A 72,089-nucleotide genomic window follows, 5' to 3' on the forward strand; every position below is an offset into this window, starting at 1 on the left:
AAGCCTGCTTTTGCAACATTACTTCATATTCTTCAGGAAATGTAATTAATGTAATAAAAAGTGAAAATAAATACTAAAAGGGAGACTGTTTCACCGTTATTTCTATATGTTACTATTGGCTGATAAACAATACAGGAAAATAAGAAAATAAAACATCACAACAAATGCTGGGATTATTAATTGGTGCAATGCTTGTGCAGAGTCACGTAGCAACAGATATCAAAAATTTAAATGCAAGTTACTTTTACCTCAACAGTTCCAATTTTAGATATATATACCTATATTAGAGTCTGTATTATATGGATAGAAAGTTATTTAAATAATCCAAGTATGAAATAATGAAAATCATAACTAAAGCAATATGCAACGTATATGAAGAATTTAATATATTTATAAAATATTTAGAAAGTGAAATCCAAAGAACCTCTTGTCTGCTTTAATGTGAATAGTGAGTAGGAAATGTAACCTTAGATTTCTTCTGGTTTTTTTTCCTATGGTGACTTGTAAGGGGCAATACTAATGGTAGAATATATAATATATACAGCAGGACCTATTTGTCACATATTGAGATGAGTTTAGATTTGGACTAGTTTACTGTGTACTGCCTAGGACATAGGCAAATATTCAGGGCATAGTCAAGGAATATATTGTAAAGTGAATAAATAAACTATTAAACAATGTTGCAAGTTAGAGATCAGGATGAAGATTTATTCAAAGGATATAGATTTTGGCCTCAGCATTATATAAATGGTTGTGGAAGCCATGACTATGAATGAGGGTACCAATCTGCATAGCTTTGCCTTTTTCTGCAGTAATGTTAATCAGCCAAGGTCTAGGAGTAGAGAAATCAAATATTTATATGTGTGATTTATGGCTACAAATTGACTTAACATAGCATCCAAATCCTAAGGGCACAGTCCTTTTTTTATATATCAAACATATATTTCACCAAACTAGGTTGATGACTTTTCTGTGCATTAGCATGTATTCTGCTTAAATTAATGCACACACACACACACAACACAGAATATGCTATATAATCATGTCCTCTATACAATACAGTGATTTTGAAATGACCCTGGTATTTCATTATTTCTAGAGTGATGTCACTTTTAACAGTGTAAATCTCCCTTGTATTTAAGTATAAAAATCACTTGTGGTTAAAAATTATTTCCATGTTGAGAAAGCAGAATAGTAGGCTCTTATATTCCACCAAATGCTTACTGGGGCTGACAGTAGTAGACATATCATAAAATGGTCTCTTCTGACTATTTGGCTCATTCTATACTTTGATATTGGAAATATATTTCCACTTTCTAAAACTCATATTAGCCTTTAGAAGCATGCAGTTAATTTGGATATTACTTGGTTGATAATATTTTACTACCCTCAGTGGTTTCCAATTTTACCCAATATATAAAAAGCAGGAGAAAACTATGTAAAGCATTATGCAGAATCATGTATGGCAGGAATAATTCAAACATTTGAGACCAGATTGGTAATTTAAATATGTGAAGTGGCAAGTATAATACTGGTGAGTTTTGGTCACTTTTCTAGAAAAAATGGAACCCCACCTGGAAGCATCAAAATCCATTTTGCTTGAGATAGAAAGAGATGAGAAGATAGAGAGACAGAGAGAGACAGAAACACAGAGACAGAGAAATAGAGACAAATGGAGAAAGAAGAGAAGCAGAGACAATCCTGTCCAAAAGAACATGATCATAATTAAAATTTGCCCTGAAGTTTGTTGACTCTTCTAATATAAATAAATAAATAAAAAGATATGAAAGAATATCCAAGTATGATAATTGTTTATTGAGAAATTCATTTTTGTTAAAAATCATTGGAAGTTCCAGTTCTTGTCTCCACGTGTTAGGAGCTCGAAAGTTGCCACTGCATCCTAATAACAAGTAAAAAGCTGAACAGACTGAAAAATGAACAATTCTTCTAGGATCTATAAGAGACATGAAGACATGGACAATCCGTGGCCCCTGAGATAGGTGACATAGGCAAATACAGGGAGATACGGCTTAGCAAAGAAGAGATTCATGAGTGTAAATGACCATGGGCACCAGTGCTGGAGAGGGAAACCAAAACTGTGATGGATGAATTGCTGGAGTCACAATGTGGACAAACTTGAAAGTTAAAAGCTCAGAACCCAGTCAGAGGGGGGGATTCCCACACTTTTGTGGGTCATGTCTAGGAGCTTGACCAGGTTTCAAGAGTAAATATTGGAGAAAAATCCTCACATGCTTCCAGCAGGGAGAGGGGTAAAGGAATCATCCAGAAGACTCTGTTCTTAATAAGGCCTACACTCAGGAGAAATTAGTTAACCTGACCTTAACCTGTTGGGGTGTTATCAGAGCAAAACTGTCCAGGCAGAAGGGTAATATCCAACTCCAGCCCACTCTAGCCATTGTATCCCCCCTAAGGGAGAAAGAAAACACTGCTCTGTGTATTCATGCCTCCCTCTAACTTAACCTCTGGCAACCACTAATTTTTTAACCATATCTCCTTCCTCAGCATATTGGTTATAATTATTTACTGTTTTTATGTGTTACCCTAGAGTTTTCAATATACATTTACAGCTAATCTAAATCCACTTTCCAATAACACTATGCCACTTCACGAGTAATGTAAGTACTTTATAATAACAAAATAAACCAAATTCCTCCTTTCCATCCCTTTTATTATTGCTATTATTTATTTCACTTATATACAAGCATACACACACACACAAATCTCTGTGATGGGTAAAACTTGAGGTTGTTTATTGTCATGATTTTAGGATTGCAGACAGTAGAAATTGTGGCTACATAATTCCTGTTTATAATGAACAGGAAATGGCACATCTGTCTTTCCATGACTCTCTTTAAAGAATATGAATCTCTTCCTTTCCTACCCCTTTCCCTCTATCTCTTCCTTCCTTTCTTTTATTCTTTAAACTTTTTTTCATGCTTCTATATCAAAACAAATTTTGTTCAGTTTTGACCTTGATGGGAGGAAGGAGTTTCCATTCAGAAGATTAAACTGTATATCTCTTTTGAGTTTATATTTTAAAGATTTGAACCTATGCATTCTTTCATTGAAAAGAAGGATCTCAGATTTCCAGGACAATAAAGATATATGTTCTTGGTGAGAGAGGGATAAGTAAAGCTACTCATATATATTTTTAAATTCCTATAGAAATGGAATTACAATGGAATTATTAACTCAAAGGATTTTATTTTTATATCACAAAAATTTTTGAACTATAAAATTCAACTTTGGGGTATAAAATCTACATAAGGTAGATTGGAAAATTGACCCACTGTGCAGTTCTTCTAAGTTTGGGATACAGGAGAAAGGAGGGTGTTGCTGAGTATCAGTAACATTTTGCATGAGATGCCTCAGATCTTCCCAGCTCTCAGCTACCCATTGTGCTCCAGCCAACACAACAAATAATTCTGTAGAAACCTAAGCAGTCCCTCCACTGAGGGGTAAAGCCTGGCTTTTCCCAATTCTTCCAGACTTAAACAATACATTAAGGTTTCTTTCCCAGTAGCCAATGAAAGATCAAGTGACCACTACCAGAACTGCAGAGAAGTTAATTCCCTACAGGATACATTTTGATGATTGTGGATAAGAGATGGGAGAGAGTGCTGCAGGTAAAGTCCCGCTCTGTTTCATCCTTTGATAGACTGTTTCTATACCACCTGCCCAGATATGTCCTCCACACTGATTGACTGGCTATGTGTCTTTTCTAGCAGTGGGCAATGTATCTCTTCCCATTCTTTTCTGCATGTCCTTTTTCCTCACTCTATTTGTGCTAGCCTTGCACCTCCCAATAAAACATTAGCCTTAACTTTCACTTCACATTATGTATTTTTAGCAAACCCTAGGCTAAGAAATTCTAAATAAAAGTAAAGTTTAGTCTTTACCATGAGTCTAGGGATGGGTATAATAAAAAGGGAAAAAAATATGAGAAACATGATAGAATTGGAGAGAATGAAACATGCAAAGAATTAAAGATATCTTGAAAGTTTAACACAGGTGTGCTTTTAACTGAATGTTAGAAATGTTGAAATTTGGAATTTTGTCGATAGTGTAAGTGTAAAAATTATGTAGCTGTATTGTTAATGCAGAAGAAAGTCTATGGTCTCTCTAGACTCATTGGTACCACGATAGATGGGGTCTGTTAGCATAGGCAGTTTTGTTTAGTATGATTTTACTTGCTTAATAAGCTAGATTGGTGCAAGAGAAGCAAAAGTCTCAATTATGAACTGGTATTCAATTGATCCTAAGTGTTGAAGAGAATATTTTATGGAATTTAAAATTTTCAAGTCAGTTTATTTACAATAGACATAAGGTTACCAATGGAGCACAGTGGGAATTGCATGCAACACATCTATAAGTATGAGCAGATTGGAAAGAGAATCCTGGATATGGTTTGATTTCTGTTTCAGCACAAAAGATTGCAGGGGAAAGTGGCATAAGTGGAAGGTAATTACCTAAAATTACAATTTTTCCACAATAGTTTTGTTGTTGTTCATTTAGCATAGGCTGAGATCCCAAGCAGTATCTGGAATGGTTTCAGGGATGTGGGCTGCCTGAGACTAGGGAAGGTTATGATTGGTCTTGGCTGAACAAGGCTGACTCCATCTTCTGTGTTTTGGTGAATGCCTTGCTTAGGGATGAGTTCCCAGAAAGTTTGTGTCAAAACATGAACCAGAAAAGAAAGATAATGAGCCAAGATAAACTGATACAGATATGTACGCTGATTCCTGAAACTCTGCTATTACATTCATGGTTATGCAATTTGCCCTCAGTGTAGGCTCTTATATAACATTTTTATTCTGTGGACTGCATAGTAGTTTGTTAAAGGAATCATCTCTTTAGGAATATTTAGTGATATGGAGGTTGGTACTTTAAAACTTTAAATAACCTCTTTCAGACTTTAATTCATAAGATGTAACATCAACAACCATGAGATAATGTTTCCTTTTTTTTTCCTTTTCTAGGTCAGCTCATATACACTTTGAACAAACTTACGGCATTGATTATTCCTTCATTTCTCTTAAAGATAAGTCTCTCAGCACTACCTAAATCACCATCATTTTGTCCATTATTATTTTTACTTTTTTCATTTGTTTGCATTTCATGAACATTCTCTTTAGTCTCATTGGTAACATTTCCACCGTTTTCAGGTTTACTATCTGCCATCCTATCTGATTCATCATTCAGCTTGCTCCTGTGTTATCAGGGAACACATTATTAATCCTATTGTTCTGTTTCTCCTGGCTGACATATTTAACAGGATCAGATAAAATTTTAGTTTCTTTCATACAAGATGTAACCTCACTGTGCTCTTTGCTGGTAATGACTTCCTTGCTGTATCATTTCATTTATTAGGATTGTGCTCAGTGTTCTGGGGAGGGGCAATTTGACTTATTATCAACCAGAGTTTTGTTTGTGATCTCCTACATGCCTATGATTAAAATCCATGAGTGCTTCCCTAGGTAATTCAATATTATATTAATATTAAAGCTTAATACAGTATCATTTTATTTTCCTACTTTCCTAATTTATAGTGTTGGTGCAAGCTGTGGCTTTGTTTAGAGTGGTTATAAGTTGTTGTGACAAGGCTAGTCTTATGTTTATAATTCACTCAGTAATTTAGCTTATGGTATTGGGGAGACAACAATATTGTAGTTCACTTATTTCGTATTTACCATATTTGTTGTAGCTATACACAAATGCATGTCATGGTTCAAAAAAACATTAAGATCACACAGATGTATTTATTTATTAAATACATATTCACTGATCACTTTTCATGTAGCATGCATTGTATACAGTGCAGAAGACTTAAAGACAAAGACCAGTAGTCTCTCTCCTCAAGCAGTTTATAATGTAATGGGAAGGCAGCTCAGGTAAATGGCAATGCAGAGGTGCACTAAGATTTTCAATGAAAATAAGAAAGAGTCAATTTGGAATTGTCAATTTTGTGGTGCTTTGAGAGACATATATGTAGATGGATTCAAGCAAGATTTGCATATAGTTTTTAAGAAATCCACATCGGTGTCTGAGCCAGAAGTAAAGACCTGGAATTTATAACTCTCGCTATGATAGCTCTTTAAGGAGAGGGAATTAGATCCCTTGGTAGAATATGGGAGACACAGCATTTGACCTTGTTTCGACTTTGTTTTAATGTTATTGAAACTAATGGGTAGAGTAAAAGGATAACTTGGAACACAAAAATGTACATGGAGAACATAGAACCTTCTATTTGTAATATGCTCTGTAATGGAAATTAAAGAGAGATCTTAACAGAGAGAATACTTATTTGTTTTTCTTTTTAAGATGTTTTTCTTTGCAAGAGTTTATTTAATTGATGCTGTCAAAGGTCTGTAATAAAGAAGGAGATGAGGTTAAATGTATAAGAGATGGACAAAACTGAATTTAATGTTGAATTAACAAATGAAATGGTTTATCATATATTTATATTAATTGACTCTAGAAGTATTTATGTGTTGATTGGTCTAATAAGCAAATCATTATATAAAGTCTTTAAACAGCACACTTATTCATTAAGAGGTGTTTAATAACAAGAGCTAATATAAATCTAACTGTGTTCTCTTTATTTCCCTAAGGGAATGTAACCTAATTGAGACTAAAGGGGGCATTTTATTTAACTGTATTTTCTCCATTATTTCCATACTATCTTGAACATTAAATGTGAACAAAATTTGTTGATTGTTATGAATTTTTGGCTGACATGTAAAAATTGGACTTTTATCTACTTTTAAAAATAAGGATCAAAACAATTTTTTTTTTTTACTGTATCATGGGTGCATGAGTGTGTGTGCATATAAAAGTGTTAGAGCAGAGAAAGCACATGAATTTCTAGGAGAAGGGGAGGTGCCATTTTTTGTGCCCCACTCAAAACCCATCCATTTCTTAAGAAAGGCATATGGTCCTTAATATCATCCCAGAGGTACTGTGGTTCATAAGTATCAGCTGTGCCACATCACTTGTATATAATCAAATGGTATCTTACTAAGTATTTATATGAGCTATTGGATATAGGTCAATAATTCTCACAAGTAAGGAGACACACACAAATATCGGAATGCATATCTACTGAATTGTAGGGGAAACACAAGTGAAACAGTTGAAGAAAGCAAGAACCTGTGTTTATTTTTTTTTTAGTTAAATTTGACAAATTAGAATGCATTACTGAATTATTCAAGCAATCAATTGTTGAGTGGGTAATCCATTTCATTTAGAATTGTGTGATAAAAAAGCAATGTGATGGGTTATTGCAATTCAATGTAGGGTTTATTTTCAATATGCCAGACTAGGAACATTCCTTTGTTTTCTATACCTCCCATGATGGCATAAGAGTATAGAAATAGATAAAGGAATAAATAGGTAATAAACAAGAAGAAGTTCATAAACAAAGATTTTGGAGTATTTCTGAGAAAGAGAGAGAGAGACTAACATTGGGGTATGTATGAAACAGAAATAAGCATCAAAGTCAGGGCAAAGAATATGGTTCAATATTGCCCAATAAAAGGAAAGAGAAGTCAACTCAAGAGGAGTCCAGAGAGATTTTCTGGGCTTAGAGTCAGAAGCAGGAGAGAGTTGTAATGAAACTCATGTTAAAACTGAAAGAATCAACTCAGAGCCTGTATTAAAAAGCATTCTTCATACAGAGAATAGGGAGCCTGCATCATTCCCAGACAATCTAATGCTGATGTGAATGTCTGTAAATAAGACCTCCATATATTAGCCTTTCTGGTGTCATTAGTATATGTCCCTAAACCAACAGCATCCAAATCTCCTCATCTGAAAGTGAGTTTTGCCAGTTATTTTCCAAAAGTGATGGCTAGAAAGCTCACAGCACTTTTATTCACAGTGATGGTCTAACCTGTAAAGAATCTACTTACTCAACAGGAAAGAAAAAAATTCCATCTACACCATCCCTGGGCTTAATATATGAATTGAGGAAAATTAAATATCCTCATGCTTAAAGGCAAATCCTAAGCATGACAGATAACAACTAAACAAAAACAAAAACAAACAAAGAAACTATAGAAAACTGAACCAAGGGAAACAAAGATAATTTAGAAAAATAAAATATTCACAATAAGCTAAATTTAAATTCAATCGAGTATTCAAATATTCCAATATTTGGAGGAAATGCATTCCTTAAAAATAAGATGTCATGGAAAAATTAAGTCAAAAAAGAAACCTCAAAAACTAAAATTTGAATTTATATTTTAAAGAAAAATAAATGGGCTATAAATGATATATTCAAAAACATTCCCTCGAGACATAAAGAAAAATATTAAAAGAAAGCCTATGAAATTAAGATGGACATATACTTTTGGAAATGTACAATCTTAAGTGTCAGTTTGGGATACTTCCAATTGCACATAGTAGGAAACCTAACAAATTATATTAAAACTGTGCTTGCTCCTGTATCTGAAACATCTAGAGATGAGATTAGCAATGGAAGTTCCTTGAAAAGAGCTCAGCTTCTTTCTCTGTCATTGTCTTAGCTTTGCTCTCCTCCATGTGTGACCTTTATCCTCTGGTTAACTTCTCCGGCTGCAGCAGCAGTTCCTCATGTCACATCTACACGCCACGCTATCCATATAAGTAAGTATCTTTCCAAGTAGCTTCAGGACAACAGGAAGAAAGCTTCTTTTCCGGAAGCCCTAGTCACGGCCATCTTTATGACCCTGCATCAACATTTCAGAGAAGGGCATGGTGACAGCCCTTCTTGCCTTAGCCTGGGAGCTCAGAGTGTGTTCTGGCTGATGATTCAGTGGAAGTGAGCCTTTTTCCCACTTCAAAAACCGAGAATGTCCTGGTGCAGAGTTTGCAAAACCATGGGGGTCATCCATCTGCTGTTGGTTGAAGATATGAACAATGGGAAGGTGTGGCTGACATCTCCATCCCAGGAGGGGGCAAGACCCCTGGACCAGTATCAGGCATGAGGCAGGACAGGCAGTTGGTGTGATGCAGGAGTACAGTGTCAGGGTACCTGTAGTGTCTGTACTCACCTTGCAAGTATCCTAAGTGTCCAATGCCAGAGGGAATATGACATTAAATAGCAGATAAAAAACATGACAAGTCAGGAGAGAGACCTAAACAGAAAGGGGAACTTGTTATATTTTGGTACCTTTAATGACACTTCTCTCTTTAGTTTTTGTAAAAGAGACCCTGCATTTTTATTTTGCCATAAGCTATGAAAATTAGGTATCTGGTCCTGGGCACAGCATATATTTCTTTGCAACACATCAGCCTAAATTGTGCCATACACCCAATCCTGAATCAAACAGAACAAGAAGGAGAATTACATGTGCATTTGTAAGCAGAAATAAAGATGAGGTAAGAATAATGACCCTGCATTTCATGGTTATATGGTAGAGTTGTGATAACCTCAATAAGAGAAGATTCAGTGCCAAGCGAATTTCCACAAAAACCTATGCCATAAAAGATCTATAAAGAGAGGAGAGAAAATGAATGAGAATCAGCTATGAAAGAAATAATAGAAGAAAATTTACTTGCGATCTTAGATGACATAAAAGACCTCATTTTAAGATGAACAGAGTAAGTGAAAAAATACTCATATCTATACACATGTTTATAGAATTTTAAAACACAAAAGATAAAAAGCAAATCCTTAAACTAAAAGAAAGAGAGGAAAGAAATATTTCCTGATAATGAGAATAAAAACAGCAACTGGGAACAATGAACTTCACAGATGCTGGAATCTTGCTATCAAATGTCTGAGAAAAAGGTGTTTTGGGGCCACATCTAAATTCTGTTCTCAGCCAAACTATCAGTCAACTGTAAAGTCATAAAAGATATTTTCATACATAAAAGAGAAGGAAGATTTTCTTCTGATGAACATTGTTTATGCTCTAGCCAAGTGGTTGTGGTGTGCCATTGCAGGGGGGAGGAGGTCAATACAGAAGACATGTGGCCCAGGAGACAATGACTCTAAGTATAGAGAGTTGGACAGATACTTGCAGTAGCCTAGCGGGTGTCTCCTCCAAATCATGCAGAGACATTCAATAGGGAGATTCTAAGAAATAAGGGATCTGGATAAAACATTAAGTAGATTGAAAACTGAGAAAGAGGGTGGTGATAAAGACACAAAAATGAACAATATAATAAGAAATCAGAAACTCTAGTAAAAATATTTATGTATAAATGTTACAGTTTAAGTAGAAAGCAAAACAAAAGATGTGGTGGAGAGATAAAAATTGAAGAGGTACAATAAAATCAAAATGTTTGTTTTTGAAACTAACAATAGTAATATTTGAGTGTCTATGGAGTGGTAATAATAGTACATACAGATGAAAATACAATATTTAAATTACTTGGAAGATCATTAGCATAATTTTCTAGTAACAATGAGAAGATTATATTGCTTCATAATCTTAATCTAGGGACATAGAATTAAAAAAAATTTTGAAGGCAGAACATAAAAACTCTTAACATCCCTGAAAATGCTAAATTAAAAGTATTGTTGATAGGAACTGGGGAGATTGGAAGCAAAAATTACTCTCAGGATAAGCCTGAGATTTTGTTAACTGTTGATTGAAATAGATATAAAATTTTATGTCGATTTTAAAGTTGCAACTATGTTTTATAGGAAGGAGTAAATGCAAATTTTCTTACATTGACAAATGGAAAAATGGATTAAACATATTAAATAAACATAGACAAATTTTAAGAATTTGCCTTTGAGGAGATGGACTTGAAACCAGCAAAGAGAGTTTTGCAGAGATAATGTTATTTGTCTACCAAACATTCATTTTCATCCTGTGAGCGCAGAAAGATGATAATCAAGTCTTTATGTCTCCATTTGGAAACATGTAACTAGTTCCCATCAATGGAATGTGAACAGAGGGAAGTAGCCCTCCTACCCGTAAACAGCTCCCCATTTAATTTTTTTTTCACATTTTCTCCTATACCTATAGCAAGAGTCACTTAAAGGAGGTTCTACCACAGCAGGTCTACTAGGAACATCCACACCAGTCTTTGAAAGAGCAGCAGACAACATTTTATGTGTTAAGCTGCAGAAATTTGGGGATTTTATTTTATACCAGCTAGATATAATTGTACTGAGTAAGTCAAAATACAAGGAGACTGTTTCATGATAAACCCTTCTAAGTGCAAATGATATGCTATCATGGGTATGTATCACTCTGAGGAAAATTGTTTTTAAAATGTCAATGAAAGCAAAAGTAAAAAGCCTTTGCTCTTGCTTTACTGAAGGTTAAAACTGCATGCAATGCAATTTTCTGAATATCATTATATGCATCATGCCAGGTTTCAGAAAGCACTATATTGAAAGCCTATGATTTCAATTTCCTTGAAAATTATAAAATCTATATTTTCCTAAGAGAATGAAAACACTAACTTGAAAAGATATATGCACCACCATGTTCATCTGCAGCATTATTTATAGTGGCCAAGATACGATACAACCTGTTTCCATCAGTGGATGAATGAACAAAGCAAATATGGTATACATACACAGTGGAATATTATTCAACCATAAAATAGATGGAAACCTTGCCACTTGTGACAACATGGATGGACCCTGGGGGCATTATGCAAAGTGAAATAAGTCAGATGGAGAAACACAAATACCATATAATCTCACTTATATGTGGAATCTAAAAACAAAAACAAAAAAAACCCTCAGATACAGAGACCAAACTGGTGGTGGCCAGAGAGAGGAGTTGGTCAAAAAGTACAGACTTCCAGTTTTAAAATAAATAAGTCCTGGAAAGGTAATGTACAGCATTGGTGACGATAGTTAGTAATAGTGTATTGTATATTTGACAGTTGATAGGAGAGTAGATCTTAAAAGTCATCATCACAAGAAAAAAATTGTAACTATGTGTGGTAATGGATGTTAATTAGACTTACTGTGGTGATCATTTCTCAAAATATACAAATATCAAATCATTATGTTGTACACCTGAAACTAACATAATGTTATATATCAATTATATCTCAATACCAAAATAAAATAAAGTAAATAAAGGTATATATGTATATTTAAAGTTAACCAAAATGTTATAAAATGATTAATTAAAAAATACATGTACACACAAGTGAGGATTTTCATAAGAAATAAGATAAGGTCATGTATTTGGCAAAAAATCATTAAATAAAAGGGACTAAATAATCAGAATAGATCTCAAACAATCAGAAAGCAAAAATGAAGAACATTGTACAGGAACTCACTGAAGAATCACAAGCAAAAATATACATGGAATAATTTAAATCTGATGGACTATAGTAATACCACAAAACTGTTTTATTAATGCAGGAGACTGAAAGAAATGTTTCTTGAGTATATATTTAGAAAACCATTAGATGATTTCTAATTTGTCTGCAGTGCACTCTGGCATATTAATAAGCCTATTTATTCATGCAACATATTAGCTTCACACTACCCCCATTATAATTTAAACTTTTAAAAAATAGAGGCAGCACCCTGGACTATATGTTTACAAGTTATAAAAGAGTATATCAGTCAGATTTTCCTGCGTAATAAACTAATACAAACCTATGGCTTAAAGTAAAATCATTTTATTTAGCCTATAATTCTGTGGCTCAGCTGTGTGATTCTTTTAAGCCAGCTCAGCTGATCTCTGCTGGGTTCTCTCATGCCTCCATTGCCAGCTGATAAGTCACTTGGCTACTAAATGTTCCAGGATGGCCTCACTCAAATGTCCAGCATTTGGTGGCCTGATGAAATAGGGGGATATGCTGTGACAACTCATTTCTGCTCTTCATGGTTCCTTGTCACCCAGTAGGTTAGCCTGAGCTTCTTCCTGTGATATCCCATGGTAGTCTCAGGATTCCAAACGGCAGCAAGAAAGCACGTGTTCATGTGCAAATGCTTTTCAAGCCTGGGTTTGCACTTCATTTATAATGTCTCATGGCCAAAACAAGCCTCATCACCAAGTCAGAATCAAAGAGCAGAGAGAAAGACTATACCTCTTCTTGGGAGGATCCTCAATATCATAGTGCAATAGCATGGTTGCAACAAGGGGGGAAATTTGTGAACAGAAATGGCAACTTTCAAAACACTAATGTCAGAGTTTAAATATACATTGTATATGTATATGTATTTCTATTTATGCATGTATTTTGTAATACATACATGCACTATTATATACACAAAGCATATGCTGCATGCACATATTCTTCAGGGCTTTATTTATTTAGTTTTTAGCAGTAATTTATAATACTATAGAGTCTTCTCTTTTAGATTGCCTTCATGGACGTTCACTCAGTGCCTAGAAGTCTTACCATAGTCAGGCTTGGAGAAATCATGTTGAATTCTCTATTTCAGGAAAGCCTGAGAAGCTGTGGAGCTAGGTTTTTAGCATGAGACAGAGAAAGAAAAGTTAAAAATGAATTGCAAAGGTATTTTTTAGATTTTGCTTGGCAAGCTCTGGCTAGATCTGGAATTTCAGTTTATTCTAGGGTAATAAACATGTAGGCATTCCTTTACTGATATAGGATTACAGGTACTTTCCCGTGGCACCATGTTTTCCTCTGTACCACCACTACTTTCATAACAAAATGAATTTGATTTTCCATAGTACAACACTTCAGTACTTTTGTACTACTGAGAAATTGTTAAAGAAAAATGTAATAAGTAGTTTAGAATTTTAAAGTAGCCCCAAGAGTCTCTTTCTTCCTGTTATAATACTATGACATCCACATCTTGTAATATGCCTATATGACTTATATGGAGTAAAAAGTATCCTTGTTCTCCTAAATATCTTTGCATAATTATATTTAAATGCCTTAGACTTTCTGTGTAGATCCGATAGTTCAAACGTGTGGGTACTCTTGAAGGAAGGTCTGTTAAGCTGGGGAACTTGGACAAAAGACTACACCAGTTATTAGTTTACATAATTCCAGCACTTTCAGTGGTATTAATTTGTTTGACTTAAAAGCAAGAGATATTTGCTTAAAATATTTCTGAAAGGCAAAAGCAATCATTAAATTAAATATATCCCATGTTTCTTTTTTTAAAACATCTTTATCGGACTATAATTGCTTTACAATGGTGTGTTAGTTTCTGCTGTATAACAAAGTGAATCAGCGATATGTATACATTTATCCCCATATCCCCTCCCTCTTGTGTCTCCCTCCCACCCTCCCTATCCCACCCCTCTAGGTGGTCACAAAGCACCAAGCTGATCTCCCTGTGCTATGTGGCTGCTTCCCACTAGCTATCTATTTTACATTTGGTAGTGTATATATACATGCCACTCTCTCATTTCATCCCAGTTTACCCTTCCCATTCCCCGTGTCCTCAAGTGCATTCTCTATGTCTACATCTTTATTCCTGTCCTAACCCTAGGTTTTTCAGAAGCTTTTTCTTTTTTTTTTTTTTAGATTCCATATATATGTGTTAGCATACGGTGTTTGTTTTTCTCTTTCTGACTTACTTCACTCTGCATGACAGACTCTATGTCCATCCACCTCACGACAAATAACTCAATTTCATTTCCTTTTATGGCTGAGTAATATTCAATTGTATATATGTGCCACATCTTCTTTATCCATTCATCTGTCGATGGACACTTAGGTTGCTTCCATGTCCTGGCTACTGTAAATAGAGCTGCAATGAACATTGTGGTACATGACCCTTTTTGAATTATGGTTTTCTCAGGGTATATGCCAGTACTGGGATTGCTGGGTTGTATGGTAGTTCTATTTTTAGTTTTTTAAGGAACCTCCATACTGTTCTACATAGAGACTGTATCAATTTACATTCCCACCAACAGTTCAAGAGGGTTCCCTTTTCTCCACACACTCTCCAGCATTTATTGTTTGTTGATTTTTTGATGCTGGCCATTCTGACCAGTGTGAGGTGATACCTCACTGTAGTTTTGATTTGCATTTCTCTAATGATTAGTGATGTTGAGCATCCTTTCATCTGTTGGTTGGCCACCTATATATCTTCTTTGGAGAAATGGCTATTTGGGTCTTCTGCCCATTTTTGGATTGGGTTGTTTGGTTTTTTTGATATTGAGCTGCGTGAGCTGTTTGCATATTTTGGAGATAATCCTTTGTCAGCTGCTTCATTTGCAAATATTTTCTTCCATTCTGAGGGTTGTCTTTTCATCTTGTTTATGGTTTCTTTTGCTGTGCAAAAGCTTTTAAGTTTCATTAGGTCCCATTTGTTTATTTTTGTTTTTATTTCCATTTCTCTAGGAGCTGGGTCAGAAAGGATCTTGCTGTGATTTATGCCATAGAGTATTCTGCCTATGTTTTCCGCTAAGAGTTTTATAGTGTCTGGCCTTCCATTTTGGTCTTTAATCCATTCTGAGTTTATTTTTGTGTATGGTGTTAGGGAGTGCTCTAATTTCATTCTTTTACATGTAGCTGTGCAGTTTTCCCAGCACCACTTATTGAAGAGGTTGTCTTTTCTCCATTGTATATTCTTCCCTCCTTTATCAAAGATAAGGTGACAACATGTGTGTGGGTTTATCTCTGGGTTTCTATCCTATTCCATTGATCTATACTTCTGTTTTTGTGCCAGTACTGTACTGTCCTGATTACTGTAGCTTTGTAGCATAGTCTGAAGTCAGGTAGCCTGATTCCTCCAGCTCAGTTTTTCTTTCTCACATTGCTTTGGCTGTTTGGGGTGTTTCCATACAAATTGTAAAATTTTTTGTTCTAGTTCTGTGAAAAATGCCAGTGGTAGTTTGATAGGGATTGCATTGAATCTGTAGATTGTTTTGGGTGGTATAGTCATTTTCACAGGATTAATTCTTCCAATCCAAGAACATGGTATATCTCTCCATCTGTTTGTACTGTCTTTAATTTCTTTCATCAGTGTCTTATAGGTTTCTGCATACAGGTCTTTTGTCTCCTTAGGTAGGTTTATTCCTAGGTATTTTATTCTTTTTGTTGCTCTTCTCTATATGTTTGATAGAATTCGCCTGTGAAGCCATCTGGTCCTGGGCTTTTGTTTGTTGGAAGATTACTAACCACAATTTCAATTTCAGTGCTTGGGATTGGTCTGTTTATATTTTCTATTTCTGCCTGGTTCAGTCTAAGAAGGTTGTACATTTCTAAGAATTTGTCCATTTCTTCCACGTTGTCCATTTTATTGGCATACAGTTGCTTGTAGTAATCTCTTATGATCCTTTGTATTTCTGCAGTGTCAGTTGTTACTTCTTTTTCATTTCTAACTCTATTGATTTGAGTCTTCTCCCTTTTTTTCTTGATGAGTCTGGCTAATGGTTTATCAATTTTGTTTATCTTTTCAAAGAACCAGCTTTTAGTTTTATTGTTCTTTGCTATGTTTCCTTCATTTCTTTTTCATTTATTTCTGATATGATCTTTATGATTTCTTTCCTTCTGCTAACTTTGGAGGGTTTTTTGTTCTTCTTTCTCTCATTGCTTTAGGTGTAAGGTTAGGTTGTTTATTTGAGATGTTTCTTTTTTCTTGAGGTAAGATTGTATTGCTATAAACTTCCCTCTTAGAACTGCTTTTGCTGCATCCCATAGGTTTTGGGTTGTCGTGTTTTCATTGTCATTTGTTTCTAGGTATTTTTTGATTTCCTCTTTGATTTTCAGTGATCTCTTGGTTATTTAGTAGTGTATTGCTTAGTCTCCATGTGTCTGTATTTTTTACATATTTTTTCCTGTAATTGATATCTAGTCTCATAGCATTGTGGTCAGAAAAGATACTTGATACAACTTCAATTTTCTTAAGTTTACTATGGCTTGATTTGTGACCCAAGATAGGATCTATCCTGGAGAATGTTCCATGAGCACTTGAAAAGAAAATGTATTCTGTTGTTTTGGATGGAATGTCCTATAAATATCAATTAAGTTCATCTTGTTTAATGTATCATTTAAAGCTTGTGTTTCCCTATTTATTTTCATTTTGGATGGTCTGTCCATTGGTGAAAGTGGGGTGTTAAAGTCCCCTACTATGACTCTGTTTCTGTCAGTTTCCCCTTTTATGGCTGTTAACATTTACCTTATATATTGAGGTGCTCCTATGTTGGGTGCATAAATATTTACAATTGTTATATCTTCTTCTTGGACTGATCCCTTGATCATTATGTAATGTCCTTCTTTGTCTCTGGTAATAGTCTTTATTTTAAAGCCTATTTTGTCTGATATGAGAATTGCTACTCCAGCTTTCTTTTGAATTCCATTTGCATGGAATATCTTTTTCCATCCCCTCACTTTCAGTCTGTATGTGTCCCTAGGTCTGAAGTAGGTCTCTTGTAGACAGCATATATATGGGTCTTGTTTTTGTATCCATTCAGCCAGTCTATATCTTTTGGTTGGAGCATTTAATCCATTTACATTTAAGGTAGTTATCTATATGTATGTTCCTATTCCCATTTTCTCAATAGTTTTGGGTTTGTTTTTGTAGGTCTTTTCCTTCTCTTGTGTTTCCTGCCTAGAGAATTTCCCTTAGCATTTGTTGTTAAGCTGGTTAGGTGGTGCTGAATTCTCTTAGGTTTTGTTGTCTGTAAAGGTTTTAATTTCTCCATCAAATCTGAATGAGATCCTTGCTGGGTAGAGTAATCTTGGTTGTAGGTTTTTCCCTTTCATCACTTTAAATATGTCCTGCCACTCCCTTCTGGCTTGTAGAGTTTCTGCTGAAATATCAGCTGTTAACCTTATGGGGATTGCCTTGTATGTCATTTGTTGTTTTTCCCTTGCTGCTTTTAATATTTTTTCTTGGTATTTAATTTTTAATAGTGTGATTAATATGTGTCTTGGCGAGTTTCTCCTTGGATTTATCCTGTATGGGACTCTCTACGCTTCCTGCACTTGATTGACTGTTTTCTTTCCCATATTAGGGAAGTTTTCAACTATAATCTCTTCAAATATTTTCTCAGTCCCTTTCTTTTTCTCTTCTTCTTCTGGGACCCCTATAATTTGAATGTTGGTGCGTTTAATGTTGTCCCAGAGGTCTCTAAGACTGTCCTCAGTTCTTTTCATTCTTTTTTCTTTATTCTGCTCTGCAGTAGTTATTTCCAGTATTTTATCTTCCAGGTCACTTATCCATTCTTGTGCCTCAGTTATTCTGCTATTGATTCCTTCTAGAGAATTTTTAATTTCATTTATTGTTTTGTTCATCATTGTTTGTTTGCTCTTTAGTTCTTCTACGTCCTTGTTAAATGTTTCTTGTATTTTCTCCATTCTATTTCCAAGATTTTGGATCATCTTTACAATCATTACTCTGAATTCTTTTTCAGGTAGACTGCCTATTTCCTCTTCATTGGTTTGGTCTGGTGGTTTTTTACCTTGCTCCTTCATCTGCTGTGTGTTTCTCTGTCTTCTCATTTTGCTTAACTTACTGTGTTTGGTATCTCCTTTTGGCAGTCTGCAGGTTCGTAGTTCCCCTTGATTTTGGTGTCTGCCCCCAGTGGCTAAGGTTGGTTCAGTGGGTTGTTTAGGCTTCCTGGTGGAGGGGACTGGTGCCTGTTTTCTGGTGGATTTGGCTGGATCTTGTCTTTCTGGTGCGCAGGACTATTTCTGGTGGTGTGTTTTGGGGTGTCTGTGACCTTATTATTATTTTAGGCAGCCTCTCTGCTAATGGGTGGGGTTGTGTTCCTGTCTTGCTAGCTGTTTGACATAGGGTGTCCAGCACTGTAGCTTACTGGTCATTGAGTGGAGCTGGGTCTTAGCGTTAAGATGGAGATCTCTGGGAGAGCTTTCGCCATTTGATATTACATGGACCCGGGAGGTCTCTGGTGGACCAATGCCCTAACTTGGCTCTCCCTCCTCAGAGGCACAGGTCTGACACCTGGCCGGAGCACCAAGACCCTGTCAGCCACAAGGCTGATTAACTAAAGTTCAGGATTCTCTTCAAATTGGCACAGACATATAAATGTGATTTGATTTGAGCATCCTTGAATCCCTAGCCGTTGAAGCACAAGCTTTTCAAGTCTGCTAGTGTCAGAATATCTCCTGCAGAGGCAGGTGGCTGTGGCTTTCCGTGGGGACAAGGACACTGGCAGCAGAAGTTCTGGGAAGTATTCCTTGTCGTGAGCCCTCCCAGAGTCCCATATCCCATGTTTTTGGTAAGCATGAAACATAGACATGAAACATAGCAGCTTTATTCAAAAAAAAAAATTTTTTTTTTTTTTGAAACTTACAAGCAAACAAGATGTCCTTCAGCAGATGAGCAGATAAACAAACTGTGGTGCATCCAGACAATGCAATATTATTCAGGGATAAAAAGAAATGAACTATCAAGCCAGGAAAACACGTAGAGGAAACTTAGATACATACTGCTAAGTGAAAGTAGCTAATCTAAAAAGGCTAAATACTTATATGATTTCAAGCATATGCCATTGTAGAAAGGGAAAAAGACAATAAAAAGATCAGTGGTTTCCAGTAGGTTGGTGATGAGGGAAGAAGGCCTGATATGTGGAACACAGGGCCTTTGGGGCAATAATATTATTCTCTGTAATACTGTAATGGTGGATATATGTCATTATGCATTTTTCAAAACCCATAGAGTAAACAAAGAGTGATCCTAATATAACTATAAATTTTAGTTAGTCATATTGTTTCAATATTGGCTCATGAAGTGTAACAAACCTACCACACTGAAGCAAGATGTTAATGATAAGGGAAACTGTGTGTGTGTGTGTGTGTGTGTGTGTGTGTGTGTGTGTGTGTGTGTGTGTGCGTGTTGGAGAAAAAGGGTACAGTATATGAAAACTCTTTGGACTCTTTGCTCAATTTTTTATAAACCTATAACTATTCTAAAAGAGTAGCCTAAGTAAAAATGACCCAAATTTTTATATACTGTCAAATAACACACAAAGAAACGAACAAAAAAAAAATTATAGTCGGGGGTAGAGACTCATGTTATAAAGGAAATATAATGGCTCCTATTTGTCTTCAGAGTGTGCAAAGTCATATTTATTTTGAACTTCAATTAGACAAGTATCATTCCTGGTAAAAAGATGAGAACTTAATACTTCCTTCACTTTAGTGCATGATAATATTGCAGCACAGAGATGAAGTCAGCGTGTTTGATCAAAACTACTTTTATAGTAGCATTGCTAACAGCTCTTCTACCAGCACTTCTACCAGCAGAATAATAATAATAATAGGCTTACTTATGCATCAATCTCCAACTTACTATCACTTACTAATAGAATGTGATTTGCATAATGTTTCTTTTTATGTATGTGTCTAAAATTTCTCTTTTCAAAATAATGTATAATGATTGCCCAATATTTCAACTTTCCATGAAAAACAGTATGATTTTAAAAGTTAGGGAAAATTCCAAAAGAGATAGTGTTAGCTCATAGGGGATCTAAATGTTAGTGTCTTCAAACCTTTCAAACAATTGCACATACCTTAACTAGGGTTGCTTCAAAATCATAGCTGCATGTAGTAAACGTAAAGAAAAATATATATTAGAGGATTTCCCAGTTCTCTCTAAGATATATCATTTAAATGGGATTTCTGCTCTGTAAATTGAATCAAACCGTTTACAAAATAGTGCTTTCATAGTTTTATTGATGGATGTGAATGAATTCTTTATCATTGTTGCTATCATATCATAGTAGAGAAATCTAAACAGATAGATACAATTTTTGCTAAGAACAAGATCAACTTCACTTTTGGGCAGTTTCTAAATTGTGTTTGTCAGTTGTTAGTGAAATTATAGAGATAGATGATCACTGGTCTTGACCTTTCATTACTCCAAGGCCATGGTGTGAAGGAGCAGTTTGCTGCTGTAAAATTTTTTTACTTTGTTTCAATTTACAGTATCTCCAGGTCATTTCTCAAAGCTCAGAATGAGATAACTGTCCGGAAAGGCTTACAAAACTTCCACCCTTACATTTTAGATGTTATAACTAGCTTCTAGATTTTGGCAAATCTTCTTATTCTTATTGTACCTACTTATAACTCAAATTGTTTTAATTATACAACTATGCGGACAGATTTTGGGGTATAACTGCACCTGGTCTTTTCACCTTACACTTAATCTATTGAACTTACTTCATTATAAATGGATTTCCTTTGTATGCAATATCTAAGTGTATCCTTCTTGAAAAATGTTTTAAGCTTACATTTTTAATAAGAAAAAGTATTTCCAGATGGTTTAGATCCCCAAATAATTAGCTTTCTCTTATTTTAAAAATTAGGAATTAATGCAAAAATGAGCAAGTCGTGATCCTGAAACGACTCTGGACACTCCCAAAAACACGTCTGATTTTGAGCGACAGCACAGCTGTGAAATATAACATCTGTACTGTGATATCTATTGTTGAAATAAATCCAATAGGTATGCACTGGCATCACCCAGTCATCTACAGTCACTTAGTCATCCATAGGATAGAAAAATAAACAAACCACTACTCATTTAAAGATTTTATACACGTGGGTTTACATTTTAATTTTGGGAGAAACAAATTATCACCATTCCCTCTCTCCACACCACACACACACACACACATGCACACATGCACCTTCAAAGAAATGTTATTTTGAAGAGACGTGTTCTATACCTTTTAGTGAACAATCACTTACTATGGAAATTCATGTTATCTGCAATGCCAGAATCTCCAATCTACATTACAAAGACAGACAAACCGATTATCTTGAGGTCTGAGGGTTATTGCAAAAGAACCCTATTTCTTTTAAAATATTTTCCTTTTTATAGTTGTAAAATAATAACCATTTAGTTATTACTTGGACTAAGCTATTCTCTTTCCAGGAACTTTGTATTAAAATTCAAATAACTTCACCTAGTATTCTTATTTATTTCCATATGTTTTCATTGCCAAGAGAGATTTATTATCAGATATTTTAAAAATCACCCAGAAATCAGAGATCATTGTCCTGAAAAATATAACAGAACAATTCATGAATGTAGGAAAGTGTCATGTAGATGTTGCTGCATAAGAGCCGTTGGTGAGGATGGGAGCCACCATGGCTTCCTAAAAGGCTGTTCTAGCAGATGGTCGCTACATAGGGTTGAGGTTTAATTTTTCCTATCTAAAGTTTGGTTTTTATTACTTTATTATTTTTATACTTTAATTTTTCTGTTATAGTTTTGGCCACACCTTAAGCCCTAAATGCTACTTATCTTGGGTTTCCAGCATCATAGCAAGTGGAAAAAATGAGAAATTTCCTCCAAAATGATAGAAGGGAAAATGATAATTTTATTTAGATAGACTCCAAACTCGGACTGCCTGTGATCCTCTTACTCATTGTTACTTTGAGTTCTTCCTTTTTTATATACTGTGAAAAGCTAATGAGATTTCTTTTGCTCTTGCCTATGAGTACTGTAAGCTTGTACGGATGTCCATTTCAAGCAAATTCTTTGGTAATAATAATAATAATAATAATAATAATAAACAACTATTTTAAAGACATCATGTGTGTTTTGGGCTGTTTTGCCCACTAAGCTGTAGACTATTGTAAGACAAATCTATTTTGCTTTGTTATAACCTCTGTCTCTTTTTTTTCTTAAATCAGAAATGCTAACCTCACTATCTGATACATAATAAAAATTCAATTAATATTTCAAATGAATGGGAGGACTAATGAAAAGTTTCAGCCCGTGTTTGTTATCTATGGACCTACAACTAAACTATTGCAAAGACTGTTTTCTATAATATTTAATTATCAAAGCAATTCTACAGTAAGTTTCCACAGCCTAAGAAACCAAACATTTTACTTCTTCCTCTATAAAAAGCTGACTAAAGAAAACTGAGTTAGTTCAACTTATTTTCCATCATATTTAAACCATTCTACTATGTGCTAAAAAGAAATAATTGTGTTTTACTCTTCCAATTTATCCACCCAGTTTTTACTTACATGTAAGTTTTCCTTTCTATTTAGATGTTATGTTCTTATTTTTCCCATCTGTGCATAATGGAAAGCAAAACACTGTAGGCTTTTCATACTTTTGTTGTGGCTCCTATACACTAAGTATCTGTTAAAAATATTCTAAAACGTAGCAAAGGAAATGGGGACAATATGACAACAGAGAAAGTGGAAAGGTGTATTCTTTGCTTGGAAGCAATTTTTATATATATATCGCAACACTTAAAGACTATAGTTTGTGGCCATTACCCAAACTGAACCCAATGTGTAATGGCATATGCTGTGTTTACTTTTTGTATCTGGCTTCTTTTGCTCAGCATTAAATGTTCTTCCATGTTGTTGCATGTAGTAACAGTGCATTTTTTTTATTTTCTTTTTTTAAATTTTTCTTTCTGCAATAGTTATAGACTCACAAGAAGTTTCAAATAGAGTATAGTCTCCTCTACCTCATAATTTTTGAGACTGTTATAAAGATGCCTAAACCAATCAAAGTCATTATAAGACATTATCTTTATTCATGGAATTACATGCAAACATACAAAGTTAATATATTGGAAAATTAAATCCAGAAATAAAGTTTAAAAAATAACATATGGGGCTTCCCTGGTGGCTCAGTGGTTAAGAATCTGCCTGCCAATGCAGGGGACACGGGTTCGAGCCCTGGTCTGGTAAGATCCCACATGCCACGGAGAAACTAAGCCCGTGAGCCACAGCTACTGAGCCTGCGCGTCTGGAGCCTGTGCTCCGCAACAAGAGAGGCCACGACAGTGAGAGGCCCGCGCACCGCGATGAAGAGCGACCCCCGCTCGCCGCAACTGGAGAAAGCCCTCGCACAGAAACGAAGACCCAACACAGCCAAAAATAAATATAAATTAATTAATTAATTAAAGAAACGTTTAAAAAAAAAACAAAAAAATAACATATGACTAAATAGAGTTTACACTGTGACTCTAAGAATGTGTCAGTATTAGAAAACCTCTTAACATAACTCAACACAATTCCAAATTCCAAAGTTAATGGATAATAACCATATGATTGTATCAATAAATTCAGGAAAACATTTATAATACTAAACAAGTTATAATAAGGTTTTTATAAACTTGAAGTAAAAGAGAACTTAATAAATTTCAAATACATTTTATTAGCTAAAATCATTAGCAAAGATTATACTTACTAGTGAAAAATTACTGGGTTTACTATTAAAGTGATGGATTTTTGCTGTCACTGCTGTTATTTTCTGTTGTACTGGAGTTTCAGTTATCTCACTAAACATGGAAATATCACTAAAAATAAGTTACCTGTTTATGGTCAAGGCACTTTATATAATAGGAATAAAAGGAAACTTCCTTTTCTAATCAAGGCAATAAAGCCAGGAAACAAAATTCTTAGAAAATATTGCTAAATATGACTTCATAAAAATGAGAAAAATTACAGTATAATACCTTACACGAAAATAACAAGTGACTAACAGGAAAAATGTTAGTACCTTCTATGCTTAACACCTTTACAAATTCCTTGATAGTATTCAAACGTTCTTACACATCAACCAGTGGTATTGTTTTAAAATTATACATCAATAACTGTACATAAAAATATATTTATATTAGTTTCACATATACAACATGGTATTAAATTCTGTCACAATCAAATAAATGTAAATTAAAATAACAATGAGATGCCATTTTTAAAACGTCATTATAGCAAAGCCAAATAATGTATAACACACATTGCCGAGGGAATATGAGAAAGCCTGGACTCATATGCTATTGTTGATACTCTGAATTCCTTCTACAGGCTTTTTTAGGGGTTGGGGGTGAGGAAAATGGCCAATCTTTGGCAATTTTAAAAATACATATATGCTATAAGTCACGAATTACATCTCTAGGAATTTATCTTATACTTGTATTGACAAGGAATGGCAAATAATAAACAGTAGTATGCTATTTTTAGTATTATCTGTTATTGCAAATATATTTATGTTAGCAAAAGACTGCAGACAACAATTGTTCACATTAAATATGCTGTACATCATCATAATCCAATGCATTAGAAACAGAGTAAAACCAGTGAGAAAAATAAAAATAATTATATGTAATTCACTTATTTTTTAACAATTCCTAAAAATCCTGTCAACATTGAATCCTCCCCTCTCCCAATTCATTAGTTCACCTGTATTCATCTAGTGGTAGATTATTAAACAATAACCAACCAGTTCTTCATTAGAGAGAAGCTAAACTTAGTTACCATGTCTTTGATGGTAAAAAGACAATACTGAAAATGGCCATAGGTCTTCAAACCCTCAGTTATGTTCAGTAGAATATAGCTGTGTAAATTTGTTCCCTCACATTTACCACAATTATATGATTATATTGTATGCCAGTGATGAAAAAATACAGAATCAATTGCCTAAGCAAACATAGAATAAGCTCTGTCAAATGGATGAGGTGAAAATTAATATAAATTTCATTTAATGTATCTAGATAACTCTATTTAGAAGATTTACTTTGTAATTGCACTGTATTGTTTATTCTTGTGAAAGATTCAAATTATAAAACATGTGGCTTGTTAACGTGGCTTGAAAGCGTGTAAGCTGAAATGTGTATTAATAACATATTAAACTTTAAAAAAGTTTTAATTGAAGGGGAAAAGTGTTATATGAGCTTACCTATTTAGGATGAATATAAGATATTCTAAGATATTAAAGGAGATCCTTTCCTTTACAATGCTTATAATAATCATCATCAGCTATGACCTTTACAGAGATATATGTTCTTTTATTATTATTATTTCATGGTGGAAAATATCCAATTGTAAAAAATTTAAGGGAGTTCTTTATTTAAATCTGTAATCTTCTTTCAAAAATATCTATTGGCATATCAGTTCACTCTAACTTTCAACAATTGAAAGACTACTAAATGACAATCAAATAATTCCACGATTGTATATTCTTTCTTTATAGAAATGTTTAAAGCATCCTTCATCAAAACAAGGAACATACATGTGGTTAAGTCCATTTTTAATTGCTTTGTCTTTTTCTTTAAGAGAGATCTCTTTGGCATTACCAATAATTATCATCCTTTCCCCCGTGGGGTTTCTATTATTCTGAGACTTTGTCCTGTCCAACCGCCTTGATAATTATTTCTGCTAAATACTGTGATTATACTTCTTGATTTAAGAGTAAATTTTTTGTCACAACAGAATATCTAAATTAAAACTAAAGGAAAACATTTTCTAAATCTAAATATCTATCTATATATCTACCACAGCTGTCACAATTTATCTGTTGGATTTTTACCCTTGGAGCCCTTCAATTTTATTGTATAGGATTAAGGAGGGATTTCTGTGAACATTTATGGTCTGCAAGATTTTCACACATATTAAATAATGACCAGCAACATCCAACAGAAAGTGAAACAAAATTCATATGGAACTGCAAGACACCAAGTTAGCTAAAACAGTCCTTAAAAAGTAGAAGAAAATAAGATAACTCACACTTCCCAATTTCAAAACTTACTACAAAGAAACAGTTATAAAGAAAGTGTTTTACTGACACACAGAAAGACATATACATCAATGGAATAGAACAGAAATAACTCATATACTTATAATCTACTGATTTTTTTCACAAGTGCCAATTTAATTCAATGTTGAAAGAGTAGTCTTCTCAACAAATGATTCTTAAAAAACCAAATCGTTCAAGTGAAAAATGAACATGATCCTTGTCTCAAACCAAATACAAAAGTTAACTCAAAATGGATCAAAACTATAATACTCTTAGAAGAAAACTTAGGGCGAAATATTTATGATCTTGTATTTGGCAAAGGATTCTGACATAGGACACGAAAAAGCACAGGAAAGAAAGGACAAAATAGATAAATTATACTTTCTTAAAATTGAAACTTTTGTTCTTCAAAGGACACCATCAAGAAAGTAAAAAAACAAAACAAAACTATAGAATGGGAGAAAGTATGTATCTGATTAAGAGATTTATAAGAATATAAAAAGAATTCTTACAACTCAATAAAAAAGACCAGTAACCCAATTAAAAATTGGACAAAAGATATAAATCATTTCTCAAGAAGATATACAAATAACCAATAAGTACATAAAAAGATTCTTGACATAATTACTCATCAAGGAAGGTAAATCAAAACCACATTGAGATACTACTTCACACTCACTAGGAAAGCAAGAATGAATGAGTCATATAACAAGTGTTGGCAAAGATGTAGAGAAATCAGAACGCTCACATGTTGCTGGTGGGAGTAAACAATGGTGCAGTTGCATAGGAAAACAGTCTGGCAGTTCCTCGCATGATTAAACATAGATTTACATTATGACCCAGCAATTCTTCTCCTAAATATATACCCAAGAGAAGTTAAACTCCTGAGTATATATTCAAGAGCAATTAAAATGTGTTCACATGGAAACTATGAATATTTATAGCAGCATTATTCATAATAGTAAAAAGTAAGAAAATCCAAATGTCTAGTAATGGATGAATGGATAAACAAAATATGGCATATCCATACAACGGAATATTATATAGCCACAAAAATGGGTGAAGTATTGATACATGCTACAACATGGATAAACCTTGAAAGCATCATGCTAAGTGAAGAAAGCCAATCACAAAGGCCATATACTATATGAGTCCATTCATATAAAAGTTTAGAAAAGAGAAATCTATAGAGACAGAAAGTAGAATAGTTGTTGCTTAGGTCAGAAGCATGGAATGGGGCAGTGCGTAGTGAGGTGATAGCTAAAGGTTAAGGGTTTCTTGTGGAGGTGATGAATATGTTCCGAAATTGATGATGATGATGGCTGCACATACATATGCATTGTAGTATAAATCCTGAGAGGTGGGTTATTGTTTGTTTGGTGGTGGTGGTGGTAACTAAGCTTTGGTTGTGAAGGCATCCATATCAAAAAAGCATCCTTTTCAAAGATGGCTATCTTGAAAAAAGCAGTTGCCAGCCACCTTCCTCCCTTAGGCTTCTTTGGGAGATCTTGGTTGATTTTGATAACTGATCATTTGGGTCACTTGTTTCTTCTCTTTCTGTGCTTTCTGCTTTTGTTTTAAATCCACCAGTGTAATTTCCAGGACCTGCAAGTAATAAGCTTTTCTTCTCCCCAAACTTTCCTGATGGCTATTGCTGAAGGGTGTCTTGCAATCATAATAAGAACCATAAGGTTTGCTCCAACCGCAACACTGCTTGTCAATAGAGTGAGACAGGCACAAAACATAGATATACTAAAAAATGTTGAATTGTACATTTTATGTGGGTGAATTATGTGATAGGTAAAAGTCAGATGGACTTTATATAAGCATTGAAAGATACCCTTTCCTTCAGCAGCCAGAGAGCCAACTGTGATGGAAAATCTGACTGAGGAAAAATAGTAGAGTAGCTAAATTGCTACCATGGTTGAATTCACAGACCATGCAAGTCCCTATGCGAGAGTGGGTCCCTGATAGGGAAGGAGTGAGATAAGGGATTAGTGATAAGGAGATGCTAGTGAATGTGCTAGAGAAACTTTAATTCCCAGATTCCCCCGAAACCTCTGGACAAGCAAAAGTGGACTGCTCCCCCGTGCTAGAGAAGAGTTGCCTTCGTCTGGAAACTGTGCAGAGGTCTTTTCTGCATTAGATAACTTGCTCGACGTTGTTTACTATATCAAGAAATGGCAAGTGTCTGACATTTTTCCTATGTGTCAGCTAACATGTTAATATATCACAATATCATGAATTCTAGTAAAAAACACAAGACTCCTGTTTCAAGGAGGAAAGGTTGTATTACTCATACCATGCCAAACATGATCATATTTCCCTCTTTCCCCTTGTAAAGCAAAATCTTACACATTTTCCCACCATTACTCAAGAGGTAATATTTCAGGGGATACCCTCTCATTGATCCAAGGAACAAGTCAGCTTACATGTTTAATCTGAAAACATGCATGTGTATGTTACTGATATAAGAAGAACTAATAGACAAAGGAGCCAACAAGAATGTCCCACATTCTAATCTATGTAACTAACACCTGCCTTCATTAACTGTATTAGTTTTCATTAGACTACGCAGTAGATGAAAAGAAAAAAAATCCCAGAATAAGTGCAGTTTAAAATGATAGAGTTTCATTTACATCTAAAATAAAAGTTCATAGGAATGCAAATAAGAGCAGGCATGCAGGCTCTGCTACATTAAGTCCTCAGAGACCCAAGATCAAGTTGTATTGACCACTCCACCTTCTGCAACGTGGCCTTCACTGTCCACGACTCCGACCTCACTCCAGGAGGAAACGGAACAAAGACAAGGAATTAAGAAAAAGGAACAAAGGTCATTCCCGAGCCACTTTCTAAGGAAGGGTTCTGGAAACTGCCTCTCAATACTCCTACTTACTTTTGATTCATCAGAATATAGTTATATGCATTCATGTAGCTACAAAAGAAGATGGAGAATAGAGATCTTATTTTAGAACAACATGTGCCAAGATAAATATTACACCACGGAGGAAGATGGGGAGAAAGGACTTCAAGAACAGCTATCAGTTTCCCCTCAAATAGCCGGTTTCCTCTTTAATAGCTGGTTGGTTATTTTATCTTACCCACAGAGCACATTCAATCCCAGACCAAGCATCTCAACAAATTGTTATATTTGCCTCAAAGCCCATTGTATCGAGCTGATGCAGGGTCCCTTCAATCAAGTCTGGAAGTGGCTCCTCTTGGTCCGAGAAACTGTCATAGCCAAGAGGACTCTAAGGAGACATGACAACTAAATGTGAAGTATAGTGGGATGGTGGAACAGACAACGGACATTATATGAAAATTAAGGAGATCTGGATAAAATATAGACTTTAATAATAATGAATCGGTATTTCTTCAATATTTGTAAAAGTTGTAACATACCATTGTGAAATGTTAAAAATAGAGTAAACTGGGTACGAAGTATACTCCAACTCTCTGTACTATCTTCATGTTTATAAAGTCCATTCAAATTGTATGACAACACACATGTGGGTTAAATAAAATTCATATTACTCCTTTGATGTACTTTTTTTACTCTTACTTGTCTATCAGCTTCTATGAACTATTGCATTAGTAAAGCATTCTGAGATTACAGAGGTTAAATTGTTCTTTTCTTCATTTGTATAATTATGAGAAATATGTTGAAATACCACTATCACATTCAGTGAAGAATGTTATGGTCACATCCCAAAATTAGATAATAAACTATTTATTCTGTAGATGTGTTTTGCGTAATTTGAACTCTGGAAGGAGAATTTCAAATATTGAAATATTGGATGTGGGAATTGCAGCTTACTTTTTAAAGTTGCAATTGTTGGAATGCTTATTTCTTCACAGCCCAGGAAAATCATAGTGTGCCAGTGAATGTGATCATTTTAATTCCTCAGAATATCTTGCTCTGGCTTTTGACACCAATATTACCTATTTATGCCTATCCCATGAAATTTTATGGTTGATTCATCAGTGTTATTCAAATTGTAATAATATGTCACATGTCACACCCTTAAAATATTATAAATTTTAAAATGTAATAGTGAAAAATATGTCTCTCCATTTTCTGCTGAAGTAAAGAAATAATATGAGCCATGCCTTCTTTTCTCAAACTCACTCTTGAAGGGTTGACAGAACTCACAGGCAAGTCGACAGATCTGTCAAAATAAAATGAACGTTAGGGGAAAATTTGGGGAGCATTAGAAAGCGAATGGGTTGAGACTTATGTGGCAACAGAGAATTTAGAGGAGAAGATGAAAGCTTCTCATGGATAGGCGATATTGGAGAGAGTGGGAAAATGTATTTTAGGTAACCCTGTTAACTCTTTCTGGTAGCCACTGGAGGACACTCAGACATCAGCCAGCTGATCACCTGGCAGATTTAGCAGGTTGGCCTCTGTTGTCTTTTTGAGCCCTGGTAATGTGATGATGGTTGACGACAAGAACATGGAAGACTCTTTCCTTAACGTTCCCTTCTACCCACCAACTTACATACTCTGAGTTAGAATAGATAACATGAGAAAACCTTCTTACAGTATTTTTAATATCTGTAAAATCAGTCTAAATATTAGCTCAAGAAATCGAACCAGTCTTTGAAACCTCTCCATTATCTTATAAAGTTAAGAAGACAAATGTCTAGACCATTGGGGGAATATGTTCATTTTTCTTTTATTCCTTTGGAGATGGGTAACGGCTTTACTGGAGGGCAGTAGCCAAGAATGAATTAGAGTTGCATAATGACTATTCCATTACATTTCCTTTAATACTTCGACTTTAATTCTTCAATACTAATAGTGTTTTTTGCTGTTGAGACAAGGAACTGAATTTTGCTTGGAAAATCCTACCAGAATATTTGTCTTTGCATATAGTTCAGCTGGGCAAATTGGAAAACTGTTTGACTGGTGTGAAATAAATGTAACTGGAGGTTTGAAGAATGACTACATTGATTAATCACATCACTAAAAATAGTTATAGGAATTTACACATGTATTTTCTATATCCCAATTTTTAACATAAAGTTGATAACTGACACTATCCAATTCAAGAATTCTCACTTTTTAATGTAGATGAACTACAAATATGAGGTTGTTTGCCTCTTAAATTCTCCTTTCCACTATATACCATGCAACAATCCTACCGCTAGTGTGGATAGCTGAGGAGGAAATAAAGAAAACTGGGATATAAATTTCTGCATTTAGATTGTGATATGTCTCCAATGTTAAGCAGGACGTACCTATTTTCAGTTCTGGCTTTGACACATTTATTGGTAGTTTGACGTTGAACAGTTTATTTAACCTATCTTAATCTCAGTTACAACCTCATTTGTAAAATGCAGAGCACAAGGCCAGTTTTCAGTTGGCAGGTTCAAATGAGATGAGTATGGCAAAATAAGCCCAAAATTAGGCACATAGAACTCAATGCATTGTAAGATGATCATTAAGTGAATTTATTATAAGCAGAGTAGAAATAAAAATTAACATAAACTGATTAGTAAGTTATTGAGAAAATTAAGTATTTTTTACAAGTTAAGAACTGAGTATTATAGTTAGATTCTGTATAACTACATATTTATAGCTGTGTATAGGGAATAGACAACACTGGGGAAATTAAACAATTCATTGTAAAAACTGCAAATGGAAAATGTTTCTATTTAAATTTATTTAATCAACATGTGTAACCGAAAACATTGCCTATCACACTTTATGGCACGCTACATCTTGTGACTTCTGTGATTTTTTTAACTGAAAACTTATTAGAATCAGAATTAATTTTAGAATCTTCCATTTTTCTTTTTCTTGGCTAGTTTGAGTCATATCTATTTACTTTGGTGTATGTACTTGGGTGCATGAATGTTTATCTTGCAGTTAATAAATATTTTACTACAGCTGCTAAATTGGCACGTTATTTGTCCTACTCTCAAAAATTTTTTAGACTATTGAAACTTATAACTGAATTGTCCTTTTCTGACAATCTATCAATTTGAGAAAGAAATACTGATTATTTGCTCTTTGTGAAATTGTCCAGAACATACTGGTTAGAAACACAAGTAACACAGTATATCTATATACTTTACATGACTTTAACTTGTGCCAATAATCTGCCATATAGTTCACTGAGGAAATCCATTTATTAATTATACAGAGTTATTCATATGGTATTGGGTAGCACTTAAGTATTAAATAAAATATAATGCCTTCACAATTTTATCTGTGCTGTATGAAGACATGAAAGTAAGCTCATTTTTCTCTTTCTGTGTTTTTTACTAGTCAGAACCTGTAGGTTTGCCCTTTGATACTTAGTTTCACACCTCATCTGTCTGCTGATTATTTTAGAAAGTAGATATTACTTAATGACCCAAGAGAATTTTGTCCTTATGCTTGGAATGTGATTTATTTTTCTCCAACAGTAATAATTTACCAAAATATGAGCAGGTACTAGGGTCCATCATAATGAATTGATTTTATGGATGGTGAGAGGTGATATTTTGACAGCCAAATAAATTTTCCCATGTGTTGATGGAACATATAAAAATTCAATTTCTTTCTGCTTAGCTATTGATTATACTCCAATCTTTTAGGGCCTGGATAATAATTAGTCTTTTATCTATTACTTGGTAGTTAACAAAGCAAAATTTGTAATTAAAAACCTCTGGCATATCAGGAAATATACACTATCTTTTTATTCTAATTGACTTGTATTTATTTAACTTATTGATTTAACCATATTTTACTGAGTGACCATATATCAACTATATTTTACTGTATTTTACTGAGTGATAAGTCCAAGGCAGGCAGTGTGACAAGTATCTATTGTTTGCAGATGACTCCGAAGCATTACTTACCAAAATGGAATTTAAGAACTCATGGGAAGTTAACAAAAAATAGAATGTAATGAACTCTAAAATAAAGATATATAGAAACATCTTATTCAGCTCATGCTGCCATAATGAAATACCATAGACCAGGTGGCTTACACAACAGGAAAGTATTTTCTTACAGGTCTGGAGGGTGGGAAGTCCAAGACAAAGATGCCAGCTGATTCCATTCCTGGCTTGCAGGTGGTCATCTTCTCACTGTGCCCTCACATGGAGGAGAGAGAAAAAGCTCTGTTCTCTCTTCCTCTTCTTATAAGGACACTAATCCTATCATAGGGGCCCCATCTTCACACCTTATTTAAATCTAATTACTTTCCAAAAGCCTCACTTCCAAATATCCTCACATTGGGGGTTAGGGCTTCAGCATATGAATTTTGGGGAGATTCCTACATCCAGTCCACAACAAGTTACTGTGGGATCCCAGAAAAAGGAATATCTAATTCTGCCTACCAACTCTTTATACAGGTTTTACTTTCATGTCTTCATACAACACAGATAAAATTTTGAAGGCATTATATTTTATTTAAAACTTAAGTGCCATCCAATACCATATGAATACCCAAATTTTTTCAAAGAAAAACTAGGATTTCATAAATAGATAACTAAAGAAATTTGAAAACAGATTAATACCAGAGTTATGAAATTTCCATAAAAAATGACACTGAGGGCTCCCTTTCAAGAACTTCCCAGCACTATTACCCATGCATAAATAGTTCTTGATGCCCCAAATTATGATTCCTTGGACATTTTACATAGTATCATATATGTTCCATTCGTGCATTTAATTCTTTCTATATGGATTATTAGGTCATTCTGGGTGTGCCCCAACCTCCTTCTCATTCCAAAGCATTCCGCTTTTCAAAATTTTTTGGTTTCATATCCTTAATATATGGAATCTAAGTAGTTTTTAACAGTAAAGAGTTCATTAGTAACTAACTTTAAACTAAAAATATCAGAGATATATTAAAAACAGTTCATAATGAATGGAATTTTGACTGCATGCATTGTGACGTGTGTTGCTATTTATCCTAGAGACCAACATAATTAATCACTTACCAGTTAGGAGCTTCATTACTTAGTACATGCATCACTCTCTATTTATGTATTAAAGAATTGCATTAACACAAATGGTTATCAATTGCTACTAAAAGTAACCCATGGTTATTAACTGACAAACTAAGTAAAAGCAATAGTACAAAGTAAATTAGTATTTAATTAGCAAAAATATTAAATATCAAAATATCCATCACTTCAAAATACATATTGAACGGAACTATCACTTGACTTAAATAAGGAACACAGCTACTATTTTACAGGAAACAGATAAACTCAGGGAAGTGGTTGTAATCTGTAGCTAAATATTTATATCTGGATATGGTCCCTTTCTTTTTCTCCACTAATATATAGCTGTTTGGACAATCTCCCAAATAGAAAATATTATTATTAAAGTTTACTATGTACCTAGAACTAAGAAGTATTAGCTTTGTTTCAGAACTTAGAACCCAATGAGGATCCTACATTGTGTCGGGGGGAGGGGAGGGGAGATTGGGTGAATCAGTCCCACAATAAACTTTCAAGTCAACGTTTCTGTTAGTCCTGCTTAGACAATAAATAAACTATGTCTTTTACTTATTGACCTGTACTGTATATTATAATCTTGTTTAAATGTTTGGATAACTACCTCTTCTCTATGTAAATTCATGCACTGTTTGCATACCTGGTTCTCTGATTCTCCAGAAAATGGATTTACTTTTGCTCTACTATTATCTTCTTTGATTAAATCATCTCTTCTGATATTAGTAAAGTTTCTAGAGTCACTCTGCTTGCATATTTAAATATAGTTTCAAATGTTATTATTTATTGGCCCAACTATTGCTCAAATACAATTTATGTAACATTCATTTTCATTTCAAAATGTCCCTTATCATCTGTGTGTTTGTTTCCTGAATTGTATACTGGGTGAAAACAAGTTGAACTGTTGTTGCATCTTGCTCTGCTGACTGGTCATTAATCTTACTAACCATCTCTTCTCCAGTCACTGGCTTCAAACAAATTTTCCATTCATCTCTAAGTATTATTTTTTTAAATTTATTTATTTATTTATTTATTTTTGGCTGCGTTGGGTCTTCGTTGCTGCATGCGGGCTTTCTCTAGTTGCGGCGAGCAGGGGCTATCCTTCATTGCGGTGCGCAGGCTTCTCATTTTGGTGGCTTCTCTTGTTGCAGAGCACGGGCTCTAGGAGCACGGGCTTTGGTAGTTGTAGCATGTAGGCTCAGTAGCTGTGGCTCGCGGGCTCTAGGGCGCAGACTCAGTAGCTGTGGCGCACGGGCTTAGTTGCTCCACGGCATGTGGGAACTTCCCGGACCAGGGCTCGAACCCATGTCCCATGCATTGGCAGGCAGATTCTTAACCACTGCGCCACTAGGGAAGCCCTCATCTCTAAGTATTAAGAGGAAATATCTGTCTTTTTTTCCTGGTAGACATAATAGATTTCACACAAAAAGAAAATTATGGTGATAAACTTTTTGTTTGATATGGTGTTTGAACTACTTTTTCAAAGAGTCCTAATTTTCCATTCCAAGCTATAGGATAAAGGGACAAATACAACTCTACTTAATCAGTTGAATCAGAAACATAAGCTTTCATTTTAGTTAAATGAGAAGAAAGGTTAATCTTCACACTTCTAAATCCTCTCTGATATACTAGGAGTTACATTTACACAATGCAAACACAAACAAGGGGAAATTGGAAAATTTGGTCATAAAGGCTATCAACTTTCAAGATGATTCCAAAAATTGCTTTTGAAAAATAAATATAAAAGTAATCAAATGAACTCCCCATAGCTATTTGTAGTTTTGTATTCTTGTAGTCTGGTACAGCTTATTTGAATAAAATTACTTCTTAGAAAATTAAACTCAATTCAGTATCAAATAACTAGTTTTAATTATTTTATTTCAATTGATTCACTCTAAACATATAAATTTGTTCTAAATCAAAAGAGGTTATGAAATATTGAGTTACTGTTTAACCAAAATGCTTAATAATAAATTATATTTTTATTTGTGGGTATAATTGTTTATAGTTAGATTTCATATTTGATATCTTTCATATATATTTCAAATATATATATGCATACATATTTTGAATTGTAAAAGACATAATATTTGAATGTCTTTTAACATTTTTGAAATATTCAACACTTAAAATTTTGTTTACCAATCCTGTTATGTCTGATGTAGTATGTCTTATAATGCCTTATAGCAGGTATTATGTTTTATTTCAAAACATATTAATGATTTTGGGAAAACAAATGTACATATTTGACTTCTTATGCATTTATTAATATATTTATAAATGTTTGGTATTCACAATTCAAAGTGACAATCAGTTTGACTCAGAATATTTTTCAAAATAGAGTAATAAAGTGATTCATTTTTACTTATTCTCCAAGTCATTAATATGTTCCCTCACAAAAAGTTTGATCTAAAATAATCTTAGTAGGGCAGCTACTGATACAGTTATTGAAATATAAATAATTTCCTCCCCAAATCCTCAGTATATTTTTCCTGACAGCTGTACTGAATTAAACAATTAAAGTAAATATCAATTAAGTACAAGTACAACAAGTATTTTTTCAAATATGTGTGTAATTGCCATGTTAATCCCCAAGGAAGCTCTTTGTTTATGTCTTGCTCTTTTTCCTCCTTCCAAGAGGACTAAATATTCCTATTGTCCCCATTTTATGTTTTATTTTGAGCTGAAAATTCATTATGTTTCCATGTCCTTATGACTTGATTTTCATTAGAGATCATTATACTACAGAAAAATAATATATCTCAGAGACAATGCAAGCAGGGTCTACTCAGCCTTGATTACATAGCATTGTGTTTTTAAATTAATGTCTGAACACTGAGATCAATTAGCATTTTTAAGGAAAATATTTTCTGCACAACAAATTGCATTTAAATTGTCTTGTGGGTAGTTCATTGTCATAAAGTATAATTTTAAAAAATTCTTATCACTGCTTGGTTATGATGAAATGGAAAGTCTGATAAACATTAACCCCTATAAACAGATAAGAAAATAGGAAATGAAAGTTCTCTTTAAGGTGTTGAAATGTTTTAGGATAGATTTTCATGCCAGATGATAATGTAATAACATAAACTAAGGCAGAATGCTTAAGGGATAATAAAGGGAAAATAATAGTGTCCGTTTGTGCCTTGAGTCTCTGGAACATCTTGCACAATGGCTACAATATCTTTTTCTCAGGCAGTAGTAACTCTGAAACAAAAATCAAACAAAGAGTACTCTTTTCAGATGGATAAGATCAAGTATAACTATATATTTCATCTACTGGATCAGAGAATAAAACTCTGTTGAGAAAATAAAAACAAAATGACTTTAACTACCTATATCTGAGTTCAAACTGAGAAACGACGCTTGGTCCTAGGCTCCATGTCCAGATGTTTCAAACAAATTTGGGAAGTTATAAACAACCTCAGGAAATGGACACCTTAGCTTTTCACATCAAACTTATCTTCATATTTGAATCACAAGCTGATTCATATTTGAATCACAGTTCTGATTATAATCCTTAAAAATGCTTTTCCTCTGCCACATGTGTAGATACTGAGAGCAACCCTGAGGATGATGGTAGATGATAGACTCTGTGAAATTAATACAAGTTTCAGCCCAGTGACTCAGTATAGAGTTGGCTTCCAATGCAAGCATTTAGAACTCGACCTTAAGGAAAAATAGCATCTCTTTCACCTAAGATGAAAGTAAATAAAACATCCACAAATTAAGAAGCAGAACTAAAAAAAAAAGCCCATAAAATGGCAACATATTGTCTAGAACTGACATAGAACACACCATGTTATCATTGGCACCAGAGTTCAGGAAGTGCAGATATTGTCTGGAACACTGGAGACATTTAAAATGCCAATCTTTGGGGAAAAGCTTTTAAAAAGCCCATTTATACACTTGTCTTGTGTTGATCATTTTTATTTATAACATGCATCTGGGCAGTGTCACATTTTGTAACTTCCCTTAACAAACACACAATGTTGTTAGCTCTTCTTGGCCTAATCAAATAGATATGTATTGATCTTTTTAATAGGGGCTTGGTAACTTTTCAACAATACATAAGTATGTGAGTACCGAATTTGATTAAATTGTATTGTTAAATGTGTAAATGAATATATGCCAATATATAATTAAATAGAAATATTGAATACATGTACATTTTAAAAAACTGATCTGAAATCTGAATGATGAAGTTTAATATTTCACCAGAAAAATTGGAATTTTAGAGAAAAATATATTATTGAGGAGTCAGTAGCATACAAGAAATATTTTGCTACAAATATAAAAGCAATATCATATCACTGTACATATAAATACTAAAATAGCAGTTATTTTAAATATAATTGTACTTTTTAGTCACATGGATGCTAAAATGGAAAGTTCAGTGGTGATAAAAAGACCTGAGTTAGAATCACAGTTCTGTCATTAACATGCTTGTATAAAACTTGACAATTTAAGTCCCTGTAATTCAGGATTATTATTTTAAATAGTAATGAGAATTCTAACCTCAAACATTTTGTGTGAACAATTCATGAGTTTAATGTAAGAGAAAAGTCCTAGAGGCTGATGACCATGCCAGAGCACGTGTGTGTTTCCCCTTGCAAATATATAATGCTGCCTTAAATCACTTTTTATCTCATTTTTAAAAAATAAATTTATTTATTTATTTATTTTTGGCCACGTTGGGTCTTTGCTGCGGTGCGCGGGCTTTCTCTAGCTGCGGCGAGCAGAGGCTACTCTTCATTGTGGTGCGCTGGTTTCTCTTGTTGCAGAGCATGGGCTCTAGGCACACGGGCTTCAGTAGTTGTGGCACACAGGCTCGGTAGTTGTGGCTCGCGGGCTCTAGAGCGCAGGCTCAGTAGTTGTGGCGCACAGGCTTAGTTGCTCCATGACATGTGGGATCTTCCCAGACCAGGGCTCGAACCCGTGTCCCCGCATTGGCAGGTGGATTCTTAACCACTGCACCACCGAGGAAGTCCCTAAATCACGTTTTAATAAAATTACTTAATAAATATAATAAAGGTAAGATTAAATTGAAGAGGTTTAAAATAATCCCATGCATGCATACATAGTAGAATATAAATTATTAAAATGAAAATCCAGAAAAATAGTTGCTTTATTTTTACTCACTCTTTATACAACTTCTCCCATATCATTTTGTATGTAGGCATCAGAAAGGACTAATTAAATTATGTATTTCTCCTTAATATTAATTTTCAAATATAACACATAAAGTAAATAAAATATTCACTATGAAATATTATTATATGAAATATAATGCACAAAAATGCATTGTATTTCAGTTTTTAAGTATGGTGTTTATTTGCATCATTTCCCCTTTGAAAGTTTCCACTTAACGCTACTGAAACATTGTATCTGTGGAATATATGTCTAATGGGTGCATTTTAGACAGATATGCATCAAAACCTTAACAGATTAGAGAAATCTTGGCTCTATCAATATTCCAACTGACTTTCTCATAGACATTAATAAGCTGCTTCTGTTATGTATATTGATATGCAAAGAGCCAAAATTTCCATGACACTTTGAATGAAAATAACAAAGTGGGAGAAACTATCCTACTAGAAACCAATGAATACATGGGGGTAGTTTAGACCGCTTGCATGCGGGGAAGGCAAACCCATAACCAGAGTAAGTGTTTATTTCAGTAAGTACAGAATGCTGCTCCTTCCACAATGGAAGCGGTCCAGTGTAATCAATCTGCTGTCAGGTGGCTGGCCAGTCACCAGGAGATGGGTACCTTATTAGGGGCTGAGTGTTGGTCTTTACTGCTGACAGATTATTCACTCAGCAGTTGGCCTTGGTGAGTGGACATTCATGTTGCTGGGTCCCTGCATAAGTTCCATCCCTGCCACCATGGCCACATGGTTCATGAACCCATTGGACAACAACAGAGATGGCTGAGGAAAGAGGCTGACTGGTATCCACGAAGTAGGGTCACCCTAGCCATTTGATTATTAAAATCCTTCTCTGCTGAGTTCACCTTGGGGTGAGCATTCACAAAGGACACAAATATCTTCATGGTTTTTTCCCATCCAGAGTCATTGCACATATCTCTTTCCCAAATTTCTTTGTCACCAGTTCTTCAAACATGTTTCTTCCAAGTCCCTTTTCCAGCCAAGCCCATAAATCAACATATATTTTCACATCTGACCATTTTTCTTTCAAAGCAAACAACTAGAGTAAACCAGGCTCAAATCTTCTCCTCACCTGTCAGCTGATCATAGGGAATGCTCCCTGAGATACTAAGGGTAGGCTGGGAGAGAGCAGATTTTTAATAAAAATGGCAAAGTTGTTATACACGAATTTCTTCAATCATAACAAGGGTATTCCCTAGCAGTATACAAAAAGAACAAAAACCTTTCAGATGGAACTGAGCAGAGAAGTTTTCATGGGAGGGGAATAATTTAAGAATGCTAAGAGCTAAATGGGGTATCAACAAACATATTAAAGCAGATAGATTACTGTAAAGAATCATCGATTAATTTGGATTGAGAAATCAGATGTTAGGCAGGTATACATAAGGCTAACATGAACTAATCAGCTTCAGGTTTCCTAATGTTTCTCAGATTCTCTCACAGTGTAGTGTTTAAAGGAAAATATGTTTCGTGAAAGCCAAATGAGTTTATTTGATAAAGAACTGAGTGGGGATTGGAAGGCAGAAGAAATTCTAGATTAGGTATAGAACTACAGATATGAGTCTGAACTCTTGTTCCAAACATGCAAGAGGGCCGGAAATATACTCCACAAGCTGCAGCATTTGGAGAACTTGGGAAATGAGTACAATTTGTCAAAAATATAAATTGGGGAATAATCCTGGCAGGGGAGCTGAAATGAACTGCAGAATTCTCAGCTGGCTTTTATTTGTTTTTGCAGAGGGACTAACCAGAAAGTTAATTCCACTTAAGTTACTGAAAGGAGAGTGAACAAGTGTTTACAACAAAATAATGGGATAAAGATTTAATAAAACCTTTGCAATTTCTTCCTTACTCTTCACCTGATGGTTTATGGCAGGCATTGAGCTGCTGTGTCTTGTGAAACTCACTCTGATCATGAGTTTAAGTACCTTATAATGCATTTTTGTTACACATATTATTTGCCTGAAAAAAAAGTGTGAAAGCTAAAAGAATCAAAATGATATTTGAAAGAATAAAGGCAACATATCTTGACCATTTACATAGCAGAATATTTCCAAAATTTGAAGAAAAGAGCTCTTCTGACTTCTAGAGAGGAAGAGATGATGATGCCATCATACACTGCTGGCCAGTATTTTTAAACACCAAACGAGACCAGGCTAATATCTCAGACAGCAGTAAAGAAAGAACCATTAGACAAGACCCTAGCTCCCTGGACACAAGCCTTGATTGCCTTGGTACAAACATGGAGAAACATTTAATGCACATAATACTTTTGGAAATCACCTGACTCCATCAATAGTTGCACGTCTATCAATAATTGACATTAGAGAACATGTTGGGGCTTTCAGAATCATTGGCATTAAACTGTGAGCACAGTGAACTGAAACAAGAGAGAAAAAAATTGGTGGCAGCCATATAGCAGTGATATGAGTAGGATATTCAAGTTCTAAAATTCAATATTTATGCAGGTATTATATAAAAAAATGAAAAAAAAACACATAAAAATAGAAGAAAATATGTTAGCAATCTTGTTGGTAACCTTTATGTGAAACCATATATATTTATGATTTTTCAACATCATATTTTAATAATTTAAAAGTAAGAGTGAGTTGACATTTCTTTTTCATCCTTAATTTATATGTTTATTTCTGTTATAACACATTAAAAACAAACCGACAAACACAGAAACAAGAAACTTTCGACCATTATTTTGTTGGTTTGTCTAGGAATGTTCCCTTTCTAACCCGAACTACAAATGACAATCAGATGCTCAGATACTTCCTCCAGACAATGCCACATACCCATTTATTTACAAATAGTTGGATGATTAACTGAAACGTACTACTTCCTTTCCAAAGTTTCATGACCTATAAGTAACATTAACTTGTGTCACCGTCCTTGTTCCCTGGGTTGCTGGTTGCTTAACAGAGTGCTATCAAAGAAGCCATCGCCTCAGTCTCCACTTTTTGCAAAACTGCCTGAGAAAATATGACAGCCTTTACAAATATATCTAACTTCAATTTAATCAGCACGAACAATTTTAATTTGGATAAAATGCTAAAAAATAAGGCATAAGCTACACTGAATACATTTTTTAATTCCTTGAATTTTTAATTTTTTGCCTTTCCTAAGATATTCTCTTGACATAATGAAAAAATGCTAGACTAATAAGTGGTCTTTTAAAATGCCTTTTGCTTTTAATCAGTATTGTACTAATTATGTTTCTGAGTATATAATTGCCTTTGCTCTCCTGAAAAGGAAAAAGAATCAGTTTTCATGAGACAAAGATTTTGTCCTCAAATGTGAAAAAAGCGATTTCTTTAAATTCCTCAAATTATAACCATATAGGTTTCTTTGCAGACTATAATTACACAATGTCCCTATAATTTCTCTCAGTACAAATTTAGCTCCTCTTCTGTATGATTATTGTATAGCAACAGTACAATAGCTTCTCCTCATGTGACTGCATTTTGGCTACATACCCTGGCCCACATTTGCATAGAAGGCATGAGAAGCCAAGAAGCTGGGAAAACCAAGGAAATACAAGAGTTATTTTTTTTAATTGACAGTTTTGCAAGCCACACGTATTTATTACCTGAATTTCCTATAAAAGTACTTGTTACTTTGAATATTTTTCTGAGTTCCTGATAGGAAAATCTTTTAACATCAAGTCCTTAAAGCAGTTAGGGAAAATAGGGAATTATTGACATAAAAACACTTACATTCTTATCGTTCTCCATTAAATACTTATATAGTTTTTAAAGAATCATAAAGTCTAAGAAAACACATTAACTTTTCTGACAAAAACATGAGCTACTTTATCAAAGTAATTTGAAACAATTTTATGTTTCCTGCAAAATTCGCACCGAAATCTATTTAGTCAGTTCTTTTCAGTTCTTTATCATACCAGCAGGTGGCAGAATTAAGGCACAAAATTGCAGAATCCTTGAGAAAGGTAGAAATATCCCTTTTCAATGTCTTGGGATGGCAGTTGTTTTCATTCTTGTGCATGCAGGTGACTGAACTCATTCAGTTCTAGTCCTCAGCAGATGCAGCCCTTTCCTTGAACTAGCTGAGGCTGTACCCTTTGATCACAAATCACTACTTTGCTGCAGTAATTTTCATCCTTTGCCATAAAGCAGATCCAAAGCATATGGTATACATAAATTTGGATCATTTTAATACTAAGTTACACCAGGCATTCTCTGGGAGAATGACTATTCAAATGAGAAGGAAAAGATGAAATTAATCTTGCCTCAGATTATCAAAGATATTTTAGTGAATAGTGCATTCCTGCTTTGTTTTAGAACAAAATAAATGATAAGTTTATGGATTATGTGCCTTTTGAGAAATGATTCAAGGGCTTGGTGTATGTAAGCCTGCTGCTTTTCCACTGAAATTCTCTCATATGTTCCTACGTTTATTACCTGTCAACAAATGCACACATCCCTTGGTGGTGAAAATGTTTCTTAACTGGTTTTCCTATATTGAGTGGACTGAGTAATGTCTACATTTTCTTTTACATTTCTAATCTCTGAGTTCCCTTATTAGGTTATTTTTCTTAAAGAGATAATCACCTCTGCATATCTTCTTTTCAATCCTTCCAAATAATGTATAATCAAATTAGAATACAACACAACACACTAAACTAATCAAGGGATGCTTTTATAAAAAGCATATTTATTAATCTCATCTTAATTAAAGATACTGAAAATCTGCATTTTGGTATTATCAACTTCTAAGATCTTTGTAAATATTTGTCTAAGAATTAAAATGAGATGGTGAATTTAAAATTCCTGGAACATAGTCAATATGTATATATTACATTTTAATATCTTTCCCCCATGTTAAGTGTATGTTCAAAACTCTTGTTTTAAGCAAAATTATCTTCTTAAATAAAATACCTCAGGATGAATTCAGCCATAAGTTTCTCATGTTATAAAATAAAAGGAAAACATTTTAAAAGGATCAATTAGAGGGTTGTACACCATGTTATCAACTAAAATATAAGATATAAAAATATATATAAGTAAAGAAAACAGTCTGAAGATTTACCCACCAGATATCTCGTGGCTTGGGCAAAGGCAACAAGACGCCAGTGAACAACAAAACAGCAAAGCTCTAAGATAAGAACATAATAACATATATCGATACTATTTAAGGAGTTCTTATTATGTGTCACAACACAGCAGATAAGTGATATTTTCCTCAGTTTGATTAAATAGAAGCTCTCAGACATAAAGTAACATATTTATCACCCAATCACAGAAGAAAGAACTGGGATTGAAACCTAAGAGGATACAATCAAAAACTGTTGCTCCTTCCTTGCCACGTCACAGTTCTTGATAATGTATGGCTCTGTATTCACACCTGTATTTTATACTCTGTTTTGCATCCCTACAATTTCAAACATATAGACTGCTACACTATTTAAATGTCAGGCTGAACTCTTCTCATATGAATTTGTTTAAAAATAGTAATGGCATTAGTATGGTTAAATTATAATAGTCCCATTATGATTGGCAAAATAATATAATTAGTGTATGAGAGCCATTGTTCTAGTTTTAGTTTTATGTATTATAGTACATAGTTCAATTCTTACAATCCTGTAAGGTAAGCAGTACTATTATCCCCAATTTACAGTCAAAGGTTGTGGGGCACGGAAAAATGTAAGAACTTGACGAAAATCACACAGCCAAAGTGGAACAAAAATTTGAATTTAGGCAATATGAGTCCAGACCCTGTCATTTGTTCTATAAAAGAAAATCTCAGCAGTGCAGATGCTATGTTTGTAGGAGTTATTGACAGAGCATCTTTTGTTAGACCTGACACTCTGAAACTGTTCCATAAAGAGTTAGGAAATTTTCATGGAAGAATCTGTAGGTGGTGAGGGCAGGAATAAAGTAGGAATCAGCAGGAAAGAACAGAATGGAGGTCATGTTTGCCCAAGTGTAAAAGAGGAGTTGTGACAAAAGAATGATGTAGATCCCTGCCAAGACAGTGAACTTCATTTTTTCACACTCATTTAACCTTGGAAAATGGCTAGACCATTGATTAGGAAGAAAGAAAAGAATCATTGCCTGTCTTAATCATGTGGTAATCTGACAAGGCAAGCTGTGAAATGTGATTTCTGAATCAGCATGTAATTGGTTTTATAAATAATAGGAAAAGACTTGCAGTGGTATAAACTCTATCAGGATGGCCATGCTATATATAGTCCCTGTCATACTCTGTTCTAAAGGCACTTTATGTATAATTTTTCTACTCTGGAATTCATTGAGTAAGATTATTGTTTTTTCTGCATCAGAAGTGTGGAGTCTGGAGACTAAAAATAATTTTTAAAACACTCCTTTTTATTTATTCATTTTTTTTCTTTAGTTTTTTTTTTTTTTTTTTTTAATTTTTAATGTCAGACTCTTAAATAACATATTCCTCTAAGGAACATAGAGACCAAAGAAAGTCTTGCTGGAATTTTAGAGTATCCAAATGCCACAAGGATACAAGAATAATACCTCAAGTTGGTATTTATAATAATGTATGATTTTCTTAATTTTTGCTTGAACTAGCTTGCTGAACTTTCAGGAATTTCAAATCCATTTACATACCTATGCAGACTTGATTATAAGCCTAACAGATTTCAGCTTAAGTATTTCCAGTTCACTTACATCTAAAATTTTTCATTAGTAAATTAAACATATCAATGTAACAAAGATTTTAAAGTAAGCATGTGTCAGTGTAAATGCATTCCTTACAATTATCTTTTCTCATCAAAAAGCACTGTGAGTGTGCAAAAATGATTCAAATTAAGTTGCAAATTAAGTTGAAAGTAATTGAATCCATTAAACTTTTTGGTCTATCTGGGATGCTCCAATTGAGTATTTTCATCAGATTTTTAAAAACATTTTATACATAGCAGCAAACTTTCCAGGAGAAAATTAAATATCCAAAGAATGGACTTTTTATGTGCTAAATCTATGTTTTAACCATTCTCTTTCTATTGGGCTCTGGTAGAATTAGAGAAAACCTGGCAGTAGTGAGGACGAGAGCCTTATAATTAGAGCCTATATATTCTATTATAATCTTTATAAACACAATTTTAAAGGACAAATATTGATTTATTCTGAAGATACAGATGTCATTTAAAGAAGATAGAAAAATTTTCCTCCTAGGATGAGATTAAATGATCAAAAAGATTTTGTTTTCTTTAATGTGATTAAATCTATGTAAGAGTAGAACATTTAGAGCCCCAATACACCGATATCAAATGTCTGCTTCAGGTAACTTATTTATCAAAGGAGTTTCTTTATTCCACATAAACCAACAATGCCCTGGTATCCAATGAACAATCCAGGACTGACAGTGTAGCTTGATGATGTCATCAACACATTCGTGTATTTTATCTTTCTATTCTGCCTACCTCCCACGGAGGTTACACTACATTCTTCTCATATTCACAAAATAGTCTGGAATCTCCAGCATTGCAAGACACCGCAAACCAGAAGAGTTTAGAAGGGTAAAGAAAGACACAACGTTCATGCTAGCTGACTCTTTACCTTTCAATCAGGACAGAAATCATGTTGTCTGGAGACCCCACCGGTAGACTTCCACTTACATCTTATTTGTTACAAGAATGTTGCAACTCCATTCATTGTTTCATGGAAGCCTGGGAAATCATTAATCTGGACTCTTTGCTTCGCCAAAAAACTTGAGATTCTAGTAATAAGGAGTAAGAAAATGATGGATTTTATGAAGGCACTTAGCTGGGTTTGACACAAAATACTTCACACTTATAAGTTAAAGAATATGAACAGAATGAGAAAACAGTAGATGAAACCATAGATACTTGCATGTGATGAAAAAAATCATATATCTTTATATGTTTTGTTATATCATTCAATCCCTCTCTCTCTCTCTCCACTCTCTGTCTCTCAAGCTGTCTCTCATTTTGATCTCACACTTGGCTTTAACAAGTTTTTTCTTCCTAGTTCTCAAAGATATTAGTCTTGACTCAAAGGGGGTGGGGGGAGTTTTGTTTTAGATACAATATAGATAGCATGCATACCAACTAAAATTGTTTGTTTGGTTTTTTGTTTGTTTGTTTATCCTGAAGTATATTAATTGTCCAATATTCTGTGCATATAAAATAAAAAGCTGAGACTTTTTGTTCCATTGGGTCACGGTGAAAATATAATACAATGTCAAAACATGCTGCCATTTTAGTTATATAGCTTAACTAAAAGTTGGTTTCCTACAGTCAAATTAGTTAGATCAAAGGTTCAATTATATACTTTTATTAACTTATTTTATTTTGTTGTGGCAAGAACAGTTAGCACAAGATCTACCCTCCTAACAAATGTTTAAGTGCACAATACATTATACTATATAATAAATGTTGTATGGCTGCTCTGGAGACCTTATTCATTTCGCTTAATTGAAATTTTATGACTGTTGATTAGTAACTCTCCATTCTTCCCTCTCCCAGTCCCTGGCAACCAGCATTCTACTCTTTGAGTCCATAAATTTGACTCATTTAGAGAACTTATATAGTCCTGCAATATTTGTCGTTCTGTGACTGGCTTATTTCACTTAGCATGATGTCTCAAGGTTCATTCATGTTGTCACATGTTGCCAAATGTTCTTCTTTCCAAAGGCTGAATAGCAGTCCATTGTATGTATCCACCACATCTTCTGCATTTACTCACCTGTCGAACATTTAGGTACTTTCCACATCTTGGCTGTTGTGAATAGTGCTGCAATGAATGTGGGAGTGCTAGTAACTGTTTGAGATTCTAATTTCAATTCTTTTGAACATTGGTCTTTACAATGATTTAATGAATATGACACAAAAAGTAAGGACAACAAAAATAAACAAGTGAGAATACATCAAACAAAAAGCTTCTTCACAACAAAGGAAACAACCAACAGAGTGAAATTACAACTATTGGAATGGGAAAAATATTTGCAAAACATATATCTAATAAGAAGATAATCTCCAAAATATGTAAGGATCTTCTACAACTCAATAGCTAAAAAAAAACTAATAACCTGATTTAAAAATGAGCTAAGGACTTGAAGAGTCATTTCTCTGAAAAAGACATACAGATAACAAACAGGTATATGGAAAAATGGTTAGTGTCACTAATCATCAGGGAAATGCAAATCAACACCACAATGAGGTATCATCTCACACCTGTCAGGATGGCTATTATCAAAAAACCAAAGGCAATAAGTGTTGACGAAAATGTGGAGAAATTGAAGCCCTTGCATACTGTTGGTGGGAATTCAAGTTGGTACAGCCACTATGGAAAACAGTATGGAGATTCCTCAAAAAAATTAAAAATATAACTACCTTATGACCCAGCAATCCCACGTCTGTGTACTTATCCAAAAGAATTGAATGCTGGATCATACTGAATGTGCTCAACAGCTGTTTCAATATTTTTCAGACTCAGAGAGTCTCTGAAATCATTATTAATTATGCACTCATGAATAAACTAATTCTTCTATCATGCAGTCAATCTGTTATATACTTGTCTTGGGAACACTGAGTTACTATCAGAGAAAGCATAGTAAGATATTTATCTTTACATCTCTCTAGAAAAACACAGGGAGACTAACTGCAACTAAAATTTTGTATCAAACCAAAGTATTATTAGAGTTCATATTCCTTCACTTGAAAATAGAGACAATATTATTCTACCTATTTAATTGTAGTGGAATATATTATTAAAAATATTTTGAAAATGTTGAATTCTAAGTAAGAATGAAGACAGCAGGGATAAGGAGACAAAGAGGGAAGCAGAGAGAGAAGAGTAGAAGAAAGTGACAGGAAAAGAAAAAAATGTTATTTTATGAAGATCTGATGTTTTAAAATTATGTGTGTTCGGATGGTTTAGAATTGTTAACACTAATATTTAATATTCAAATTCATAACTCATATGCACATAAAAGTCATCTTTTGTTATACTCTTGAATGGAGTTCTCCATCTTGCAAACAAGAAAATTCTTTTACTTTGCATTTTTAATATGTACTTCTAAGCTTTTAAACACCTGACACTTTCAAAAGAAGAGAGTAAGCATTCATACTTCAACAAGATTTTTCTAAATTTATGTGAATTTAATACCTTATGAATTATGCTGTACCTTTGCATGTTTTGTATAACTTGCTTTTTTGAAGGTCTCATTTATTTATTTCACATCACAGTTGCTGTAGCAACCGATTACTGTACTATTTAGTTTTATGGCTTTTTTGATAAGACTATCTCCAAATTACAGCATGTCTAGAACTTGTTGGCTCATAATTTAACTTTCACTGTGAAGAAAGAACATATTAGCCCTATCTTGGCAGATTTATATTGGCTTCCTGTTTCACTAGAATTATCTTCAAGCTATTAATTCTGGAAGATTTTCTTTTCTTTCGGTGATTAAATGAACTAGAATCCCCAAATCTTTCAGGGTGTCCAGAGAAAAATACCATCTCTACAACCTTTACCCCTCTGATGAATGTTTTTGCGAATTATGGTGTTTTCAACTAAAATGTTTGTCTCAAAGGCTTTTGTTGTTGCTGCTGTTATTTTTTTTTTCCATTTACTTTGGAAGCCTAATCTTCATTACACAAAAACTAAGAATTATTGGTCATTTAGATTTTTCAAAAATTTTCTACTGCTCTTGGGGATACCTGTTTTTTATATGCAGCGTCAAAATGGAAGATTATGCTGAATGATTATTTTGGTCTGATGGGCTTACTGAATTGCCTTATCGTAACCTCAGTCTAATAAATTGCATTAATGAGATATTATTTTGAAATGATGTAAGGTAGACCCTTGAACAATGAAGGGGCTGGGCCCCAACCCTCACGCAGTTGAAAATCTGCTTATAACTTTCCAGTTGGCCCTCCTTATTCAAGGTTCTACATCAGCAGATTCAGCCAATAGCAGATCGTATACTACTGTAGTAAGTATTTGTTGAAAAAATCCGCCTATAAGTAGACCCATGCAATTCAAATCCTTATTGTGTTGTTCAAGTGTCATCTGTATATATTTAGGCTTAATATACAGAAAATATATATTTGAAATCTAAGTTACGTGGAGCTGCGGGAAGTACCAACCTGTTGAGCTCATGAAACCCTGTATACATCCTGACATGTCTACAGCAACCACAATAAACCAGGGATTTGTGCCTTTGTCTAGATATGGTCACATAGACTTACTTTTTATAAGATTACTAACCACATTTTTCTACTCTGTTTGACTGTTTCAGGGTATTCATGGACTTCATTTACTTTCACTTTGAGCCCATTTAGATAAACATTTAGACATCATGATAGACAAATACAGCTCTATTTTAGAATAATGATTTAGTTCAAATTTCAAATAATTCTGGGTAAATCCTAAACAATATAAACCTCTGGTCAGCCTTTTTATCCACTTTCCTCCTTTTTTAAAATTAATTTTCTATATTGAATGGTAAAAAAGAAAAAGAAAGAAGTTGTCTAGCTTTCCTTCAGAGATTGCCAGAAAGAAAATAAGTTGAATTACAAACAAGGCTGGACCTCAGTACTGGCTTGCAAAAAAACAAAAAAACAAAAAAAAAAAAGAGAGAGAGAAAAAAGGATTATCAAATTTACTGAATTTCTATTTGTCTTTCATGATGGAAAAATCGCAGTTTTCTTCCATGATCATGATATTAATAAAGGTTGCAATATTTTCTCAAGCATCATCACTGCAAAATGGGTTTAATATTTTGTCAACAAATTTTTCAAGATTCCATTTATTTTTGATACCAGGCATATACAGTTTGACCCAAGTTTTTTGTTATTGTTTATTTCTCTAAGTGAGCAAAGTGCTTTTTTCTTTCTATCTGGGAGAAGTAATATACATGATTATTCAAAATGGAGGCAGGGCTTAGTGTCAGTTTTCCATCCTCATATATTATCCTGGTACTTTCTCTGTACTGTTTTGTTCTTTTACTGCTGTCTCAATTCTGACATGGATAGCTGCTCACTCACTCTGCAGCTGTTCATCTTCTGGATATATTGGACACAGTGCCCTTGATAGAATGCTGAGCCCTCTCAATGGATGTTAGCAGAGAAATTAATATTGGGCAGGGTTTATATCCTTTTGCTGTTCCTTCCCATTTTTCTATATAGAACAGAAGGAAGACTATGTACTTTAGACTTTACCGAAGTTGGGGGAAAATATGAAATTACTATACATATACTAAAAAAGGAATTATATGTTAAATACCATTTCTTTTATGGTCTAAATATGTTGAATTATCGAAGTCAAACTATCACTATCCTCAATACCTCCATTACAAACCTTGTACTTTGCCTTCAGGTTTGCTTGAGAGCTCTCTGAAATTACCTTCTTCTCTTGATCTCAGAAGGCTCCACCCAACGTAGAGACCACTCTCTTCTCAACTTGCTTATGCTTTTTAAATTCTTCATCTCACAGTACATTTCCCTTCATTATTTGTTTTAGAGTTTTCCTCAAAGACTTCCAAAATAATTCTCAAAGTCTGATAAAACCGTCATAGATTGGTGTACCCCAGGTATGTCCACCACTTAAACTTGTGCAGTTGTATTCAGGTCATTTTATTCTGCCAGTTGTCCTGAAGATAATAGTGAAAGACACAGATACATAAACACACACAAGCACACAAAATAACCCCAGCCCCGACACAAATCCACCCACACACACACATATACACCAGTCTAGTTCCCTCATATGAAAGAGAACTGATCAAAAACCAGTGGAACATGAGACTTAGAATTGAGACTTTTGGGAGGATTTGGAATATGAAAAGCACCCCAATTCCTAAACCATTTTGAGACTCCCTTGCCAGCCACACAAGCCCCTCTAGCTCTGTTAGAGGCAGATGTCCCTATGTGACTTGAGGACTTGGAAGGATATAACTTGAGACAACTGCTTTTCAAGGAAAAGAACACTCCCTTCATTTCTCATCTCTACCAACCTTCTTTTTAATACAAACATTCACAGAGGCCTTATTGTGGTGTAAGACCTATAATTAAGGTATACATTTATATATGTCTGCCTTGATATCTAATAAAGTCAGCAGGGCCTCAAATGGCCTAACCACTAATAAATATTTAAGAACAGATAGCTTACTTAACTCCACAGAGAAGTATGGTTAACATTCTTGCAAAATGAAGCAAGATTTTAATAATAAGCATATCTTTAACAGTTTAAATTTTGAATCAATGTGTGCCTGAGAAGTTCTATGAAAGTAATCATTTTTGTCTGAGATTGTATCTAACGAGATGGCAAAAATATCTTACCACACATGAGTCCATGCTGATGTAAAGAAGTGACTGAATGAATAAATAAATGGAGGATAAGAGACAAATCTTCCTTGTAAAAACATTACAGATAATTTCTGTATTACTCTGCCTGCACTGAAGAGGAAGATAAACCCCTACTCCTCAAGTGTGAGTTTGTATAGTGAATTTCCTCCTAAGGAGACAATATGGAAAGGGGGGAAAACAAGCAATGAGAAAACCTGACAAACACTACCCTAGCCAGGTGATCAAGGTCAACATCAGCATTCATATTAATACTATTAATCAAGTTAATAGTACATGTCCTTGATATGATGGGATAAAATGGCACTTTACCTCTATGGTTTTCCTCCCTAAAATCCATAACTCCAGTCTATCTATGAGGGAAAAAACCCACATAAATTCCAACTGAGGCGCATTCAACAAAATACCTGGCATGTATTCCTCAAAGCTGCCAAGGTCATTAAAAACAGGGAATATCTGCAAAACTGTCACAGCCAAGAAGAGCCTAAGGAGATGAGACACCTAAATATCATGTAGTATCCTGGATGGGATCTTGGAACAGAAAAAGAATATAAGGTAATAACTAAGAAAACTTGAATAAAGTAGACAGTTTAGTTAATTACAGTCGTTTAACATTGGATCATCACTTGTAGCAAAGGTACCATACTAATATCAGATGTTAATAATGGGGAAACTGTGTGCAGGGTATAAATGAACTCTGTATTATAATCTCAATTTTTTTTCTGTAAATCTAAAACTGTACTATAAATATTTAAAAGTGTCAAAAATATCTTACTACACCTTTAAAATCTTTATTGACAGTTTTCAAATTTACCATAAGATAACCTTTATAAAAACCTAATACCTCCTATTTTTCAATGGAGTGAAAAATTTACCTATTCAAATTTCAAATCTTCTGTGTTTGTGTGCCAACTAGAAATCACCTTGTACTGCTTGTGAAAATCCAAAGTCTTCACATTATCTGAGTCCAATTCGAGTCTTACTTCCTCTATGAAATTTTCTCTTATTATTTCAAATCTTGTTTCTCACTTCAACTGAGCTTTGAGTGAATAGATTCCTGCTTAGTGTACCTGTGTACCTTTTTTTTACTGCAATCTCACACATCTATTACAGCTCTGTGTGTAATGGATGCCCACCTTATGCTTATGAATTGAATTGAATTTTAATATGAGCAAAAAATATGCAATTGTTTTATATAATGAACACCTTGGTTTGTTCACCTCAGTTTGATTTATGGTTCTCTTGACTTCTCATATGGAATAGAAGTTGTTCAGGGAGATAAGCAATGGATTTTATTTCCAGTGCTATCTCTTTCTCTACATTAGCACAAAGATGAATTTATAGTAGCTCTTGATTATTAATCATTGGCTGATTACAAAACAAGTAAATAAATATTCAGAAACAATGAGCATGTTAGATTCAAGATATCATTGTTAATGTAACTGGGATGAAAGTGATTGGGAGGAATTCCTGGAGAAAAAAGTATAATATTCAGTAAGTTGACATCATGACTGACTATTATCAATTCAACTTTAGGTTAGGTAAGTATGAATTAACATATCTATATTAACTTATGAAGTAAAACAAGTGATTATGTTAATAAAATGCCAAACTCAAATTCTGCATAAAATCAAAATCATAATTGTAGCCTATCGAGTTTTAAATACCATTTATCTCCAAATGTAATTTGAAGTAGCTCTCCATAAGGAAATGAATATTTAGTTTCTAAGTAGCTGTCTTTCCACACTGTAATGCAGAAATTAGTACTGGGGAAGAAATATTTTCCTCTCAGGCACATCCTCAGATCAAGAATTTCATACTCCACCCTACTTTGCCTTATTCTTTCCTCTGCTTTCCAGTTGGGTATGTCTAATAAGAATAAAAAATTACTAGAAAAATAAATTGTGAGTTGAGAATATTTTTTATTCATTACCCATTGAGTGATGGGTTTTAGCATGATGGACATATGTTTGTATTAAGTTCACTAGCAAAGGGGAGTAAACTACATAAGTGAAATGAGAATTGGCAGAATAAATCCAGGTGGTCAGTTAAGTAAAATAAAAAATAAGGGAAGAAGAGGACATTTCAGTGTCCATGTGAACTTAACTCACACTGACTGAAAGGTTATAATAGTGCAATATTAAGTGATTAATTACATCATCCTAAACCAACAAGTTTTTTAATAACCTTAATGTTTTCATAGCTAGTGAGGAGCTAAAGGCAGTTACACTAAAGGTTTGTTTTAAATTGTTATAAAAGAAAATCAAAATAAACAAAAATTAGTAGAAGAAAGAAAGTAATGACAATAAGAAATAAAATAATGAAATAGAAAAAAGTGATATGGAGAGTAGCAAAACAACAAAATTTAGTTTTCGAAAACCCTTACGTTGATAAATCCTGGGGAGAAGGGTAAAAAAAATAGACAGGAAAAATGAGAAAAGAAAAATTAGGCAAAATCAGAATGAAAAGCAGGCCTAATCACAGATGCTACAGATATTTAAAAAATATGATTTTATGAAAAAAATATTTACCAAAAACCTTGATGATTTTTTTGAAATGGAAAAACAATTCCTCAAAAACAGTGCAACTAATACAGGAAGGCATAAAAATTTTTTAAAAGTATTGTATCTATGAAATAATTTTAATCTGCCATTAAAAATCATTCCACAAGAAAACTTCATTCCCAGATGACTTCACTGTGAAATAACTAAAAGACAAGTAGCATACTGTTACACAATATTTGCCAGAGAGTTGAATAAGAGAAAATGCTTCCAGACTCATTAAGTTTGAGCAACATGGTCTTGATAGAAAAGTAAGACAAAAATATAAGGAAGGAAAATTACAGCCCAGTGCAACTGAAACAAAACAAATAAAACAAAAATAAAAAACTAACAAAATATATATTTTTAAAAATTATTTATTTATTTATGGCTGTGTTGGGTCTTCGTTGCTGCATGCGGGCCCTCTCCAGCTACGGCGAGCAGAGGCCACTCTTCACTGCAGTGTTCAGGCTTCTCATTGCGGTGGCTTCTCGCTGTGGAGCACAGGCTCTAGGCGTGCAGGCTCAGCAGCTGTGGCGCAGGGGCTCAGTTGCTCCATGGCATGTGAGATCCTCCCGGACCAGGGCTTGAACCCATGTCCCCTGCATTGGCAGGAGGATTCCTAACCACTGCGCCACCAGGGAAGCCCACAAAATATATTTTAAAAACTAAATCTATAAGATGATTTGTTTAAAAGACAAATTCATCAATTCAATTTGGTTATACTACAGGCATATGTTGTTAACATTTGAAAATCAGTTACTACCATTCAAAAAATTCACAGAATGAAGGAGATAAAGAGAACTATTACCACAAAAGATTCAGAAAAAGCATTGGATAAAATTCAATACTGAAATGAAGCAGGACCCTATGGCCCTTCCCCTCCATGTCCTCAGCCTGCCTTTTGTCTGTGGAAAAACTTTAGCCAAAAAATAAATTTAATCAGAGAAGTGAGAAAATGCAGAAGCAAAGAAAAACAGTCTAACAAGACTAAATCATAATAGTTTAGTCATTAAGCATAATCAAGGACCTTCAGTTCCACCTCAAGGGCTATAGCTAATATTCTGATACATCTCCTGTGAGCTGTCTTGTAGATACTGAAACCCCTACCAGGTGGAAGGAGTTAACTACATGATGACCAGACTGTAACCATGATATTTGCTGCCACAATTCCTAGAATTAGCCTCAAGGAAATGGGAACAAACCGACCCTGGAACTGAAGTTTAATTATGCTTAAAACAATCAAGATGACACTGGTCAGACCACCACATGACCAATTTCAAGAAGACTGTCAGAGCTGACTGTGCTGTTTCTACATGTAGCCCCCGACCTCCACCTATAAAAGCTCTTGCCCCCTGACTGGCAGTGGGGGTGGGGGAGGCGGCCTTTGGACTGGAGTCCACCCTCCAACCCCCATCCACACCCCCTGTTGTCGGCATCCAAAATAAAGCAAACTTTCCTTTCCACCAACCTTGTCTCTTTACTGGCTTTTGAGCGGCAAGCAGCCAGACCCCACATTCGGTTACAGTTACTGCAATTCAGAAAATTCACAGAACGAAGGAGATAAAGAGAATTATTATCACAAAAGATTCAGAAAAAGCATTTGATAAAATTCAACATATATTCATGATATAAAACTCAGAAATTTGGACACAAAGAAGCATCTTTACTCTCAAAAACAGTTGGCAAACCATGGCCCTAAGACAGTGCAACTTGTCTTTGTTATAAAATAGAAGTACTTATGCACAGAGCTACATTCATCTGCATGTTATCTCTGGCTGCTTTTTTGCTCCATTGTCAGTTTTGTAGTAGAGATAGAGGTTGTATGGGATACAAAGACGATGATTCACATACCTCTCCCTTTACAGGCAGTTTGTTGACTCCCGAACTACAATAAAATGACTGAAATTTCTTGGTGAGATTGGGTGAGATTTTCTTATTGGAAGGATGCCTGCTATTCCATTCACTATTTTACTAAAGGACGTAGCCAGTACATTGACAAGGAAATAAAATAGAAGGCATAAAGACTGGAAAAGAAGACATAAAAATGTCCTTATTCATATATGACATTACTGGGTACATAGAAAATCTGTAAGAGTTACAGACATTAGTATATTTCATAAGTGAAATTGTCAGGGTCACTAGATAACCATCAATACAAAAATTAACTTTATTTCTATATTGCAGTTGTAAAATATTAGTAATGAAGAGTTAAGATATTTTCAATATATTAAAGAATTTTAATCACTTAAAAATAGCTCTACTGAACAGTATGTCAGGTCTTTACACAGAAAAATACAACATTATTGAGATAAAATAGAAAATACCTCAATAGGTTGAGGTTTATACTATGTTACAATATTGAATGCTCAATATTATAAAAATGTTTTTCTCCTAGTTTGATCTATACATTCAGTGGAATCTGAATAAAGGTTCCAAAATATTTGGGAGGGCAGCAGAGTGGGAATTAATACCCTTATTTTAAATGCACCATGAAATGCCAAGAAACAAAGATTGTAAAGAAAATTTTGAAAAATAATAGTTATAGAATTTATGCTGTTATATTCGTTATAAATCTGACTCAATATGTATAGTCATTTTATGAAGAAAATTATTCACCTGTATTGAAAACCTTTAAAGAAGACCTAAATTAGAAAAATTAAATATTCTTACCATGATAAGGCAATATCATACACACGTCTATTCTCTCCTCACAGGATGTTTTCATAAAACTTGAAGTCAATTCTAAAATATACATTGAGAAGCCAAGCTCCAAGAACAGCCAGGACACTCCAGAAGTAAAAGTTGGTGGGAAAATGTCTGACTGGTATCTTTATTTATTATGAAACAATTTAATTAAGACGGGATGGTCTTAGGGCAAGATTGGAAATGTAGATCATTGGAACTGAAGAAAGCTAGACAGAACCAGACATGTATGGACATATAAATTATAAGAAATGTGGCATTACCAAACAGTGAGGAAAGATCAATCTTCTTAATTAAATTTTCTGATTCAATGAGATATCTATATAGGAAAAAAATGAGTATTTACCCCCATTCGTAGCATAAAATATTAAATTGAGTTCAACTACAGATAGAAATGTAAAAAGCAAAAGGAGAAAATAAATTTTTTCAATGAATACATGTGAGAATTCCTTCATGAACTTGATGTAGGAAAAAACTTTTAAAGAGTTTACACAAACTTCTAAACAGAAAATAAATAATTCATTTGAATACATTAGATTAAGAGCTTCTGTTCATCAATAGGAAATAGTAAGAAAATGAGCAGTACACCACAGAGTGAGGGAGATAGTTATAAAATTTATAAGTAACATAGGTGTCATATTTATAATACATAAAAAGGGTCAATACATAAATAAGAACAAGACAGCTAACTCAAAAAATAAAAAATAAAAAGTACAAAACCATGAACAAGGAGATCACAAATGATGCTATTCAAATGGCCAATAAACATTTGAAAACATGTTCAAACCCATTATTCATCAAGGGAATGCAAAGTAAAAACTGGGAATATTACACATACTTATAAGAATAAATAGATTTAAAAGTGACTGCTGATAGGAACATAAATTGTTTTAAAAACTTTGGAAGTCCTTGGGACTTCCCTGGTGGCGCAGTGGTTAAGAATCTGCCTGCCAATGTAGGGGACACGGGTTTGAGCCCTGCTCTGGGAAGATCCCACATGCCACGGAGCAACTAAGCCCGTGCGCCACAACTACTGAGCCTGCGCTCTAGAGCCCACAAGCCACAAGGTGCCACAAGTAGTGAAGCCCGTGCACGTAGAACCTGTGCTCCACAACAAAAGAAGCCACCGCAGTGAGAAGCCCTTGCACAACAAAGAGTAGCTCGCTGCAACTAGAGAAAGCCCATGTGCAGCAATGAAGACCCAATGCAGCCAAAAATAAATTTAAAAAATAATTTAAAAAAAAAACAACAACAAACTTTGGAAGTACTTTTGGCAGTATATACTGAAAATGAACATATGTATAACCTGTCACTCAACAATTTCACTCCCTGGGCAACAAAATACGTGTACGTGGATGTTCGTAGCAGAATCACCTGTAATAGAAAAACAACTAGAAACAATGTAGATGCTCAACAGTAAATTAAAAAATAACTTTAGAACTGGATGGTGGAATGTTTATATAGCAATAGAAATGATTTAATTATTGCTACACCACCACCATGGATGAATCTCTCAAGCATATACAGCTCATACTGAATGATTCCATTTATATAAATTTAAATAACAGGCAAGCATGTTTATGGGTTTAGAATTTGGAATAGTAGTTACTTCTGGAGAGCAGGAGTGATTAGCAATTGGGAGAGCTTCTGCAGAGGGCTATTGGGCTGCTGGACAGTTCGTGTAACTCATCAAGCTGTACACTTGTGATATGTGTACTTTCTCTATTTATAGACCCCACATCAATAAAATAGCTAATAAAACAAGAAAAAAAAGACATCATTTGTCAATACAAAATGACCTTATAGTTAAGAGTGCAGATTCTGGATGCACAATATCTTGGTTTGCACCCAGGCTCTGCCAGGTACTATATGGATAATCAGGAACAGCTTACTGCCCTCCTTCTTCACCTGTTTCACCATCTGTAAACTGAGGATAATGTAATTCCTATTTGTTCTGAAGATTAAATGAGCTAATACATGTAAAGCCACTGAACAGTGCCCAGCACTTATAAAGCTCTAATTAAATGTAGACTATTTTTGTTTATTAAGATTCAACTCTAGGGCTTCCCTGGTGGCGCAGGGGTTAAGAATCCACCTGCCAATGCAGGGAACAGAGGTTCAAGCCCTGGTCTGGGAAGATCCCACATGCCGCGGAGCAACTAAGCCCGTGCGCCACAGCTACTGAGCCTGTGCTCTAGAGCCTGCGAGCCACAACTACTGAAGCCTGCGTGCCACAACTACTGAAGCCCATGCGCCTAGAGCCCGTGCTCTGCAACAAGAGAAGCCACTGCAATGAGAAGCCCACGCACCGCAACGAAGAGTAGCCCCCGCTCGCCACAACTAGAGAAAGTCTGTGTGCAGCAACGAAGAATAAAGGCAGCCAAAAAAATAATAAACAAATTAAAAAAAAAAAACGATTTAACTCTAAAATGAAATGATTTATTAAGGTAGTCTTTTTAAGGAATCTGATTGAGATTTCTTCTCCAACTGGGTCCATTAGAAAATGGAGGCCGTAGGGAAGGGTATTGCTCATGGCATTAATGGTATTAGAAAATAGGGGCCAGTGAAATGCTTTTCCTGCTCTTATGGGCAGGAGGGTGAAAGTGGGATAAACATATGAAGACTGGAGCCACTCTGGTGGCCGTATGATTCACCCAATCAAACAGAGTCCTTGAGAACACCCCCAAACAGGCGTTCTGGCTTCATAGACACATAATCTATGCAGGACGATAGGGTCCCACAGTTGGTTTAACATTCTGCTGTTGGCATGTTGAAATTCTTAATAATTTTTGAACAAGAGGCTCTGAAATTTCGTTTAGCACTTGGTCCTGCAAGTTACGTGGGCGGTCCTGCCCAGAAGTGTTCTGTCAAGTGCATAATCTTTGTCATATATACAGATTTGTTTGAAAGGACTTGTATGGGTGGTAAGAGTGTCCAGAGTTAGGAGAAAAAAGAAGTTCCATTTTCTGCCTATTTGGCAATAACTCACCACCCCATTCGCACTCACCTGTAAAGAATCCTAGCTCTCATGACAGACTATGAATGCTCTTGAATACCTTCGCTCTTTGTGGGAGATTGATTCTAATCTCCCTGAGAAAGCTATGGAAGTTCTTTACAAGGAGCTGATGATTAAAGAAGACTGTATTCTGAATACCAATCTAAGGTATTACAAGAACAGGGGGAGAGAACATATCTATATTTATTTGATTGATATGTTTACGTTTGTGAAAGACTGATAACAATGTGAAAAGTTCAGTGAGAAACAACGTGAATATTTCTTTCATAATAAATTCCAGATAATAATTGGAACTGACTCTATAACAAGACTTGCTTCTTTTTAAATGCAATATTTCACCAATTATTTTGACATCATAAGAACACAATGAAAATCTACAAGTTCACAAAGTTAAGGTCTAAAGAATTGCTGATATTTTGAAATAAGACAGAGGAGCTTAAAATCTAAAGGACAACTTCTTGATTTTTCTTTTAAAAACTCTGAAATTTGCTCATGATTGTACAGACTAAATATATTATTGCTTGAATTTTTGCCATTTACGCTGAAAACTCTAATAGGCCTAAATGTAAAATTCATTTATAAGTCAAAATTGTCTTAATACCGACTTAATTTTACTTACCTTTTTTATTCCAACAGGTTTCCCATCCTGTACCTTTACTATAGTTAAAATTTTGAGGACAAATTGTGAATAGACTGGTTTACTTAAATAATGGGTAATATTTTGTTGCAAATGTAAAAAACCCAACTGAGCCCAATTTATTATCACATAACACAGGCACATCATATTACCTGCACAACAAAGATTTCTATGATTGTTGAGGATGTGTGCATGTGTCTGTGTGTGTGCATGTATCCATGTGACATGTGAGGATGTTTATAAAGCATGTTGAATAGAATTTCTCTGCAAAAATTTTCTTAAGTTTCCCAAGCAGCAAAAGTTAACATGGAATGAAATGAATGTTTTCACAAAGAGAAAGGACGTAAACATGAAATTAAACATAATTTAGAGTTATGGTAGTGATGACACCTACTATATCTATTATCAGCTAAAGCTAAGAAACAAAAGATTATTCATTGAAATGATAAATAGAATGACTAAGGTAACTAACTTGAAAATACTAACATAGTGATGGAAAAAGAGCAATATGACCAAGATTTGACTTTAAACAAAATGCCGAAAACAATGTACTTTATAGGTTCAGTAGAGGTCACAATTATTTCCATTGTCTAACACTTTTCCCCCTAATTTCTAGATATATTTAGACAAATCTTTATATGAGTTTCTCCAGTTTATTTGAATAAAAATTCCAAACCTGTAGAATAGGTGTGAGTCCAAAAACACTGAAGGCACAACTTTAGACTGATAAGGAAAGCTAAAGGATATATAATTATTCAAAATTTAGAAGCTTAATAATACTTATAAAAGACTGGGTAGTTGTATGTAAAACCTGGAAGCAATAATGGGTGGCATTTAGAAAACAGTTATCTAAATTGCTTGCAAATTGCCTGCACCATATCATTTTTATTCTAGGCAAAAGTTCTTACTCCCATTCCTAAACTCATCTGCCCTTTCCAAGTTCTAAGGCCATTACTGAACTAGAAATTACTTATAAAGAAATGATTTGAGAGCTCTATATCAGTGTATAGTGATGCAATATCAAGTTACACCTTTTGCTAGTATTTTGTTAAGTTAAAATAACTAGCTCTGATATATTCCACAGTTCTATTATTGGGTCCACCCTAGTTACTATATCCCGTGTTGTACTTTTCTGATTAGCATACATCTGTTTCATTTCCTTTTGCTTACCCACCTGTCTTAATGTTTCACCTCTTGTCTGTCCTCCCTTGAGACCTGAGGAGTACCTGATTAATTTTCTTGGATGACATCTCTCCACCTCTATGTTTCTGTCGTGATCCCCCATAGTGTTGTGGATGGTTCTGCTACCTGCCTTTTCTTGCTGTGCTTTCAACATGTGACTTGACCTGAACTTCTCCTGGTTGAGCTTTACTAATGCTATCCATTCAATTGTAATTGCACATGTAGCTATAACTTTAATACCATGTTTGTTTAGTTTCCTAAGGCTTCTGTAATAAAGTAGCACAAGCTAGGTAGCTTAAAATAAAAGAAATTTGTTGTCTCACAATTCTGGAGGTTAGATATCTGAAATCATGGTGTTAGGAGTGCTGGTTCCTTCTGGAAATGCTGAGGGAGAAGCGGTTCCATGACCTTCTCCTAGCTTCTGGCAATTATCAGCAAAACTTGGTGTTCCTTGGCTTATAAATGCATCACTCCAATCTCTGTCTCTGTCATCACATGACATTCTCTCCTTCTGTGTCTGTGTGTCTTCTCTTTTTATAAGGATATCAGTCATATTGGATTTATACCACTCTAATCCAGTATGACCTCTTCTTGACCTGATTACATGTACAAAGACCCTATTTGCAAATAAGGTCACATATACAGGTTCTGGGGATTAGGGTTTCAACATAGTTTTTGGTATATACAAATAGTACCACGACACTATGCTTTAATCATCTAAAAGAACAAAATAACAGCTAAAACATGAGTATTTATTATACATCAGAAAATTCTCTGAACACTTTATACATAACATAAACTATTCCTAACACCAAATCTGGAAAATAGATATTATTATGATAATCCCTATGTTACAGGTGGTAAAGCACTACATAAGAATGCTTATTGCCTAACGTCACAGAAATGCTAGTTACACACAGGGCTGTTACCTTAATATCTGCATCATACAATTCCCAAAATTTATAAATACCATTATTCTTATGTTTATTATTTATGTTAAATATAGCTAAATATTTTCTAAGTATAAAGTATATCTAAAATTCAAATCTAATATTACATTTTGCATTATTTATATCTGATTTATTTTCTGTAATCATTCCTCCTAAATAACACTATTTTCTTCAGACCAATCCCAATATTAGAGCATATTTTCTATGCTGACTATATAATGACTTGGAAGTCAGAAAATTTTTTTTCTGGGAACAAGTAATTTAAAACTGTAAGGAAATGTGACTAAAAATTTTTGAGGCTGGGAGCAAACCAAATATAGGCAGCTGCATGTTTGTATATGTATGTGATTGTGAAAGTAGGGAAAAGGGTCCGAAACCCAATTAAGGAAGCATAAAATGTAAAACCCAAAGTGAACAGGAAGGTAATATATATCAATTTATGTAGTAGGGACATGGATGGCCAGAAATTCAATCTATCACATATATCAAAAGTGAAGCTTCTTCCAGAATACATAAAAAATCTGAATGCAACCGACACAAGAGATTACGTTCTTAAAATCCACAGACAGGAAAGGAAATGCTTAAAATCGTATGTTGTGCTGATTTGGAATGAAATTGGATTCCTTCAGTAACTGACCAAGGTACTGTCAAATCCAAATCATCAAACAATGTACTGTGCACTTCAAAAGAGGGGTCTCTCAACTAATGAATAAAAATGCCTATGGCTATTTCCTTTGTCATCATCTAAGGATCACTGTCACTAGAGAATATTAAGAAAAATATTTTTGAAAAGCCCTCCATTAAGATTATAGATTACTGTTTCTTCTCAAAAAACCAAGGCAAATGTGAATATAGTTTTCTAATTCTTAATGCAAAATTTGAAGAGTTTACAACCGTCATAAAAGCTTCTGTGTTTTCAGTCACACTTCAAATTTCTCCTATTTTTCCTGAAGGATATTACATTACAATAGCTCTTCCTCCTCAACAGCTTTTATCTTAAGAACCAAGATCATGAGTTGGATTAATCTTGTCTGAAAATGGAGTAGATCATACTATCGTTGAAATAGGAAACAGCCATAGGGGTCCTGCTTTAGTGTCTTTGTGCTAAAGTAAACTGGATAATCATTGTATAATTTTCGCCCTGGAAGAGGGACAGTTGTTTTTGATTATTCTTGTCAGTAGATGTGAATGATACATGGTTTTAGAAAAAATTTATTTTTAAAAATAAGCATAGAATTAGTCAATGCATTTTCTGCCATAATTGGTGTTTCTTGTGTGTTTTTTTTTCTCTTTTTACATACTCTTAGCTTCTCTTATTCTGCAAAAATTTCCTCATTCATTTTAAAGTTCTTTAAATTTAAAGTTCTTTAAGTTTAAATTTCCTCATTCATTTTAAAGTTCTTTTTAGGTAAACAAGACAGTCAGGTGTGCCAGAAAGCCACAGAAATGCTCATGGTTCTCAAGCTCTGAATATATAATCCCTTTGAAATATATGCAATTAACAAGAAGTATAACGAGTAATGTAGACAGAAGATAAAATTCAAACAACAGGGAGACAGTCTTGGGAATGCACTGGGACTTATTTGTGCTTTCATCAAATAATTAGATACCTGGCATGTATCAATGATGGTTTTAAAAAATGAAATACAACTTGGGTTCAAAAAAGGATATTATATATACATGAGGATAATTTATTAGAACTACTGAAATTTGTTTTTAAAACTGCTTAGATTTGATGACTCACAAACAAAATTATGTGGAAGGGGAAAATAATTGAAATACTTAGAACTAACACCAACTCAGTGAAAGGTGATTAATCCTGTTTCAGAAGAAAAGAAATAGAATCTCAGAACTGAAGGTCACCTCCAGACATAGCTATGCTTATCTACTTGGAGCAGATTTTTTAAATCCTATATTTAAAGATATCTGTGATTGATATCTCATACCTTTCTCTAGAAATGTAACCTTCTCTTTAGTCAAATGTCCAATCAATAGCATCTGCTTAGGTCTAAGTTTCTCCAATATTATACTTAAGAGTCACCTGAGAAGCCTGTTAGTAACGCAGATTGCCAAGACCCACTCCCAGAATTCTGCTTGATTTAACGGGTTTGGAGGCTGAGGTAAGAGACATTATAACAACTTCCCAAGTGATTCAGATATAGGTGGCTTGTGGACCATACTTTGGGAAACACTGCATCAGTTAACCCAAACCCCTTTAAAATCCCTTGTCATGACCTTCCAAATTCCTGACTCTGGAATCTAGCCACTCTAAATATATGAATATCCTTTACTACCTGTATAGGTATAGGCATATTATAAAGACAAGGGAACTTGTGATACTAGTCAGGAGTATATTAAACAGCTCAGATTAACAGAAGTGGTGATTTAGCTTCAGGACAGACTTGCTCTTTGCCCTTATCTTTTGGTTGTAATTTTCCATTTGCTTCATTTCTATGATCGATTCCACTCCTGTATTATATTTCCAATGTAAATATTAAGTCTATTACTAACTTACTAAGAAGATCTAGTCTTTCTTGAGCTTTAGGTCTTTCTTTTTTGAATACATTTTGACTTTCTTCTAAGGTCAGATTTCTACTTGAACCACTCACCTATTGGCAGATCCTTTTCCATCAATGCTCAGTTGTACAGTATTGACCACCTTTGAGCCTACATGTCTGCACATTAGCATATGCCAGCGCTCCTTAAGTGTCCCTTCTACAACCTGAAATGATTTCTAGCTGTTAGCGTTACAAAGCCCCAGCATCCCATTTATGTAGTAATATATGCACACAGTACCTCTACTATAATTTATTCTAAATTATTCCTCAAATCACTGTCATGTAAAGTCAGATGACTTCCTCAGTATCATACAGTTTGACTTGAGAAACAGACTTTATTGGGAAAACTTTTGGATCAAGTTCAAATAATAGAAATCACAGGTTCTCCAACCCATTCATCATCCCAAAGAGGCATGCATTCAGTGGAAGAGGGTCTCTCTCCATACCATTGTTCTTTCTTACAGGGCAGGCAAGAAAGCAACCTGGTCTGTCAGAAGATTAAGAGAATTTCTGGGCACTAAGCATTTACCTGTTTCCTGGAGTTGTCAAGAAAAATCTAGCTGCCTAGAACTTGAAGAATTTGTGGTGCATGGGTGGTGAGTGGTAACTCTTCCTGCCACAGAGGAAAAAGCCATCAATACCCTTAGACTGGAGAGAATGCTGCCTGAGTTATTAAGAAAAGGGGGTATCCACTGGTCGTAGTTAGCTTGTTCTCCAGATAAACTAGAATGACCTACAATGGTCGTTTAACACAATTCAGTAAGCATAGGTTTACTTATGTTTATACAGACTATCTTCCAACAACCGTGGTTTCAACCACAATTTCTACCATAATTATATCTAAGGAGAGTTGGAACAAGAAATTTTACTAAGTTACAGTGTTGGTCATGTAGTGGACTATTCATTGCATTTTTTTTTTGAATTTTATTTTTTTATACGGCAGGTCCTTATTATTCATCAATTTTATACACATCAGTGTATACATGTCAATCCCAATCGCCCAATTCATCACTTCATTGCATTTATTATCTAAATACAAATTAAATAAATATATGGCCACTGTTTTTTTTCAAGTAAACATTCAATAAACACAAAACCTTTACAATGTAACAATTAAAACCATCTTGTTTATAACCCTTTTGGAAAACAATAGTGGAATAAACAAAGTATTGAGGCAAATTTTTGACTTCTAGACTGAGTTCACAGATTATAAACTTCAGATCACCTGACTTTTTAAAACTTTAAGTTATTTTTTTTAATAATGTGAGCAAATTGGGTTTTATGTTCTCTAGATCATTTAAAGCATTAAAATTGTATGCCCCTGAGTTTATGTGTTAACATAAACCCCCTAAATTAGCTATAAGACAGTTATTAAATGGTATTTTTCTCCATAGCTTTAGGTACTGTGATATGCCTTCAGTATAGAAATGTCTCCAACTTCCATAAGGTGGGGCTGTTTCTGGTATGTATCTGCTCACAGAGGAATAGCTCTACCCTATTGGGTATTCTGCTTTTCAGTTACAATTCTTTCTAAATTGGTTCATTTTGCTAACAGCTGTTTGCCCATTTTGAAACACTTTTCATGTCTTTTTTCTTATTCTACCTCTGTATTGAGATTAATAACAGCTGACTCTTGTCCTTCTCATTAATATTTCATATGACTGAGCCAGTTAATATCACCCATTTTCCTATTCTTCTGGAGTCTAAACAATCTCAACTTACTGAGATCTTATGGACCATTCTATCTGACTAATTTATCAATTTAAATTTACCGTTTTTCTCAGGAAAAAATTATAAAATTAATATTCTAATGAGGATTTCTTAATGTAAATTGTTTTAGTGAGAGTACATCCAGGGTGAAACAAACTACTCTAAGTTTTTTTTTTTTTTTTAGGTCTTTGCTGGCTATCTGTTTTAAATATAGTAGTGTGTACACGTCAGTTCCAAACTCCCAATCTACCCCTCTCCCGCACGCTTCCCTCCTGGTAACTAAGTTCTTTCTCTAAGTCTGTGAGTCTGTATCTGTTTTGTAAATAATTTCATTTGTTTTGTTTTGTTTTGTTTTTTTAGATTGTGCATGTAAGTGATATCATGTGATATTGTCTTTCTCTAAGTATTTAAAATAGAGGGAATTTGATGTAGATAATTGGCTTAATAGATGATGGAACAGCTTAGACAACAGAAGTCGTGATATTGCTGGAGCCCAGCGGACAGGCCCAACAGGCAAAATCTGTCATTACAGAGATTTGCTTGGAGATCTCCTAGTTAGTAAGAGGCGGCAACGACAAGAATCTGCTAGACAGAAAGTAGGGAGAAGTAACCAGCACCTCTGATCCTTTTATCCTCTAATATCCTACAGCACTTCACATTAGACCAACCCAGGCAGAAATGAGTTGTCATCAGCCACTGGGCAACATTGCCTTTGAGGGTCATTCCCCCAGTGAGGTTAAATAGAACAAGTAATAGGGCATAGAAAGTGCCTGAGGGCAAGTTTCACACCTGTCAATTAGAGTATGTATATTTCCACACTGCTATAAACATTAATGGATAATGTTGATGGCAATAATTATTGGCTATTAAAAAAAACCTAACCCCAGGACTAATATCAGAATTTTTAAAAGTACATTTCTTTTATTTTGATGTTAAACTATTGGATATAATACAACTATGAGTACAAAGTTAGCCAGTAGAAATATTCAAATAATATAGTTATAAAGCATTGGGAGGAGATAGGAAAATCCGAATTAAATCTTCGCATGTAATTGTGAACATCAGTAAATATTGCATAAATCTGTCAAATCAATAGCTGATAGCAGTGGTAAACAAAGAAACACAAATAAAATCAGAAACGTTTGACATTAGTACTGATTCAGGCAGAAGGCTGAGCTAACATGGATTTTTCTTCAGGCAAAATGGTATAAGATTTATGGTTAAAAATAGATAGTACTATATTGTGAAAATATAGAATTGAGCTTGAAAACAATGTCATGGTGACAAATATCAATAGAGGGCCCCATAGAGCTTTTGAGGTACAGGGCTTGAACAGCTCCAATCATTCGCTGCACTTGCCACATATTTTAAGATTATTATTTAATTTTTCTCCAGAATTCACTTTAAAATAACTTTGCTTATTTCTGAGGAGGATTCTTTTTGAATTAAGTTTGAGAATGCATTGGATTTATAGATTGAATTAAGGTAACTTGACATGTGTACACTGTTGAGTCTTTCTCTCAAAGGACAGAGCTGGAAGTCCAGGGAGTTTAAGATACTGAGAGTCACAGGGCAAAGTATTTGAGAGGAGAGAGCTTCACAGAGAGAGAACCAGAGATCTGCAGGGGGTTCCCCTGAAGTGGAAACTGTCCAAGCAATGTATTAGTCTGCTAGGGCTGCCATACAAAATACAACAGAATGGGTAGCTTAGAAAAGAGAAATTCATTTTCTCACAGCTCTAGAGGCTAGAAGTCCAAGATCTAAGTGTCAGTAGGTTTGGTTTCTCCAGAGACCTCTCTCCTTTGTTTGCAGATGGCTTTCTTCTCACCATATCCTCACGTGGCCTTTTCTCTGCTCACACGTATCCCTGGTGTCTCTTCCTTTTCTATAAGGACATCAGTCATATTGGATTAGAGCAACAGTCCCCAAACTTTTTGGCACCAGGGACTGGTTTCATGGAGGACAGTTTTTCCACGGACCGGGGGCGTTGGGGGGGCCGGGATGGTTTCAGGGTGATTCAAGCACATTACATTTATTGTGCACTTTATTTCTATTATTATTACATTTTAATATATAATGAAATAATTATACAACTCATCATAGTGCAGAATCAGTGGGAATCCTGAGCTTGTTTTCCTGAAACTAGAAGGTCCCATCCGGCGGTGATGGGAGACAGTGATACCCAAAGTGCTTTGCTTAGGTCCAGTCTATGCCGTAATCTCGTTGCTGTCACTGCAGAAAACCCTGCTTCACAAAAATAGGATAGTGGAAGCAGGCTTTTCAGCTTTTGTGGCAATCTCAGGCTATTCCGCTTTGACTTTAATCCAGAACCTATGGAGATTTGAAGTTGTCTCACACATACTTTTAAGGCCACCGTCATTTGCCATCTCAAGCAGTTGATCCTCTTCTAGCACGGACAGAATCGATTCACCTGGCTTATTCACAAATGGGTAGCGGATACATTCCTTCCCAGTTCGGGGATCTTTTGTGGTTGGGAGGTAATGCTAAAACTCTTTTGAAAGCTGAGATAGGTGATCATGCACCGGCTGGGAGAAAGAAGGCCCTGGCTCAGTCTCTTTCAAAATCTCTGCTAATGTTTGAAACATGTCAAAAATCCCAGTGTTCACTCGTCACCGCCACAATTCCAGTTTGGCTTTGAATGCAGCCACTTTATCTGTGGACTTGAACACAGCTGTCGGTCTCCCCTGAAGTGACAGACTGTGTTCGTTGAGCAGGTTGAATATGTCACACAGTAAGCAAGTTTTGTGACCCATTCTGTGTCACTGAAATGTGCCGCCAGTGGTGACTGTTTTTCTAAAAGAAATCTCTGGAACGGGTCTCATAACTCAAAAACTCTGACCGGTGATCTACCTTTAGAAAGCCATCTATCTCACTTCTGTGTTTAAGAGAAGACATGTGTGCTCTGCGTCCATCTCCTCACAGAGCTGCGTGAAGAGACATGAGTTAAGGGCATGTACTTTAATGTGGTTGATAATTTTAATCACATCCTGCAAAATGTTGTTAAGTTCAGGTGACATTTTTCGGCTAGCCAGCATTTCTCTATGGATGACAGTGTGTAGACTCACATTCAGAAGCGACCTCTTTGACCCGAGTAGTGAAACCAGAAAGACGTCCGGTCATGGCAGCCACTCCGTCCGTGCATATACCGACACAAAATGACCAATTCAGTTTTCCTGATATGTAATCATTCAAAGACTTGAATAGTTCTGCAGCTGTGGAGTTGGTTGGCAACAAAAGTGCACATAACATATCCTCATGCACATCTTCCTGAAAAATATATCACACAAAAACATGCATTGTTGCCTTATTGTCAACATCAGTAGACTTGTCATCCTGGACTGTGTACCACAGTGACTCATTAATCCTAACAGTTGTGCCTCAATATTCTCTGCTATTTCATCAATTCTTCTAGGTATGGTGCTAGTTGAAAGAGAACACGTGCCACCTTTTGAACTTCAGCCTCTCCCAAAAGTTCACAACAAATGTCCTTAGCAGCAGGCAGGATCAAATCTTCACCAATAGTAAAGGGCTTCTGAGCTTTAGCAATGTGGTCAGCCACTAAGAATGATGCTCTCAGTGTAGACATATTTGATGAAGTGGTGCGTCACCTTCAATAATTGCTTCTGTTATTCGTGTTCATGTTTTTTCTTTTGAAAAACTCCAAAGACTTGCCTTTTAATGCAGGGTGCTTGGTCTCCATATCATGAAGCAGTTTTGAAGGTTTCATGGCTTCGTTGGATAGCCGGTCACCACATATTATACAAAGCAGACTTGGAGAATATGAATCACCTGTTGCAATGAACCCATAATTTAAGTAGGACTCTTGGTATTTTCTTTTAAATGCAGCTTTCTTTTTGTTGGCAGTCTTAGAGTCTTTTGCTGTCTCATCATTGGGTCTTTCCCCCTTTTCAAAGAAGCTCTCCAGTGACGTTTAT

General features: G+C 34.6%; 1 long non-coding RNA gene across 1 annotated transcript; it reads left to right on the plus strand.

Annotated features, from left to right (window-relative positions):
* Window positions 1-15,134: 15,134 nt before the first annotated feature.
* Window positions 15,135-48,988, plus strand: LOC309615522. The gene is made up of 2 exons (XR_014236903.1): window positions 15,135-32,498; window positions 32,658-48,988. It is a non-coding gene; the product is annotated as an uncharacterized lncRNA (long non-coding RNA).
* Window positions 48,989-72,089: the final 23,101 nt, after the last annotated feature.

The sequence above is a fragment of the Balaenoptera borealis genome, assembly GCF_965194805.1.
Source record: "Balaenoptera borealis genome assembly, chromosome: 18".
NCBI lineage: Eukaryota > Metazoa > Chordata > Mammalia > Artiodactyla > Balaenopteridae > Balaenoptera > Balaenoptera borealis.